General features: G+C 40.8%; 2 protein-coding genes and 1 long non-coding RNA gene across 6 annotated transcripts; all 3 read right to left on the reverse strand.

The window, feature by feature from the left end:
- Positions 1 to 21,656: 21,656 nt before the first annotated feature.
- LOC107805938 (uncharacterized) lies at positions 21,657 to 23,490 on the reverse strand. Its single transcript, XR_012697344.1, has 3 exons — positions 22,654 to 23,490; positions 22,416 to 22,577; positions 21,657 to 22,349 (listed from the first exon to the last, which is right to left on the reverse strand). It is a non-coding gene; the product is annotated as an uncharacterized LOC107805938 (long non-coding RNA).
- Positions 23,491 to 27,190: 3,700 nt separating this feature from the next.
- On the reverse strand, positions 27,191 to 30,543 carry LOC107805935 (G-type lectin S-receptor-like serine/threonine-protein kinase At1g11330). Of its 4 annotated transcripts, none has more exons than XM_075226600.1 (5): positions 30,002 to 30,251; positions 29,246 to 29,404; positions 28,955 to 29,112; positions 28,263 to 28,346; positions 27,191 to 27,501 (listed from the first exon to the last, which is right to left on the reverse strand). In XM_075226600.1, exons 1-4 carry the CDS (start codon positions 30,099 to 30,101, stop codon positions 28,299 to 28,301), a joined length of 465 nt encoding a protein of 154 aa, XP_075082701.1. In that variant the 5' UTR covers positions 30,102 to 30,251; the 3' UTR covers positions 27,191 to 27,501; positions 28,263 to 28,298. The 4 variants fall into 4 exon arrangements, with proteins under 4 accessions (XP_075082701.1, XP_016485528.1, XP_016485530.1 ...); XM_016630042.2 differs by having other exon boundaries at positions 27,355 to 27,501; positions 28,955 to 29,127; positions 30,002 to 30,543; XM_016630044.2 differs by having other exon boundaries at positions 27,364 to 27,501; positions 28,263 to 28,336.
- LOC107805937 (G-type lectin S-receptor-like serine/threonine-protein kinase At4g27290) lies at positions 30,315 to 30,937 on the reverse strand. Its single transcript, XM_016630045.1, has 2 exons — positions 30,933 to 30,937; positions 30,315 to 30,786 (listed from the first exon to the last, which is right to left on the reverse strand). The coding sequence occupies exons 1-2, from the start codon at positions 30,935 to 30,937 to the stop codon at positions 30,315 to 30,317; spliced, it is 477 nt and encodes a 158-aa protein (XP_016485531.1).
- Between the last annotated feature and the right edge of the window lie 41,152 nt (positions 30,938 to 72,089).

Consider the following 72,089-nt stretch of genomic DNA (forward strand, 5'->3'; position numbering starts at 1 on the left):
GGAGGAATATGGAGTGATGTGGCAGTAAGTCAGAATTAAGTGGTTCTAGTAACTATGGAATAGTAAAGGAAGAATGCGATAAAAATGAAAAAGGGATGAGATTTCACTTATTCAAAGCCTACAGATATGCTACGATTCCAGAACATTTTGCAAACACGATGTCAAGGAGAGAAAGTAAGGGTTCCTGCCCGAGATGTTATTGATAGAGAAGGAGCCTGTACGAGACGTAAGTTAAGACAAAGGAAATAACCCAAGAAAGATTAAGCAGAATATTGATATGAGAATGGGCCAACGAATAGTTAGTAGTTGATTCAAGAAGAGCCTAGTTATGGCTAGACAAGAAGATATAGACAAATCAAGAGATCGTGCAAGATAAACATAGTAAACCCCAACATGGAGAATTCAGTCTCGCAGATATGACATCGTGACCCTTAAGAAATATTCAGGTAGGAGTTGGGGTAGTTAAAGGTACCGTATGAATGTTATGGAAATAAAAGAGAGTCCCGCTGGGAAGACAGTCAAAACTTCAGTTCAGAAGCAACCGTACGAGCACATAAGCGTGGAGGTAAGTAACTAAGGATAATTATAGGTGAGTACGACCATCAAAAAGGTCCGTCGAATATACGATGTAATAAGCTCGCGGCTTTACAAGAGTCAGAGGGTCCTCCCTAAGTACTACAATGAAAAGACTAGCTGAGGGAATAAGGAAGAAGGCTTCAACCTAAGTACAGTGACCTAAAGAGGAAATGGTCTTGTAACAACAGTCTCACAACAATATTGTATGCACTCCATAAGAAAATGGAACCTATTGTGGTTAATGAACAGGAAGAAGAAAAAAAATCAAAAGATGATATTCAAGATCATATGGGTTGTATGGAATTCTAATATGTGTGGGCACTAAGATAAGCCAAGTATTCATGCAACAAGTGGCAGAATGACCAGGAAAAGCAATTGCTTGCAATTAAAGAAAGTTGAGAAGGAACAAAAGGAATTATTCGATTAATGATCCAGAGTTAGTTACGTTATGAACGCACTTAAGATTTTGGAGTATTACCCATGCAGCATATATGTTGACAATCATATAGTCGTAGAAGACTCCGGTATAAGTTAAAGGAAAGAATTGAGTCCAGGTCATAGACAAAGGATTGAATTGTTAGAAGATCATATCCTGGATATTCCATAGCATCCATGAAAAGCTAAAGTAATACCATGAGCCGCATATCGGAAGATAGCCTCAACCTATACAAAGGTTGATCAGAAGGAAGAGGAAACTATAGAGTTACATCAACTAAGTAAATCAGGAGTCTGATTATTGGACCTAGAAAATTAGAAATCGTGATTGAGAACATTGCAGAATCACTCTTAATATCAGAGGTACAAGAGAGATAGTACAACAACCATATTCGTTAATGGCTCTACCAGGAAGCAAGTCAGAAGAGTATCAGCCTCATAAGAAGTCAGTATGAAGCTCCCACCGGATCGTGTATGCACCAGAGTTGCAAGTATTATAATAGAGCTTCAAGTTGTGGATGTGAATTATACCTATGTGGAAGAGAGGTCATAAAATAAATAGAAGATGTGATGGGAGATTTTAAGATAAGTAAGGTAAAGGTGATTAACGTACAAGATACTCAACTGCAAAAGGTTGTGAATAGTCCATACTTCGGATAAAAAGATAGAAGCGCGGGGATTCAGTATCCAGGAATGATAGCGGCGGCGTCAGTGGCATATCTTCCAGCCTATGGTTTCTAGGTATCGAGAAGCCTAATTAAGAGGGTAAAGAAGAGTTAGAGACGATGTGATGTCTCACTTGATATTCCAGGATGACATAAGGAAATCTATGATGTAAACAAGTTGAAGGAAGGTTGCGAGTAGTATAAATAGATAGGTGTAGGTCACAAGCTAAAGTATGGTAAAGCGATAAGGTTTTAGGAAGATAGGAGTAAGGATAAGAAAAGGAAAGTGAGAAAGTGACGAGAATGGATAAGTCCTTGGGATTAAGCCCATGAAAACAAGAGAGCTGATGGTTTCTCTAAGTTATAGAAAGTTCAGTATAGCCGGAATGAACTCAAAGGAGTCTAAGACTAATAGCATTTGGAAGAGATAGAATGTTGTCCTGGTAGTAGAATGAAGGTTTAGTTGTGATAGATGAAGGATGACGTTTGGGCCTTCGATTGAGTAATGATTTCATGAATTGTACAGGATTAAAATACCACATAAGGTAAATCACATTGGAATGCTATGAAATACGATTATGGAAGTATAGTATCGTATCGCCCCCAGGTGGATCAGGAAAATCACTTCAAATGTTCCACGATACAACATGAGCCCTAGTGATTATGTAAGAGGTTTCAAGTTATCAATGGTAGATTGTAGATCAATATTGAGGTGAATCAACAATGGATGGACAAAAGTCACAAAGTATGAGATAAGATTAGGTCGTCATTCTTAAGATGAACAGTAATGAAGAAGAATTAAAGGACTTAGATTTATACATATGGGATAAGCAACGAAAGTAACCTGGAGTTGGGTAGCATACCTCAGTAACGATAAATCGAGGTCAGAGTCGTACAGGCTGCATGATAAAAGGAAGCAACAGTTACAAGATTGGAAGGATTCCGACCACAAGTCGTGGTGTGAGAAAGAGGTCTAAAGGGGGGAATGCCCTGGCCTTTGGAATTATTCACAGAACAGTTGCCTAGATGGCAAGGAGAGTACTAAAGTATTCGGAAGACATAAGTAATGAAAATGATAAGTGCATCAGTCAACATTCGAGGACGAATGTTCCAAAGGGGGGAATGATGTTACACCTCATGTTTTCGTACGTGAAAGTACGCCATAAGTAAATTGGTAAAAAGTCGGAAATGAGATGTTACATCCTGCATTTTCGTACGTTAAAGTTTCATCGTAAGTTAATCGACATAAGCTCGGGAATGAGATTATATTAAGGTTATAAGTATTATGTTATTTCAAACAAGTGATAAGTAAATTCGTGAAGGTAAAAGGGTAAGCAAATCAAAGAAAATGAGTTTCGTCGAAGTTTGACATTTTGAGATAAAATACGGTGCATGCTATAATACCCCGTATTTATGTGCTAGTGCCATACAAGGTACCACATGACCATGATAGTGAGGTGTATAAAGTATGTTAAAAGTGAGTAGTATTTTAAGTAGTTTGAGATAATTCTTAATTATGTGAATAATTAGGTAATTATAGATTTTTAGTGAGAGATTAACTAGGTAATTAAGCATGTTTGGGTAAGATTGATGGGCCTCCCACGTGGCAGCAAGGGAATAAGGATTCTAAAGCTAATTGTGACTCTTACTCGTGTAACAAAGGTGGCACATGTAGAGAAAAGTTTGGCTAAGTCATCAAAAGCGTGGGGCCCACACCTAAAGACTTAAAAAACCATTCTAATTCATTTTGTATCTCTACAAAATAATGAAAAGCTTCAGTAAGAAAATTTCATCCAAGATCATACATGATAGTAATGTAAGTTACTTCAATTCATACGAGCCTTCTTAGCATAATATCAACTGGATTTTGCGATTCTAAGGGAGTACGGTGCAATATTTCTCAAAGAATATCATACGGATTTTCCCCTACTTCGATCCACCGTTAGATGTTTTATCGCAATCAATGAGTTTTAGAGGGATTTTCAAGAGAATCGGTTCAGGTATGTGAAAGCTATCCCTTCTTTCTTTTTGGCATGATCCATACGATACAAACGAAACGAGCAAATGCACAACTTCCATAAATGACTCTATTCATAGAAATGCTATAGATGCTTATGTTCTTGATTCCCCAAGTGTCCTATTATTCTATCATCTGTTCATGGGTCTCAAAAAATACATAAGTTGATAAAGTTTATTTCATGATATTAATCAACGGCATAATGGTCTTATGACATTCCGAGAGATTTTATTGACGTACTTCTCATGCATTGCATTCATTTACATTGACACATGACCAGATGGCGTTATATATGCGTATATATGTATATTATATGTATATGGGATATGGGAAAAGGTTATGGCATTATATACGCACCACCACCTGATTAGCTGGTATACGTTGATGATTTGCCCACAGTGGCCGAGATGATATTATGGGATGCCCTCAGAGGCTTGATGATGTTATGAACGTATATACTTATGCATGGTATGACATTTATAAGCATATGCATGATATTTAAATATGAAATGATTCACAAAGCTATTCAGACATATATGTTGAGTCGTTTACTCCATGTTTCTCTCATGTCTATTATTTACTGATTTTCATTCCTAACATACTTGGTACATTATTTGTACTGACGTCCCTTTTGCCTGGGGACACTGCGTTTCATGCCCGCAGGTCCCGATAAACAGGTCGAGAGTCCTCCAAGTAGGCTATCAGCTTAGCGAAAGATGTTGGTGAGCTCCATTTGCTCCGGAGTTCCTTAGTTGGTCAGTATGATTTGGACGTGTATTGATTAGTATGGAGGGGCCATGTCCCGACCTTTATGGTACTTATCTACTCTTAGAGGCTTGTAGACATATGCCATGTACGTAAAAGATGGTATGGCCTTGTCAACCTATGTTCAGTGTACGAATGGTCATTTTGGTCTTATAGGCCCGAATGTCTTATGTATATGTTTTGTATTACATGTTTCATTCTAGTTATTCCACGGAAGCCTTTCCATCTCATTTAAATATGATAGCATGATACGAAAAAATACGTTATGTTGGTACTCGGTTGAGTAACGTACCGGGTGCCCGTTGCGGCCCATCGGTTTGGGTCGTGACAGGGAGGACCACTTTCGTGGTTACTTTATCGGGGTCGAGGATGCTACCGACCTGAAGAAAGCATCGAGTTTCCTAGATGAGGCTCAATAAGCCTTGAATCGGGTGAGTCTCAAGTCCCTTTGTCGATATCATACTTAGTTTATTTCTTATCTTCCTGTCTAATTTCCTTTCTTTTTCCATATAGGCTTTGGCACTCCATCAGGAGGCGTTTTCAAAGTCCCTAGGAGAGCTTAGCTGATGTGAGGCCGGCCTCCGAGGGCTCACGGAGGAGATTTGCCCTTAAACTTCTCAGTGGGCAAAAAGAAAAAGAGATCAAGGACCTCCGAGCCGAGTTGGCCAAGGCTCACCAAGATCCGACCGACCTGATCGAGCAGGTAATGAAAATCTTAAAAGCTCATGGGCTCGATTTGGGAACGGTGGTTAACATTTCAATCTCATAGCTACAGCAGAAACTTGAGAAGATTGAGCAGTTCCGCGAGGAGGTCAACATGATAAAGGCGGAGACCTTGGGGTGGAAAGAAAGTATGGACCGCTTTGCTGCTAAAAAAGAGGATGCTCGAGCTCAATTCTCACCGGTCGAAAGTCAGCTTCGAGGCATGAAGGAGATGAGCTCAGTTTATGCAAAGACAATAGAGGAGCTCGAGGCTCGGTTGGCTTCCGAACTTGAAAAGGCCAAATCTGAAGCCGAAAAGGCAAAGGCCGAGGCAGAGGCGATCGTGGCCATCTACCGGGCCGATGCTGAAGCCGTTCAACTCCAAGCGAGAGAGGCAGCCGAGACTGCTCAAACTCGAGCACATTGGATTGTTGAACTCACCAAATGCCAATCTCGGAGGGAAACCCTCGAGGAGATCCATGCTCGAGGTTTCGATTTTACCGACGAGATAATAAAGGCTAAAGAGCATGAAGCTGATGCTAGAGCGTTGGCCTCTTCCGGTGATGATGATGATAATGGCAGCAAGAGCGGGTTCAAGAATGGGGAGGACCTCGATGGAGAAGAAGCTGCCCCTGAGGAAAATTAGGAATGTTAGGCTTTTTCTAGTCTGATTTTTTGTGCGGGACCTTGATCGGTCCTTGTAAATATTTTCGTATATATAAAAGATCTTTTGTCTCTTTGACTTGTCTTTATTCTATTTACTGCCTTGTGAAAATTCTATTTCATTCATGCCTTCATGCCTTATGGAGATTTTGCTCACAAGTGTGGGACTTTAGGCAACTAGACCGAAGTCGGACCAGTGTAGTCTTTAAAATCAAGTGAGTACTTGATCGAACTCGAAGTAGAGTGACCCTTAGGATTTAGTTGAGTAAGGACGATTTCTCGAACTCAAAAAATAAAATGGCCCTTAGGCTCTTGAATTAGGCCGATATGGCCTCAAAAGAATGGTTTTTCCCCTTTTTCGGTTTGAAAATTTTGATTTTTACTTTACAATTTCATACTTATGATCTATTGTGGAAACTGGCTTAAGGGCCGATCACCACTGAAGTTCAAACAATTTACCCTATACTCGGGGACTGCCGTCCAAACAATCGACACGATCGAATTACTAAACCTCGAAATCGTAAGACCTTAAAAAAGCAATTCTCGATTTTATAGGCCACGGCCATCCTACTCGGGGACTGACACTTCGAACGAGTTCGAAGTATAGTAGGGAAACAAGCCTAAGGGGCAAATCCCAAACTAAAGGCTACGGCCAAATTAACATGGTTCGGAGACGTCCGTATTCCGTTATAAAACAGGCCTTCAAATATTCTCATAAACTGGCTAAGGCATGACAAATTTTTATGATTAATTTTTCAAGCCGAAAAAGGGGAAAAGCCATTCTTTTGAGGCCATATTGGCATAATTCAAGAGCCTAAGGGCCATTTTATTTTTTGAGTTCGAGAAATCATCCTTACTCAACTAAAACCTAAGGGTCACTCTACTTAGAGTTCGAACAAGTACTCGCTCGATTTTAAAGACTACACTGGTCCGACTTTGGTCTAGTTGCCTAAAGTCCGAAACTTGTGAGCAAAATCTCCATAAGGCATGAATGAAATAGAATTTTCACTAGGCAGGAAATAGAATAAAGACAAGTCAAAGAGAAAAAAGATCTTTTACAAGGACCAATCAGGGTCCCGCACAAAAAATCAAAAAAGAAAAAGCCTAAGATTCCTAATTTTCCTCAGGGGCAGCTTCTTCTCCATCGAGGTCCTCCCCATTCTCGGACCCGCTCTTGCTGCCATCATCATCATCATCATCGAAAGAGGCCAGCGCTCTAGCATCAGCTTCATGCTCTTTAGCTTTTATTATCTCGTTGGTAAGATCGAAACCTTGAGCATGGATCTCCTCGAGGGTTTCTCTCCGAGATTGGAATTTGGCGAGTTCAGCAATCCAATGTGCTCGAGTTTGAGCGGTCTCAACTACCTCTCTCGCTTGGACTTGAGCTACTTTAGCATTGTCCCGGTAGACGGCCACGATCGCCTCTACCTCGGCCATTGCCTTTTCGGCTTCAGATTTGGCCTTTGCAAGTTCGGAAGCCAACCGAGCCTCGAGCTCCTCTATTTTCTTTGCCTGAGCTGAGCTCTTCTCCTTCATGCCTGGAAGGTGACTTTCGACTGATGACAATTGGGCTCGAGCAGCCTCTTTTTCAATAGCAAAGCGGTCCATACTTTCTTTCCACCCCAAGTTCTACGCCTTCATCATGTTGACCTCCTCGCGGAACTGCTCGATCCTCTCGACCTTCTACTGTAGCTATGAGATTGAAATGTTAGCCACAATTCCCGAATCGAGCCCATGAGCTTTTAAAATTTTCATTACCTGCTCGATCAGGTCAGTCTGATCTTGGTGAGCCTTGGCCAATTCGGCTCGGAGGTCCTTGATCTCCTCTTCTTTTTGCCCACTAGGAAGTTTAAAGGCATTTCTCTCCTCCATGTGTCACGCCCCACACTCAGGGAGCGTGACCGGCGCTCAACCGAGAGAACCCGGCCGAAAAAGCCTATTAGACTTACTTCTACCCAAACTCATCCATGAATAAAGAGGAGATGTACTCCATTAATCAATCACTGAAAATATTTTATTGACAACTCCCTTTTCATTCCCATTAGTAGCTTCATTCATAATTTCCAAAACATTACGAGTTTATAGAATTAATAAAAAACATAATTTCCAAGTACCAACATTTCTAGTTCAATTCCCAACATCAACCATAACCCACAACCTGTCTACGGAGCCTCTAAATACAATAGAAGAGTAATATGAAAATGCCGGCAACAAGGCCCCGGCTATACCTCAAAACACTGTACATATGAAACAAAAGATACATGACCCCAGAATGAAGTGGGGCTCATGAAATCAACTGAAAAGAGTGTACTGCTATCACTGATCAATGCCGCCTGCTGAAAACCACCTGCATCCATTAAAGATGCAGCGCCCCCGGCAAAAGGGATGCTAGTACTGTCGAATAGCACTAGTATGTATAGCTAAAAATCCTCTTTCAAAATAGAATGCCCATACAAGAAAAGGCAACACATAAAAACAGCAAGTCACAATCAACAATATCCAAACGTCTAGTTAAAACATAATAATTTCCAAAATACGAACTTCATATATAATTTTGGTTGGGAGATCATTAGCACCGATATACCACCGTCTTTGTTAGGACGGAGTCCGATCACGCCCGATCGATTAGGCCATCTCCCCACGAACAATGTGGTTTGACATGTGATACGAAAGAAAGTTGTTACCAAGAGTAGTACCACCATATGCACAATATGGCATCTGATCTCCACCCGATCAGCTAGGCCGCCTTCCCACATATGTCGTGCGGGTTGACTTTTCCAATCCGCAAAGGTTTCAGTTTTATCCCAATTAAGGGGAATAATATCACAATTTCCCAAAGGTTCCAATTTCATCCCAAATAAGGGGAATAATCACAATCTACCCCTACACCGGCACGTGTAGTTTCAGGTGTGGGCCTTATGACCCACCCTTCCTCGGTATTGCTAATGATGCTCCCAAAAATATTTTTTGATTTGATTTGCAAACAGAAATATCATAAATACAATTGTACTCACCTCAACATCATTCACATTGTATAAATTCTCATTAGTATTTCCAATCATTCACAACGACAATATTTCCTTGGCTCATTAGGCCATTCACAAGATTCTTTATTCCTGGCACGATGGCCGTATTTCATATTCCACACTTTCACCTCTTTCAATTTCAAAGATCACCATCAAGTATCAACATATAGGATATTTCAGAAATCATATACTTCAAGTCCATTTGAAATGGAAACTTCAAATACAAATGGTTTCTTCCCAAAGAATGAGGCATACCATCCAACAATAGAAACACACATGAAAATCATAAACAATCAATACACCATTTATTCTTACAATGCTCTTCCCTAGCAATGACAATGTACTAGTTCAACACATGAGTATATAGAACTCGAATCACACTAGATATATTTATAAAGCAAAGCATTAGTTAAAGCAGCCACTAATGGGCATGAATTCAGTACAAAAGCTCTTAGGCAAATTCTATTTTCCAAATCACTTTTAACACAGTTGAGTCGAGGCTCATTTCATATTCTTTATCGCATATTCTCAAATCATTTGCACTACTAGATAGAATCATAACTTAAATTCTTGGCACGTTAGCCACACTGTATATCCCCAATTAACTTATTTCACTTCCAATCATCTTTATAGATTTTCAACAATAAGACATTTCCAAATCAAGACTTTAGGTACACATACGAGCAATTAAAAGTCTTAAGAATATTGAGATTTTCTCACACAATTTGGCATACTATCTTTCATTGAAACACGACTCAAATACATAACCTTTTAATGTGCAACCCATACTTTGAAACTTACGGAAATGTTATGGAATTCAATTCCAAGAGAGAAAGTTTAGCCAACATACCTCAATCGAGCTTCCTTAACTCTAGAATGATCCGGAATTCTTAGCAATCCCGATCTATTTTGAGACATAACAAAATTTAACAACATTAGGAAGATATTCATGGTCTCAGCTCTTTTGAGCATTTTTTCAAACACTAGGTGTGCAAATTTAACTACAAAGTTCTTCTACAAGATTTCCTTCACTCCACAACCCAATCCTTACTTATTTCAGCTCAACAATCTTCCCACAATTCTTATTGGTACATGAATGTATAAATAATAATCTCATACCCATGAATCATACTCCTAATCAACCATCTTCTACCCAAATTTGAAATTGAAAACTAGGGTATGAAACCTTACCTCTTAGATGAAGAACTTGTGGGTTTTCCTTGTTAATCTTCAAAGATTTGAGCAAGACTTGATGAATAATTAGCCTAGAGTTTTCCTCTCTCTCTCTAAAACACTCTCCCTTCTCTCTAAAACATCAGATTTTTGCTCAAAAATGACCCAAAGCGTGTATTTAACGAAGTAGGGTCGGATTTTAAAAACCCAAAAATAGAGCTCCGGAACAGGTTCTGCGGTCGCATATGCGACCGCATAATGGATATGCGGACCGCATATCGGTCGCATAATTACAGACCAAAACGATCAAAAAGTTGTCTGTGTATGTGGTCACTATGCGGTCCGCATAACTGTTATGCGATCGCATAATGCACCGCATAACAGTTATGTTGTCGCATAGTCGACCGCATAATTACCCCCAGAGTGGCTCTTCTCCTGCTGACTTCTGCGGCCATTATGCGGCCCGCAGAGTGATTATGCGGTCGCATAATGGACCGCATAAACGCGCTTTTCTGCCAAAAAATTTTCTATACATTTCGGTGCATTGTTCAACCCAAAAAGTCCGAACCGCGGCGAGCAAGCTTGCCGCGAAGATCTTATACCATCCTCAAACACGTAAGCCTACTCTGGCACTACGAAACCTTGAATTCACTTGCGAAATTTACGGGGCTTTACACTGAAATACTTCAAAATTTTCTGGGGTGTTACACCATTAGCCCTCGGAGGTCGGCCTCACATCGGCTCAACTCTGCTCGGGACTTTGAAAATGCCTCCTCATGGAGTGCCAAAGCCTATACGGAAAAAAGAAAGGAAATTAGACAGGAAGAGAAGAAATAAACTAAGTATGATATCGACAAAGGGAGTTGAGACTCACATGATTCAAGGCTTGTTGAGCCTCATCGAGGAGACTCGATGCTTCACTCAGGTTGGTAGCATCCTCAATCCTGATAAAGTAACCATGGAAGGGGTCCTCCCCTCCATGGGCCCTGTCTACTTCGGGAGTCCTCGTAGCTTGGGCCTCCCGAATTGCTTCCTCGGAAAACGCAGGGAGAATCAGCGAGTCTCCAATATCTATTGCCCCAAGTGAGCCACTTGGGGCGTTCTCCTCGCTACGAAGGGCCTCAGAGCCGGCCCCTTCAGACGTACCCGCCTTTTGCTCATCTCGGTGGGAGGCATGTTTGATCTTTGACGACTCGGGGACTTTGCTCGAGTCCTTTTCCAAGACCCCCTCGGCTCGAGGCGGAATCTCCTCAACCACCACTGACTCGGTGGCCTTTGGGGCCTCGATGGTTTTCTTCACTCGAGCCACCAGTTCCGAACCATCATTTTCATCTTCTTCTTCTTCCTCCCTTAGCCGTTGAATCACATCCGCAGGCAGGGCAACTGTGTCTTTCTTCGACTTACGAGCCGGATTCTTCTCAGGCTTTGGATCCTCGGAGGTTGAGGTCCTTTTCCTCTTCTTATCCTTCGCCGACTTCGGAATCGAGGTCGAAGTCTCCTCCTCACCAGACGGGGGCCTCATGACCGCATCCTTGCCCAGGCCTGTACACGAGAAAATTGAATAACTAGAAGAAGGGCATCTTAATCAAATCATCAAATACACAAAAGGTGGGCTTACCATGATTCTTGGCCTCCCATCGGCCCTTTGCTAAATCGCGCCATGAGCACTCGATGTGTGTAGAGTTCGATGCCAGGTTCTGAACCCAGCTCTCGAGGTCGGGAATCGCACGAGGCATCCAAGACACCGCTATATCATGGAAAAAGACATCAATGAGAAAAGACAAAGTAACAAATAATACATGGAAGCTAACAGTGAGACGGTACTTACGATTCATGTTCCATTTCTCAGGCAATGGCATCTTCTCGGCTGGGATTAGGTCGGAAGTCCTCACTCGAATGAACCGTCCCATCCAACCTCGATCCTTGTCCTCGTCTATACTCGAGAACAGCACTTTGGTAGCCCGACATTGGAGTTTTATTAAACCGCTTCAATAGAGGCGGGGGTTATACAATCTGATAAGGTGATCGAGGGTGAAAGGGAGCCCCTCGACTTTGCTCACGAAGAATCGGAGCAGAATAATAATTCTCCAAAGGGAAGGATTGATTTGGCCTAGGGTTATTTGATATTGATGGCAAAAAGCAACGATGGCGGGATCGAGGGGGCCCAGCATGAAAGGGTAAGTGTAAACACTTAGAAACCCTTCCACATGAGTGGTGATGTCTTCTTCGGGGGTCGGGATCACCACCTCTTTTCCCTCCCAGATGTAGTCTTTCTTTACCTGCTAAAGGTATCCCTCAGTTATCGAGCATATATAACTTGACATTGGCTTGCATCGACCAGGAATCGACAAGGCTTTATCGGTCTTGAAATCGGAGTTTTTGCACGCACCCCCCAGGAATGCATTCCTCAAGACGGGGTTCTACCAGCGTTTTCCCGCTGTCCGGTTGAGAAGATGAAGCAGCTTCTTTTTGTGGAACCGTTTTCGATGTTTTTGCCATTTTTGTGTAAGTTTGAAGAAGAGAAAGATAATAGGACTTGACGTTTGAGAAAGGATTAACAGCAAAACCTGAAGATTTGTAGAAGGGAAGAACTTAAGAGATGTAAAAGCTTTGGAGATTAGAAGGAAGTGAAAGTAAAGTTTGAATCAATGAGAAAGGGGCCTATTTATTGGATTCACAGTGACGGTTCAAAGGCACTAGTGGCCGACCACCAACTGACACTCATTAATGACTTGAGGAACTGTACCGACGGGACATTTCAGTCACTCCCGTTGCTTACGTCACGAGGATGACATCATGATAGGTCGAGGTAGAAAATTGAAGGCTCAATTCGTTTCTTGTCATTTCACTCTGAAAAATGAGGGGGCTATCTGTATACGGTTAAAACCGAGCCCACTCAATTTTACTATTTGACCGAGACCGGGAGGTTGCATCGAAGGACGGCCTTATAACGAAACAGACTAAATTACGAGGATAAGGTACCGAGTTCAGAATCGAGGTACTTGTCGAGATCGAGGCTAGTAGCGATCGAAGCTAAATAAGACAGGCATCGAGCAAGATCGAAGATAGCACAATAACATAAAGGCGAGATATCCGTGACTGGTTGAGGATCATGGCGTAAATCTCGAAACGGATCAAATCAAAAACGGTTAATTAGCTAATCATGGGATTTTCTTCTATAATTAGAACTATATCATAAATGGAATTCCTCTACTATTTAAGGGGGGGTTCTAAGCATTTGTAACACACATTGCTCACAGATATCAAAGCAATATAATTCTCTTTCTCGTTTATACTATTGTTCATCAGCTTACTATATTTTAATTGTTCTTGCATCAACCTGTTTGAGGGTATCCAAACTCGAGGGTTGAGTTCCATTCTAACATTGGTTTGCTTTACTTTATAGTTCATTTCTGTTATTAATCTTCATATTTATCAATTGGTATTAAGTGAAATCATGTGTCCTTAGAACCATATTATAAGTTTAATTGTTATTTAATTTTAAGGGTAAAAATACATCTTTATTTTACCCTTAAACTTCTATAGATCAAACACGTCTTTCTTCTCCAACTCAGATCCTCTATAATTTGTCTCAAACGGTTCAATATTAGCCTCTTTGATCTACAAAAAATATGTAAGGGTTTCTTCAAATTGTCAATGTTAAGCATTGAAGGATTGCATATAGGTGTTCGTAACACGCAGCGGAAGACAATAACAATCCTAGGCAGATCCTTTCATGTTTAAAATTTATTCACATGTCAAAGATCGGATCTAACGTACCTGGTGAAGAGAGTCTCGTTTCAAGAATATCTTTGAGAGTGTGAATATTCTATGCGTATCCACACCGAGACCGATCTTTTCTATCAACTCTTTGATCAATGAAACCCGTGAACAAATTGAATGAAATATTGTGTTTGTATATGGTCAAAACCAAGTTTGCCCTTCATGTGATTAATCGCGATTGGAGCATGATAGACCGAGGTTCATCATTATAATATTGAGCTCGAGACCCAGAGGCCGATCAATATCGAGCTCGAGACCTAGAGACCGATCAATATCGAGCTCGAGTCAATATCGAGCTCGAAACCTAGAGACCGATCAATATCGAGCTCGAGTCAATATCAAGCTCGAGACCTAGAGACGAACCCATACCGAGACCGGCCAAGATCGAGATCGAGCCAAGGGACAAGAGAGCCATTATAGCCGCATTTGGGGAAAGAATTTCGGCGGCAATCAAGAAAAAGTTAATTAATTAGTCTATCATGGGATTCCCACTATGTATTTTTAATTATATCCAAAATGGGATTCCCTCACTATATTAATAGTGGTTATCATTTGTAAGAGGGCATTGATTCATACACACATTCATTCTGATATATACAGAAAACAGAGCCAATACTATTTTTTGGTGGCTTTTGGTATTTTAGTCAAATTGTTTTGTCTATCAATCGTTCTTCACCCGATTTGGAGGTGATTAAACTTGAAGGCTTAGGCTACTTAGTTCATCTGGTTAACATTCATTTCTTTTATAACTAATTTCAACACACATTTATTTATCTTTCCCAATTTGTACCAATTCATACTACGTATCATTAGAACTACGTATAAATTTAACTATATCCGTTTTTTCGGGTAAACAGTTTGGCGCCCACCGTGGGGCTAAGGATAATAGTGGTTATTTGGTACGAATATCTGTGAAACATACTATTTTACACTTGATCTTGGAAGTGTCTTTGATTTTAGGTTAAAAAAGACGAACTCCCAATTAATGGCCCTACCTATCGATAACGAAGCTAGCCTTCAAGATGAGAATAATAACATGAAGCCCGGGGATGAAAGGCCACTCGTCGACCCCGTTGGAACTCGAGTTGTAGATCCAATTGACGTTAATTCAAATGTGTCCATTGAGGCGAACCAACGCTCCGACCCCGAAAACAGCATTCATGGTTGATCTCAATCTGTAGTTCGAAATACCCAAAATGCTGGAGAAGACGGGATCAGCCTGCGTATGATTTTTGAAATGTTGCAAGCTCAACTAGTAGCGATAGCTCAGTTGCAGAGCCAAACCCAGGAACCGAGCAGGCTCGAGCCCGGTCCACCCCAAGAAGTCACCCACAAAACGGGGCCAGCTATAGTAAGGTCAAATGAACAAAAATCAGGGACTTATCCCGAAATTATTAAAATGCTCGAGGAACTGACAAAACGAATAGACTCAGGATAAAGGAGGATTGAAGCAAACGAGAAAAAAGTGAAAACTTATAACTCCAGAGTTGATCAGATCCCGGGGGCACCACCAATATTGAAGGGCTTGGATTCTAGAAAATTCGTACAAAAGCCATTCCCCCCGAGCGCGGCTCCAAAAACGATCCCCAAGAAGTTCCGCATGCCCGAAATTCCTAAATATAATGGAACAACCGACCCCAACGAACATGTCACCTCTTACACATGTTCCATCAAAGGGAACGATCTAGAGATGACGAAATCGAATCTGTATTATTAAAGAAGTTCGGTGAAACCCTGTCAAAGGGAGCGATGATATGGTATCATAATTTACCGCCTAACTCTATCGATTCTTTTGCTATACTTACAGATTCTTTCGTAAAAGCACATGCCGGAGCCATAAAGGTCGAAACCAGGAAGTCGGACCTTTTCAAGGTAAGACAAAAAGATAACGAGAAGCTAAGAGAGTTTGTATCTCGTTTTCAAATGGAATGAATGGATCTACCACCGGTCACAGACGATTGGGTCGTTCAAGCTTTCACCCAAGGACTGAACGAATGAAGCTCGATGGCTTCACGACGGTTAAAGCAAAACTTGATTGAGTACCCGGCTGTTACCTGGGCTGACGTACACAATCGATATCAATCGAAGATCAGATTTGAAGACGACCAGTTAGGTTTTGGGTCCGTTATTAAAAGGGACACCGACCGAGAACCAAGGTCAAACAGAAATCGATACCGGCCGTATAACGAAGATCGTAGGGGTAGCGAACCGGGATGTAAACCCGTATGAGGTGAAAGGAGAAGTGATCGAGGACAAGGGTCTCGAGGTCTGATGAACAAGAGTGGGTTCGACAGGCATACCGGACCTAAGGAAGCACCACGGTTATCAGAATATAACTTCAACATTGATGCATCCACCATCGTATCGGCTATCAGACGCATCAAAGATACTAAATGGCCTCGACCTCTGCAGTCCGACCCAGCCAAGAGAAATCCCAATCAAATATGCAAGTATCGGGGCACCCATGGCCACAGAACAAAAGATTGCAGGCAGTTGAGAGAGGAGGTAGCCCGGTTATTCAATGAAGGGAACCTTCGAGAGTTTTTAAGTGACCGGGCCAAGAACCATTTCAAAAACAAAGAGTTCAATAGACAAAACGAACAAGAAGAGTCACAACACATCACCCACATGATCATCGGAGGGATCGATGTCCCCCAGGGGCCGGTGCTTAAACGCACTAAGATGTCGATTATAAGAGAGAAGCGATCTCGAACTCAGGATTACATACCTAAAGGAACCTTGTCCTTTAGTGACGAAGATACGGAAGGAATCATGCAGCCCCATAACGATACACTAGTAATATCTGTACTTATGAATAAAACTCAAGTTAAACGTGTGTTAATTGATCTAGGTAGTTCGGCCAACATCATTCGATCAAGGGTCATAGAGCAACTCGGTCTACAGGACCAGGTCATCCTCGCAACCCTGGTACTAAACGGATTCAATATGGCGTGTGAAACTACTAAAGGCAAGATAATTTTGCCAGTAAACGCGATCGGGACCATCCGAGAAACAAAGCTCCACGTGATCGAGGGCGACGTGAGATATAACGCACTATTCGGGAGGCCTTGGATCCACAATATGAGAGCAGTACCCTCGACCCTTCATAGGGTTTTAAAATTCCCAACACTAGAGGAAATCAAAATGGTCTACGGGGAGCAACAGGGCTGCAAAGGAAATGTTTGTCGTGGTTGAAGTGATTCCGATATCATCACTATCATCGACAAAGGGATCAGATTCGAAGGAGAAACGGGACACCAAATAGCAAACACAAACGTCAGCCTCGACCCAATTAGAGAATCAAAGGACTGACGAAGATAATGATTATGGGATCCCTCGATCCTTCGTGATCCCCGATGATTCCGACGCTACCAAATCAACGGTCAAAGAACTAGAGCAAATCACACTAATCGAATATCTTCCCAAGCGAAAGCTATACCTGGGCACGAGGTTAAATCCTGAGCTCAGGAAAAAGCTTATTCAATTTTTTATAGCTAACATGAACTGTTTTGCTTGGTCCTATCTTGACATGACAGGGATCCCACTGGAAATAACCACTCATAGACTAAGTTTGGATCCGAAATTCCATCCGGTGAAGCAAAAAAGAAGGCCCCAGTCCGAGGTCAAGCATGCCTTCATCAAGGATGATGTAACCAAACTTCTTAAAATAGGATCCATTCGAGAGGTAAAATACCTCGAATGGCTAGCAAACGTGGTGGTAGTCCCTAAGAAGGGAAACAAACTTAGAATGTGTATAGATTATAAAGACCTGAACAAAGGATGCCCTAAGGATTCTTTCCCTTTACCTAATATCGATTGCATGATCGATGCCACGGCCGGCCACGAGACTCTCAGTTTTCTCGATGCCTACTCCGCGTACAACCAGATACAGATAAACCCGGAGGACTAGGAAAAGACCTCGTTTATCACTAAGTACGGTACCTACTGTTATAACATAATGCCATTCGGACTGAAAAATGCTGGTGCAACTTATCAATGCCTAGTAAATCGAATGTTTGAAAAATAAATAGGGAAATCAATGAAAGTTTATAATAATGATATGTTTAGTTAAGTCCATGCGAGCAGAGGACCATTTAAAGGATTTGCAGGAAACTTTCGACATACTAAGGGAGTACAATATGAAGCTCAACCCCAAAAATGTGCATTCGGGGTTGGCTCGGGCAATTTTCTTGGTTTCATGGTGTCCGATCGGGGAAATGAGATCAACCCCGACAAAATCAAAGCTATCGAGGATATCACGATAGTGGATAATGTAAAGGCCGTACAGAGGCTAACGGGATGGATAGCCACCCTAGGACGATTCATTTCGATATCCTCAGATAGAAGCCACCGATTTTTCTCACTACTTAAGAAGAAGAGCAACTTTGCATGGACTCCGGAATGCCAGCAGGCTTTGGAGGGACTAAAGCAGGTAAAGTGGACGAATAACTTTACCTGTACTTAGTTGTCTCTGAGATAGCGGTAAGTGGAGTCCTGTTTCGAGAAGAACAAGGTAAGAAATTCCCTATTTATTATGTCAGTCGGACCTTAGGCGAGGCCGAAACTAGATATCCACACTTAGAAAAATTAGCTCTTGCTTTAATAAGCGCCTCTAGGAAACTAAAACCATATTCCCAGTGTCATCCAATATGTGTTGTAACAACTTATCCTCTTCAAAATATTTTGCACAAACCCGAGCTTTTGGGTCGATTGGCCAAATGGGCCATAGAAGCAGTGGGTGTGATATTGAGTATCGACCCGAAACCGCCATCAAATCTCAAATCTTGGCGGACTTCGTGGCTGACTTTATGCCGCCCTTCGTACCCGAGATTGAAAAAGAACTACTTATAAAATTGGGTACCTCTTCGGGAGTCTGGACCCTCTTTACGGACGGTGCCTCGAACGCGAAGGGGTCCGGACTAGGCATCGTACTAAAATCAACCACAGGTAATGTAGTTAGACAATCTATCAGAACTGCAAAATTGACTAACAATGAGGCCGAGTACGAGGCCATGATTACAGGTCTCGAACTAGCCAGAAGCTTGGGAGCGAAAGTCGTAGAAGCTTAGTGTGATTTCCTCCTCGTGATAAACCAAGTTAACGGGACTTTTGAAGTCCGAGAAGGTCGAATGCAGAGGTACTTGGATAAACTATAGGTGACTCTACATCAATTTAAGGAATGGACCTTGCAACATGTACCCCGAGAACAAAACAACGAGGCCGACGCCCTTGCAAACTTAGGTTCATCAGTCATAGATGACGAACTCAACTCGAGGACTGTCGTACAACTCATGAGATCGGTAATCGAAGAAGGTCACGCCGAGATAAACTCCACAATTTTAACTTGGGATTGGAGAAACAAATACATAGAGTACTTCAAGAACGGGAAGCTTCCATCAGATCCAAAGGAATCAAGAGCTCTACACACAAAGGCAGCACGGTTCACCTTGTCCTAAGACAGAACGGTATTTAGGAGGACGTTCGATGGACTATTGGCAATATGTTTGGGACCGGGAGATACCGATTACATCCTATGTGAAATTCACGAGGGCACTTGTGGAAATCATTCCGGTGCCGATTCGCTAGTCCATAAAGTAATCAGAGAAGGATATTATTGGATCGATATGGACAAGGATGCAAGGGAGTTCGTTCGAAAATGCGACAAATGCCAAAGGCATGCGCCCATGATTCATCAACCCGGGGAACTACTCCACTCGGTCCTATCTCCATGGCCTTTCATGAAATGGGGAATGGACATTGTTGGCCCCCTCTCATTGGCCCCGGGTAAATCTCAGTTTATTTTGTTTATGACTGATTATTTCTCTAAATGGGTTGAAGCACGGGCTTTCGAGAGAGTCAGGGAAAAGGAAGTGATAGACTTCATTTGGGACCACATCATATGTCAATTCGGGATGCCATCCGAGATTGTATGTGATAATGGAAAATAATTCATCGGCAACAAAGTAACTAAATTTCTCGAGGATCACAAGATCAAAAGGATCCTATCAATACCTTATCATCCCAGCGGGAACAGACAAGCCGAATCAACCAACAAAACCATCATCCAAAATCTTAAGAAGAGATTGACCGACGCCAAAGGAAAATGGAGAGAAATACTACCCGAGGTCCTATGGGTGTACCGCACAACATCGAAATCCAGTACCGGAGCAACACTATTCTCTTTGGTTTATGGCGCAGAAGCTCTTATCCCGGTCGACGTCGGAGAACCTAGCATCAGGTTTTGATATGCAACAGAGGAGTCAAATAACGAGATCATAAATACGAGCCTAGAATTGTTGGACAAAAGACGAGAAGCCGCTCTCGTCCGATTGGCCACCCAAACACAGCGAATCGAAAGGTACTACAATCGAAGAACCAATTTTCGACATTTTAACATCGGGGACTTGGTGCTAAGAAAAGTCACCCTCAATACCCGAAATCCAAATGAAGGGAAACTTGATCCGAATTGGGAAGGACTGTATCAAGTTCTCGAAATCATCGGAAAAGGATCCTACAAGCTTGGTAAAATAAACGGCAAACAACTATCGTGCAATTGGAACGTATCGCACCTAAAACGATACTACTGCTAAGGCACAACCCTCCCATGTTCATTTGTATTTCGAAACTAACCCTTGTAGGTGTTCGAGCAGAAACAGGGATATATTATTCAACATGAAGCCTTTAGGTCTGAAAGCGCGCGTTGCACTCTTTTTCCCTTAAGACCGGTTTTATCCCAAATGGGTTTTTTGGTGAGGTTTTTAATGAGGCAACCATTGATCGTGCTAACTTAGAACAATTCAACAGTATCTGAGGCCTCTTCACAATCAACCTCGAATATTGGAGGGCATTGCCCTCGAATATCAAGTTCGGGCAAGATCGTTACTTCATGGCAACAAGGTCTCGATAGGAAAAATTTGTAAGGGTCAAATGGTCAAACGAACCATGCCCGCATACTTTGCTCGGGCCCTAGCACAAAACATGTACGCATGTATAATGACTTATAAGAGAGAAATTTATTCTTTACCGATATCTCATACCTCAGAAAGGTTCTTCTACTTCATATTCTCGATCTATTATGCAAACATGCTTAAGGGCCGACCATGACCGGAGTTCGAATGATTACCCCATAAATCGGGGACTGTCATCCAAAAAATCAACGAGATCAAATTATACAAAGCCTAAGGGCTACCTTAATTTTAGTTCGAGGAATCATTCTCACTCGACTACAAGGTCTAAGGGCTACCTTAATTCGAGTTCGAGAAATCATTCTCACTTGACTACAAAGTCTAAGGGCTACCTTAATTCGAGTTCGAGAAATCATTCTCACTCGACTACAATGGCCTAAGGGCTACCTTAATTCAAGTTAGAGAAATCATTCTCACTCGACTACAAAGCCTAAGGGCTACCTTAATTCGAGTTCGAGAAATCATTCTCACTCGACTACAAAGCCTAAGGGCTACCTTAATTCGAGTTCGAGAAATCATTCTCACTCGACTACAAGGCCTAAGGGCTACCTTAATTTGAGTTCGAGAAATCATTCTCACTCGACTACAAAGCCTAAGGGCTACCTTAATTTGAGTTCGAGAAATCATTCTCACTCGACTACAAAGCCTAAGGGCTACCTTAATTCGAGTTCGAGTGAATCATTTCACTTGACATCTATTTATCAAGCCTAAGAGCCACCTCAGTTCGAGTTCGAACATTCACTCGGGGACTAGCTATAAGAAAATGTCGAGTGCAGCATCTACTATCGGTCCTTGCTATCTCAATCTTGGAACTTCGCATAATTATTCCATGCTAAGGCACTTTTTGACCTTTGTATAAGTTAACAAAAAGGCAAAAGATTCAGAAGCCATAGAAGGGGAAAGTTTTATATATACATCGAAATCTTTTACAAAGGCAACACGGCCCGAAGGAAGTTCTTTACCAAGGCTGAAGCAGCCTCGATAGAAAAAAAAACTACTTAAGGTCCTAAATGTTTTGGTCTTCATCGGAGGCCACGTCCTCGGGATCTTCCCCACCTTCAGATTCGCTTGAGCTATCGGAGTCTTCCTCAGGAAAGGTCAGCCTTCGAGCCCTGTTTTCCTCCTCCTTGGCATTTTCAATTTCGGCCTCAACATCGAAGCCCTGAGCACTGACTTCCTCGAGAGCTTCTCTCCGAGCCTACCATTTAGCATGTTCGACCATGCTCTTGGCCTTGTCCTGGTTAACCTCAACATCGATCCTGAACTGGGCCACTTTCGCATAAGCTCTTTTATTAGCTTTGGTTATCCCAGATCTAACCACTTTGAGTTCATTAGCCAAGCTTACCTTATCGTAAATGGCCAATTCTAACCGACTCTGAAGCTCTTTAACCTTCTCGATCAGCACCAAGGTGTTTTCTTTTGTAGCCCGAAGCTGGGCCTCAGCCGACTCCAATTGCGATTGAACGACCTCCTTTCTGGAGGCGAGGATATCCATATTTTCTTTGAATTTTTCCCCTTCGGCCATTAGCTCATCTACCTGCGAATTGAGTCGTCCGATCTGTTCAAGCCCCTGCCGAACCTGCAAAATCGGGTTGTTAGTGGTTATCTCCAATTCATCTTCACTGTCGTGAAGAATTCGGAATACCTTCTCGGCCATCTCCTCATGCTCATCCCGAGCCGCGGCCAAATCTGCTCGAAATTTCTCGCTACGAAGTTTATAGGAGTCACTCTTCTCAGTGAGATTCCGAACCTCGGCCTCATGCTCCTCTCGGATTCGGAGGAAAGCCTCGTGATGCAACACCGAAACCTACAAACATGGGAAAACATATTAGAATTATCTACAATAAGTATAAAAGAAACAGCATAGATGCCATCGAAATTACCCGATTCAGAGCATGCTAGGCCTCGTTGAAAAGGCAGGCGGGTCCTACCGCATTCATCACTGCTTGATCTTCTTCGGTCACTAGGGACCGAAGGTAACTAGCAATCCCCACAGGGGGAGAGAAAATTCGGGTATCTTCCGGGATGGAGAGCACCACCTTCCACCTACGATCAGGATCAATACTCGGGGCCGGGAATTGGTCCACTAGTTTTGGAACTAATGAAGACATGGTAGAGCCCGATCATGATGTTTTCTTTGGTATCGGTAATCCACCGAACCCGATAACTTCCTCCGAGGCAGCTGACTCAAGCCCATCCAAAAAACCATGGATATCGGTCGGCTCCTGAATGCCCTCGTTGGATCGACCTTCCATCATGCTGGCCTCACGGATCATAGCATCCAAAATCTGAGGGTACCCGCTAATATTAACTATCCCGAGCTCATCCCTCGAGATATCTTCTGCTGCCAGAGAAGTCCTACCCTCGGTCTCCCCTTCAACCATCTCAGCTCGAGACCGAATAGTCTCGGCTTTTTCTTGTTCCGGGATTATGACCAGGGTTCCCGTATTCACTTCCGCCGATTCGGAAGATTGTTGTATCACAACATTAGCCCGTACACCGACTAATTCATCTTCTCCTTCTTCGGGATCGTCCCTTAATCGGCGGATCGATTCCGAAAGCATAACATCAGGGGGGCCCTTTAGCTTGCGAGATTTCTTCGTCAGTTTTTTCTTTTCCGAGACCAAGGAACTCGGTACATATTTTATATTCTTTTCTTTAAACTGCTTCGGGACAGGAACCTCCTCATCACCAGATGGGGGCAACGTCCTTCCCAAGTCCTACAAAAGGGGAAAAAGGGTTAAGCAAGTAAAGAAGAGCAAATGGCAAACAAATTAAGAGAGAGACTTACCATGACTACGGGCCTCCCATCGACCCTTTGATAATTTCACCCAAGCGCGCTCGGAGTACGGTGTTTGCAGGCCCAAACCTTCAGCCCATTATTTAAGATCCGGAATTGGCTCAGGCATCCGAGCCACAGCTGTGACAAGAAAGAAAAAATGGATCAAGAAAATGAAAGATAGTTACAAAATTAAAACGATCGAAGGGGAATAAGTGCTCACGGTTCATATTCCATTTCTTAGGAAATGGCATGTCATCGGCAGGGATCAGGTCCGAGGTTTTGACTCGAACAAACCTCGATCACGAGTCTCGTCTATACTCGAGAACGACCCTTTGGTGGCTCGGCGAGCAAGTTGATTAACTCTCCTCGATAAAGTCGGGGACTATAAAGGCGCATAAGGTGGTCGGGGGTGAAAAGACACCCCTCGATTTTGCTCGAGAAAAATCGGAGAAGAATTACTATTCTCCAAAACGAAGGATGGATCTGGCGTCGTATCTCTTGCAAAAGGCGACGATGATAGGGTTTAAATGACCCAATGTGAAAGGATAAGTATAACCACTTAGGAACCCTTTCACATGGGTAGTAATTGATTCGTCAGGCGATGGGACTACCACGTGCTTATCGTCCCAGTTGCATTCTTGTTTGACTTACTCGAGAATTATTTCGGTGATTGTACACTGGTACCTCAACATCGGTCACATCGACCCGGTACCGAAGAAGGTTTTTTCAACTTTAAAATCACTGACGGTTGAACACCCTACCGGAACGAATTCCTCAGGGCGAGGCTCCGCCGCATCCTCACCGCCGACGAGTCGTGATGAAGAAGGAGCCTCTTTTTGTGGAACGTTATTAGATGTTTTGGCCATCTAAATTTCTGTGAACAAAGAAGAAGGGAGATTGAAGTATTTGGTGCTTTGAGAAGAACAGGCAAAGAAATTCCAAAACCTAGAAATATGACACTTTGGAGAAGGCGAAGGACTGTGAAGATTGGAAGGAAAATGGTTTAAAGGTAAAAGTTTGAAATAATAAAGAAAGGGGCTATTTATAGATTTTATAGCGACGGTTCAAAAATTGGCATTGGCCGACCATCGACTGACGCGCATTTAATGCCTCGGTAACTGGACCGATGGGACGTTTGTCACATACGTCACAATCGGGCTTGTCGCAGACGTCATCATTCGTCTAGCCCGAGGTTGCAAAATCATATCGTTTCTCGCCACCTTCTTTCCGAGAAATAAGGGGACTATCTGTATACGGTCAAAACCGAGTTTCCCCTTCATGTGATTAATCGAGATTGGAACATGATGGACCGAGGTTCATCATTATAATATCGAGCTCGAGACCCAGAGGCCGATTAATATCGAGCTCGAAACCTAGAGACTGATCAATATCGAGCTCGAAACCCAGAGACCGATCAATATCGAGCTCGAGTCACTATCAAACTCGAGACCCAGAGACCGACCCATACCGAGACCAGCCAAGATAGAGATCGAGTGAAGGGACAAAAGAGCCGTTATAGCCACACTTGGAGAAAGAATCCCGGCAAAAATCAAGAAAAAGTTAATTAATATGTCTATCATGGGATCCCCACTATGTATTTTTAATTATATCCAAAATGGGATTCCCTCACTATATTAAGAGTGGTTATCATTTGTAAGAGGGCATTGATTCATACACACATTCATTCTAATATATATATATAGAAAACAGAGCCAATACTATTTTTTGGTGGCTTTTGGTATTTTAGTCAAATTGTTTCGTCTATCAATCGTTCTTCGCCCGATTTGGAAGTGATTAAACTTGAAGGCTTAGGCTAATTAGTTCATCTAGTTTGCATTCAATTCTTTTATAACTAATTTCAACACACATTTATTTATCTTTCCCGATTTGTACCAATTCATACCACGTATCCTTAGAACTATATATAAATCCAACTCTATCCGTTTTTCGGGTAAACAGTGTTGAGTTTTTCTCAAAAATCTCAACACAAAGATAGAAGAACAAGAAACACTTTTCTTGTAATGGTATTTTATCTCATGGCTTGTGTTGCACTCTTACTTTCACAAAGTGATTTTTCTTCTCAAGAATTAATGCGTCAAATTTCCTCCATCACCCTTTATATAATGTCACTTATAAATCATTTTCCTATTTAGCTGAGGTAATGATTTACTTAGGTAAAAGTTTATTTCAAAAATAAACTTGATGGAATTTTGTACGGAGAATCTGTAATCCCATTCTCAGTGGGTAACGTGGCTGCCGAGTTTCATGGACTTTCCATCAAGTACAATTCCAAGCACTGAAAATTTCTTTGTAAAACAAGAAAAACAAAGTTGGAGTCGTCAAACGTCCTTTTATATGGACTTTCACGTGAAACCAATTTGAAATTAGATTTTAGTCTCATTAAAAAACGTGTAACCCATTTCTTATGGGATTACTAGTGTCGTAGGTAGTTATTTGTGGATTTTGAATTAGTCTTTCTTATTAATATTTAATATATATTCCATATATAAATAAATATTAATTATAAGTACCAAATATATATATATATAATTTAATTCAAGAGATATAATTTAATTTTTTATTTTTCTATTCTAAATAGAAAACTTTAATTTGTTCACAATATTAATTATATTCCCTGTGCTAGCAAAGAATATTATAATATTTTATTTGGACTAATAACTTAATTTATTTGACTAATTAAACTTTATAATTTAATTATCAAATAACAAAATAATTAATCCTTTAGCAAAGATCAGGACACTCGTTAATGTGCGACCACATAGGTTCAATACTAAGCCGGTAGTAAATTAATCATATCAATATACTAATCAAGGGTGTCGTCTAGCAACACTCCTTAACGACCGGGTAGCATGAAGTATACAATTTAGTCTCAAGAACCAGTAGAAGAATAATGTCGTAATTCCTTATGTCCTTATAGCTCTGGATCACCCTAGGATATGGTTCAACTATCAAATCCTAATAGGCGACCAACTATGTGTTCATGTCAAATATAATCGACCATTGAATTACCTAAAAAACTATTTTCTTCTTTCATTCAATTGCCCTGGCCAAGCTCTTAATTTGGTCGTTTATAATTCATGACAACATGGAGCTTAAACTCATTACCAAGAGTTGACAGATTTCATCTTGACCAATAACTAATTCTACAAGTATTTAATCGTACCCAATAACCTTTCAACTATTGCCGAAGAGCCATAGGTGTCTAGTATCAAAGCACAATAAATAGCTTGTCAATTATTATGACGATCTCAGGTTAAAGGATACTCTCACATCACATTCTTCAAGAGAATATCCTATTGACAGTTTATGGTAATTTCAACCATTAGGAATTATCCAATGAGTCGGTTCAATGATCATATCTCTATATGCATCATCTATCTATGTGATTTAGTTAATGAGATCAACTAATCTTTATCCCATAAAGACAAGCACATAAATATTGATCTAACCGGATTACTAATATCCAAATTAATAATTCTACGACCAAGATCAAATTTAGATCAAATTGTAAGAGACTTTACTATCATTATCATGATCTCCATTATGATGATAAGTCTCAAAATTTAATCAAGGATTTTATTAAATTAATCAATCAATTAATAATTCAATAACTATGATAAAAGAATACCAAATGCCATATATTTTTATATCAAATAACGTTCATAAAAAATATGTTCAAATCATCAAACATGAGATTGGATTTAGGACATATCTACTATATCCCTAACAAGCGTGTCTAATACTCAACTAAAATAGATTGGGGTAACCATTTTACTGTTACCTTTAGAGATGATGCATAGCTCGAAAAAATTAAACTCCTTCATGTATCCAACTGCATCTTCTGTTGCATATTTCTTCAACTTGCTAATAGGTATGCATTGGTTTCCTAGCTCTTCTTCGCTTGCCATTGTGATTTATCCTGTAGTAGCTAGGAGGTAGATACAAACACAATATATATGTAGAATCAGTTTTTTCCTATCTAATCTATATCCTTTAGAAGTTGAACCATCAAATACAGTACATAGTTGTAATAAAAGAGTGATGTTCTGAAATCTAATATGGTGAAAACAGATTATTTTTGTGGTTTCGATGGAAAAGCGAGTAACTTCAGCTTTCAGCTGGCAACATATATGAATATGTTAATAATATTTAAAAGTGATTACAATAGTATAAAATTATTAACAATTTTATGATGCAGTAATCGAGAAACCTGTTAAAGAATTATACCACTAAATTAAGCCTTAATAGCAAATGATGAACTTAATACCCACACTTGATAATAAAATGTTGAAATTGCGAAAAAGCAATCACTTGGGAATAGATTGCTAGCTATAAGCCAAAAAGGACAGAGGAGAAGTCAATATTTGCAGCACAAACTAACTAAAACACATATACTTGTTGCAAATATTGCTGAGTGAAAAGAATATTCTGCAAAAAAAGCGAAGAAGGATAATCGACAAAGAGATCTTATTGTGCACTTTTATATAGAGTGCTTTGGCGAATGTGAAAAGGTTGAGCCAAAAACTTATACCGGGGAAGATGAGAGATACAAACAATACCTCTAAGTAATAACTAAGGAAATTTACATTGATATAAGTAAAGAATGTAAAGAAACTGTACAAAGAGATCACTATGGACGATGAAAGAAATAAAATATAAAGAGTAAAATAACTAAAGGTATTTACACACCTGGCCACAAGTAATTACTGAAAATCCAGTATCCATTCATGCATCATCACGAGCAAATTCTCCATATTTGGCTTCTGAGATATCCTATTTATTTAGATCGTTAGCAAGAATCCCAACGATCAACAACTCTATTGTAAAGGTTGTTCAAGAAAAAGGAAAAGGAGGCAGAAACGCTTTCTAAGATAATTATGATGGAGAAAGTTTTTGGGGTAATTGAAGGACAATATGAATGCCCTCAGCCTAATTAGGTTCATTGACTTAGTTGTCTGGAGCATTAAACTGCTACTCCAATTCAGTCGGCTAACTGATAAAGTAATTAAAGAATTAACTAATTGGAGGTTTATTATTTTTCTTTAGAGACAAATTGGTCACTCAGATTTTAAAGGGTATTATTGTAAACTGACTTTGAAAGTATGAGCTTCCTACTTTTAGTATAACTAGTTAGGAGCCTCCTCCAAGCGTGACGTTCTTGTCTTTGGTCGTCAAAACTCCTCTAAAAATGGTGTTTAATGACTATTTATATGTGTAGGGAAAAGATCTAGACGAATGGGAGATAAATTTTCTTATCGGAACTTCTGTATTCCTTTTAGAGGTTCTGAAAGTTAGTCAATGTTCTATCACATGATAATTTCTTGAAGTTGTTAAGCAGTTAGTTTGGAGAAAAAAGAAAGAGCTGCAGCTAACATTCTTACCTTGTAAACTGGTCCAAAACCACCCTCTCCAAGCTTGTTGTTCAGCGAAAAGTTACTGGTAGCTTCCAAGATAGTTGCAAAATCAAACAATGGTAAATCAAGATCGTCATCTTTGCTTTCATTAATTCTGAACATTTCAGAGCTTCTATTTCCTCTTCCTGTCAATTTAAGGACTTAATTTGATACAAAAAGGAAAATTCTGAGATTTACCAACCAGAACTCCAAAAATAAAAGCACTAATAAATCAAGCCACATGTTTCAAATTTCAAATCAGCAAAACATCTGGTTTACCTTCGCTAAAACGTTGCTGATTCCGATCCTCCTCCTCCTCCTCCTCCTTCTTCTTCTTTCGCCTTATGTACAAGATCAAGCATAGCGCTGAGAGGAGACTTAATGCTGCCAACGGCAAGCTGATTCTCAGAATCTTTAATTTCTCTCTACTAGAGTTTCCTGATGATTAATATAAATTCATCCAAGTTTCATAAGTAAGAAACCTTCTTTTTTTCAAATAATGCAGGAAAGCCTCTTTGTTTTACTTTTTTCAATTTGTTAATAAATGAGTCTTGAACCTAACTCAAACCCAAAAGCTAGTCCTGAGGTGATTATTGCCCAATATCATACAAGGAGATAACAATCCATTTTCTCCTCCAATATGGGACACTTACCAGAAATAATGTAGGAAAATCTCAACTTGCTCAAAGGCGAAAAGCTCTAAAAAGCATTTCAGGTGTATTGGGGCTTTAAGCGCAATTGAAGTGTGTGTTTTTGTAATAAAAGGTGCAATGGAGGGAAAAAGTAAAATTATAAATGTAATTCAAGAACAAATTTAAAAACTCATTCATAATGTTATTCTTAAGAATATATTTGTTGTTTAGTAATAATTCAAGAATTTAACTTTCTTTTGGCAATTGAATGGTACGTTTCTAACACAGCCTCCTGATCAATTTCCCCTTGCCCAATCTATTGGATCTTTGGGTTCAAATTTATCCATACATTTGCAGATTGGAGAATTGCCGATGTTGCACAAACCATATGTATGACACTGACCGTAAATGTCACAGTTGTCTGCCGGTGCGCTACCAAAGCCATCCCAATTCTGAGTTTGATTATTCCATATTGAAAACTCTAGAAACCCATTTAGTTCCATCACTACCCTCTCAATGCTAGATCTGTTTGTGAGCTCATACGTGAAGTATACTTTATCAGGATCGGATAGTTATAAGCAGGACTTGGTAGCAGAGATGGTGAATTAGCAAAGCTTTGACCATTCCATGCTCCGCCCCGGAAGCGTTCGATGGTACCGCTCATGAGAAATGGCTGTGGAAATCCTTGAGGATCAAATATGAAATTAAACTCACCCTTAGGGGTCAGTTCTGCTCTTCCATGACCAGAGGGAACGACAAAAACCAGTCTTAAGATCGATCCCTACCTTAACTCCAGGTAAAGCTGTGTCACCGGGATAGTCGAAACTCTGCCACAAGTAATTATCAGTTGCATCCCTAACGACAAGATTGCCTGAATCAAGAAGCTGAGCTATTGGATTTTGCACACTTCTGATGGCACTAGAGGACCAAATGACACGACCAGAACCGTTCAGAAGAGTAAGATTTCCTTGTCTAGTAAAATTTAGCATACCATCTGTATCATTGAATGGATTGTCTCTATTAGCAACCCATACCACTGTCTGTATGTTGTTGAACCGTATTCCAAGGTATCGTTTCCTGGATGTACCAGTACCAGGGGAGAAAAAACCCAACTCAAACTTTCCACCTGATGAAATGATGGTGTTTCCATCTGTTAAAGGTTGATCTGTAGGTATGGTATTTGCAGCACTAGAAAGAATCAAAACAGAATATGGAAGGCAAGAAGAAATGAATATTTATGGCTTCCATTGGTTTCTGTGCTTCTACCTTAGAGCACTCTAACCTTGTCCCCAAAAAATTTCACTCCAACCCTCCCCATTTTTGTACCCAAAAACCCCATTTACTATTCTCCATTAAAATATTATTATTTTTATTATTTAATCTTTTAATTTATCTTTTTATATATACTTAATTATGTTTATATAATATATTTACCTAATTAATTTTTCATCTTAACTTTAACGTATAATTTTAAAAAATTAATTATCGTGCATTTATTTTTTTATGTAAAATTGGTAGTTAATTTTATTATGAGTTATAATTGTATGAAAAAGATATAACCATCACAAAAAATGAAAGGTGCAAATATAAAATATTTGATGTTGCTACATTTTATTTGAATTATTAGTTAATCTATAATAATTGCTGTAAAGATTGGAGATGCCATTAGTACTTTACTAAATGAACTTGCAGAGTTTTCAATTTCTTCTATGGAACATGATAATGATAGAGAACTTAGTTGGTCAACGTGACCGAATGTAATTATTATTTATTTTTTTTGGCTGAGACAAACTTGTAGTCAAAGTGTGTGGATTTGAAAAAATAACAAGACTAGAGGGGATTTATGCATGGAGTAAAACTGATTGATAACAGGTGGTCGAATGGTAAAGTGACACGTGGAACCGAAGATATGCAAAAGATGAGTAGGAAAACAACTAATACTAGATGCAACATATGCGACTGGTACCAGACGGATTCCGAAGGGAACATAGTCGGTGATAGAAGTTCAAAGGTTCGACATCGGATAGCATTCAATGAGTAGCCGTTACGGAAAATATTTGTTAACATTCAATGAGCAACCGTTACAGAGAATATTTGCACTCAAAGCATGTCGTTATATATTCATCAATGAAACTTTTTTCTTATTTAAGAGGAGCTTGATCTTCCGAGGTAGAGCTATAAAGAGTAGGGTTAACAGCTATTGTAGGGACATGAAACATTCTGCACACAAAAGCTATACTTTACTATTTTGCTCTCAATCAAACAGTTTTATCATCGCTTTATCATTACTTTTACTTCTGTTCTCGGAAAGGCTGAGTTCGAAATCAGGATTGCAATCATCTTTATTTTAACTTGTTAATCTTATATTTGCTTTATTCCTTTATTATTTTTGCATCAAAATGATTCGCTTGTCTATAAACCACATTACAAGTTCAATTGTACCATTTTACGGGTAAACAATTTGGCGGCCACCGTGGGGCATAAACAGTTGCGTAATCATTTTGGTCCATTCATTTATTACTAACAAGTTTTGCTTCTTTCCTTAGTAAAAACTGGATATGACAGCCAATGATGTCAACAACACACACAACGTTGAAGTACGCATTGAACGGGAAGAATTCTCCCAGCGTGATGACTCAATCAGTGAGACCCGCAACGAAGGGGACGAGACGACCCCGGTTCATGAAGGTCAGTATCCTCGGCATGTGCGGGACCCAACTCTTGATGATGTGGAGGAGGAACATGTCGTAGAAACGGTCAAACTCCTTAGGGAACAATAGAGAGCAATCATGGACCACCTCTCAAGGTAGGATCAGGTGATGACGGAGTTAAAACAAGCATTGTCAGATGCCTCCAATAACACAAACAGAAGGGGCCTGATTCTTCCTAGTGTTCCCAGAAATAAAATGGCTCAAAGAATCAATAACAACACCCCAATGGGCAAGGTCGATTTCGACGCAACCGGAGGGATCAGTAGCGGATCTGGGAATAACAATAGGAGTGAACCTTTCAAAATCGAGCTCATGAGATTCATGAGAGGAATGAACGAAAGAATGGATCAGAATGCGAAGGAGTTTACGCTCGGATTGGTCAGATTCTGGGCGCGCCACCAGTGTTACAAGGGCCAGATTCGAAAAAGTACATGCAGTTGTCGTTTAAGCCAAGCACATCACCAGAGCTAATTCCAAAGAGATTCAAGATGCCGGACATACCAAAATACGATGGGACTTCAGATTCGCAGGAGCACATCACAACCTACACGATGATAGTGAAAGGAAATACTTTGGCTCAACATGAGATCGAGTCGGTTCTGTTGAATAAGTTTGGTGAAACCCTCATGAAGGGGGCCCTGACATGGTACTCCCTCTTACTTGAGCATTTAGTTGATTCTTTTGAAATGCTTGCAGATTTATTCATTAAGGCCCATGCTGGAGCAAGAAAGGTTCATGCCTTAAAGGCAGACATATTCAGAATTTTGTAGGGTGAATCCGAGCTACTGCTAGAATTTGTGATCCGGTTCCAAAAGGAAAGGATGCTGCTACCGGGGTGTTCCAAATGAGTAGGCAACGGAGGCATTCACAAAGGGTCTAAACCCACTGTGTTTTGATGCCTCCCAAAAACTAAAGGAGAGTTTGCTCGAGTTTCAGGCAACCATATGGGCAGATGTCCATAACCGCTATGAGTAAACAATAACGATAGAAGACGATCATCTTGGATCATCGGTATCGACAAAAAGACGAAGTCGAGACAAAAATCAGGACAGGTTTAAGAATGACTTTGATGCAGATCGGTGGTTATCAGATTTGACTTTGACGCTGCATATCTCAGGTTATCATATTACAACTTTAACATCAGCCTAGTAGAGTTGGTGTCGACAATGTGAAATATCTAAGAAGAACGGTTCCCGGAGCCAATCCGATCAGATTCTAGCCAGAGTGATCCCAGTTTATGGTGTGAATACCCTAGGAATCACGGTCATAGAACTAGGGACTGCCGACATCTTCATGAAGAGGTGGCGACATTGCCAAAGAATGGCCATCTTAGAGAGATTTTTAAGTGACCGAGCCAAAAACAGTTATGGCCAGAGTAGAGACAACACAAAGCCTTCGAAGACAACAGAAGGGCCGCCTCGGATGACCATCAATATGATATTTGGAGGGAACAAAGTCAATGGGGTAACTTTTTCAGCAGCAAAGAAAATGAAGATATTGGTGACTCGCAATAAGAGACTCCAGGAAGTCTCGGAAGATGACATCACCTTCACAGAGGAGGACACTGACAGACTTCTTCTGCCACACAATGATGCTTTGGTAATATCTCTCAATTTTTTAGATTTTAAAATTAAGTGTGTTTTGGTTGATCCAGAAAGTTTAGCCAACATCATCCAATGGAGAGTTCTGGAGCAAGCAAAATTGACCAGGGACATCATTCTAGCGACAAAGCTCCTAGCTGGCTTCAATTTCACAAATGTGACAACCCGATGAGATGCTACCCACTCACGATGAAGGTATAACAAGGGCCACCATGTTCAAAGTGGTAGATGGAGGCATGGGCTATAACATGATCATCGGAAGGCCGTGGATACACGAGATGAAGGTCGTGCACTCGACATATCACCAATTGCTGAAATTTCCAACTCCAGAAGATATTAGGGAAATAAGAGGAGACCAACCGGCAGCAAGGGAGAAGAACACGGTGACCGTGTAAGGCCCCATAAAATTTTGCCAAGGAATTTAAGGTTCCGTGGTGCCGAGGTAGGCTTACGTTGAAGAATGTACTGAGGAGTTGATGGAAATGTTTGGCTGAAGAAGGCGATCCTGCGGTCAGTTTCGCGAACGCAGAACTATTTCGCGGGCCGCATAATCATCGCGGAGTTGAGCAGAGAATTTTTTGAATTTTGAAGGTTGTTCTGCGATCCATTATGCGATCACATAGTTGTTTCGCGATCCGCACATCCGTCGCAGATTTGGCATGAAGAATTTTGGAGAGTGATTTCACGGTCCACTCTATGGCCGCATAAGTGGTTTGTGGACTGCAGATCTGTCGCAGACCGATCCAGACCAGCCTAGTTCTTGGCATCATTTTCAGGGCCCATTTTGCGGGCCGCATATCTGTTATGCGGTCCATTCTGTGACCGCGGACCTGAGTTCGGAGGGTCCGTTTTCCTATTTTTATAACCCGACCCCATTTTGATAAATAGCCTTAGGAGCTCATTTTGAAGTAAATATCTGATGATTTTAGAGAGAGGTAAGAGTATTTTAGAGAGAGAAGGAGGAAACCTAGCATTCTAGTCACCTATTCTTGCACCAATCTTCAATAATGAAGGAAGCCAATCACTAGACCACTATATACCCGGGTAAGGTCATGTCCTATACCACCCATACAAGTTATTTTAGGGTCTAAGTATATTGTGGGACTGGAATTAGACCATGCATGTGTCAATAGCTTGTAGTATGTGGGGTTAATGAACTAGTTTGGGTAGTTTCTTGTTGAAATTGGTTGAGGGAGGAAGGGATTACCAGTGTAGGGCTTCGTAGTCTATCTTGCATGCTAGGTGTTTGACAAAATTTCTATGAGACTTACACTATGGGAATCCTTCTAATTATTAATCAATTTTTGCTATCTTCTTATAGATTGTTATTGCTAGAAATGTGGGGCGTTATAGTAACTTAAGGAAAGCTCAAACAAGGTATGTTGGCTAAACTACTCTCTTAGAATTGAATTCCATGATGTTCCCATAAGTTTCAAGTATGGTTGGCTCAAGTTCCTTATTCCCATGTTCCGAGTTGGTCAGAGCTAGATATTACTGGCTCCGGATGGAACATGACGCAAAGGCACTCGTACAGAGATGCAACAAATGTCAACGTTATGCATAGTTGGTGCACCAATCAGCAGAACTTTCGCATTTGATGGTGTCTCCGTGGCCATTCATGAAATGAGGGATGGACATAGCTGGACCTTTACCACCGGGCCCGGAAAAGGTAAGATTTCTCTTGGTTTTAACTGATTATTTCACTAAATGGGATGAAGCAGGTCCATACCAAAAGATCAAAAACGCCAATTGGTTGACTTCATATGGGACCACATAATCTGCCGATTTGGAGTACCGAAGGAAATCGCATGTGACAACGGGCCATAGTTCATACGTTCAAAAGTCACAAAGTTCTTGGAAGGGTTAAAAATCAAAAGTATCACTTCTTCGATGTACCACCCGAGTACTAACAAACATGCGGAATCAACCAACAAGGTAATTATTCAAAACCTTAAAAAGAAGTTGAAAGATTCTAAGGGCAAGTGGCCCGATGATCTACCGGGGAGCCGACTTTGAAACAAAGAGGCAAACAATGAAGCATTGCTGGTGAAGCTGCACTTGCTTGAAGAACACCAGAAACCTAGAGTATGTGAGTATGGTGGCTAGAAAACAAATAATAGAAAGGTATTTGTAACGACCCGACCGGTCGTTTTGTGTAATTGCGCCTCGGTTCCCCTTTTGATGCTTCACATATGTGTGTTTTTGGTTTTATGACTTACAGGGTTGAATTATTTCGTTCCAGGAAGATTTCGAGTTGATTTGGACCCTTTGATTCTTGGCTTAGAAGCCTAAGTTGTTTATGTTGACCAATGGTTGATTTTTTTGAAAACAATCCCGAAATAGTATTTTGATGGCTCTGATAGCTTCGTATTGTAATTTTGGAGTTGGGCATATGCCCCAAATTGAATTTGGAAGTCCGTAGGTTGATTGGTGTTGTTTTGCCGAAAATTGGCAACTTGAGGTAAAAAAGTTTGACCGTAGGTTGAATTTTGGCTATCGGGGTCGGAATTTGATTTTGGGACTTGGAATAGGTATGTTATTCTATTTAGAAAATTTGGTAAAATTTGGAGTTGAATTGATAGGGATCGGATGCTTAGTTACAATTTTAGAAGTTCTTGAACTTTACTTTGAAATTCATGCGTTTTTGTGTCCGATTTGTGGTTCTAGATGTTATTTTAGTATTTTGATCGTGCGAGTGAGTTAGGGATTTCCACTTAGTTAAGGAATTCAAAAGAAATTTACTCAGTAAGAACCGGGATTTCCACAACTAGCCCGTGTACGCACTCATCACCTCGCGTACATGGCGCTCACATATCACAAATGGTTACAATAGTATCAAATCATAAGGGGATCCCCCCCCCCCCCAAAGTTAGACAAGTCACTTACCTCAAATCTCGCTCAATCAATCGATAAGGATGCCTTTCCCTCGATTTTCCGACTCCGAATGGCCCAAATCTAGTCAAAAGCAATTACATAACATGAATACAACTACAAGAAACTAATTTAAATCATAAATCTACGACTTCAGCAAAGAATCGATTAATCGCCCCAAAATAAGTCGACCCGGTCCCACATATCGGAATAGAGTAAAAGTCACAAAATAAGAACACCCATTCGATATCGAGTTCACCCATACCAAAATTACCAAAATTCGACACCAAGTCAACACTCAAATTCCCAAATTAAACTCTCCAAATCCTTAGCCTCAAACCCCCAAATTCCACCTAAACACACACAATCTAGGTGGGAAAATTAATGGAGAAATATCTCGAAAATGCTCTCAACAATCGCCAAGACCCGAGCTCAAAATGTTTAAAATGAAGCAAAATCACGAACCCTTGTATTTAAGTGTTCTATCCACCACTTTCGCTTCTACGGAAACTTAGCCGCATCTGCAGCGTTGCAGAAGCAACAACATACCCGCTTCTGTGGTTTCTTTCACTCCTACGGTCTCCTCTTCCGCACCTGCAAAATTTCCACTTCTGCGGTCCAAAATCCGCTTTTGCAGTCTCGCTTATGTGAGACGAAGGCCGCTTCTGCGGAGCTCCCATGCCAAGTCCCTTCCGCTTCTGCGCTGCCTCCTTCGCATCTGCGATCTCTGCCCACGCTGCTCCAGCCCGCTTCTGCGATCAACATGCCACTTCTGCGGGCTCGCACCTACGGTCAATCTTGCGCAGGTGCGATTACTCCAGAGCTGGTGCCTTCAGCCATTCTTACCAGTCCAAATTTGATCTGTTAACCATCCGGAATCCACCCAAGGCCCTAGGGACCTCAATCAACTTACCAATAAGTCTTAAAACATCATACAGACTTAGTCGAGCCTTTAGATCACATCAAACAACGCTAAAAATATAAATTGCACATCGATTCAAGCCTAATGAACTTTAAAACTTATATTTCTACATCCGACACCGAAACCTGTCAAATCAAGTCCGATTGACCTCAAATTTTGCACACAGGTTATAATTGACATTACAGACCTATTCCAACTTCCGGAATCGGAATACAACCCCGATATCAAAAAGTCCACTCTCGGTCAAACTTCCCAAAAATCATCCAATTTTTCAACTTTCGCCAATTGATGCTAAAATGACATACGTGCCTCCAATTCAACATCCGAACATGCTCCTAAGACCAAAATCACCCTACGGAGCTATTGGAATGTCGAAACTCCATTCTGGAGTCATCTTCACATAATTCAAATTATGGTCAATTCCTACGACTTTAACTTCCATTTTAGGGACTATGTGTCCCATTTCACTTCGACACCAAAGACAAATCCTCCCGGCATGTCACAAAACCCAAAAATGAAATAGAGGGAGCAATAATTAGGGGTCCGGGCAAATACTCTCAAAACGACCGGCCGGATCATTACATCCTCCCCCTCTTATTACAAACATTCATCCTCGAATGAGTATAGAGACATACCTGGAGTGGTGAAAAGATGAGGATAACGGCTGCGCATATCATGCTCGGTCTCCCAAGTTGCCTCCTCGATCGGATGACCCCTCCACTGAACCTTCACATAAGCGATTTTCTTTGAACTCAACTTTCGAACCTGCCTGTCCAAAATGGCCACTGGCTCCTCAACATAGGATAGATCCTTGTCCAACTGGACTGAGCTGAAGTCTAACATATGAGACGGATCACCGTGATACTTCTGGAGCATGGAAACATGGATTACTAGATGAACTGCAGAGAAAATAGGTAGTGTTGCAAGTCTGTAAGCCACCTCTCCAACCCTCTCAAGAATCTCAAAAGGCCCGATATACCTAGGGCTCAACTTGCCCTTCTTTCCGAACCTCATAACACCCTTCATGGGCGAAACCTGAAGCAAGACTCGCTCCCCAACCATGAATGCAAGGTCGCGAACCTTCCGATCTGTATAACCCTTTTGCCTGGACTAGGCTGTACGAAGTCGATCCTGAATCAATTTAACTTTTTCCAAGGCATCCTGAACCAAGTATCTACCCAATAGCCTAGCCTCACCCGGCTCGAACCAACCCACTATAGACCGGCATCGTCTACCATACAAAGCCTCATACGATGCCATCTGAATGCTCGACTGATAATTGTTGTCGTAGGCAAACTCCGCAAGTGGCAAGAACTGATCCCAAGCACCCCCAAAATTCATCACACACGCACGAAGCATATCCTCCAATATCTGAATAGTGCGCTCGGACTACCCGTTCGTCTGAGGGTGAAATGATGTACTCAACTCCACACGAGTACCCAACTCACGTTGTATGGCTCTCCAGAACCGTGATGTAAACTGAATACCCTTGTCAGAGATGATAGATACCGGTATGCCATGAAGCTTGAATATCTCGCGAATGTAAACCTGAGCCAGCTACTCCGAAGAGTAAGTAGTAACCACAGGAATGAAATGAGCTGACTTGGTCAATCTATCCACAATCACCAAAACTGGATCGAACTTCCTCTAAGTCCGTGGTAACCCAACAATGCAATCCATAGTGATACGCTCCCATTTCCACTTTGGAATCTCTAACTTGTGAAGCAATCCACCCAGTCACTGATGCTCATACTACACCCGTTGATAATTTAGGCAATGAGCTGCATATTCCACTATGTCCTTCTTCATTCGCCTCCAACAATAGTGTTGCCTCAAATCCTGATACATCTTCGCGGCACCAGGATGAATGGAGTACAGCGAGCTATGAGCCTCCTGGAGAATCAACTCATGTAAACCATCTACATTAGGCACACATAGCCTGCCCTGCATCCGTCATACACCGTCATCTCCAATAGTGATGTCACGACCCAAACCGGTGGGCCATGACAAGTGACCGAGTCCTACCTATCAAACACCCATAAGCATGTGTCTAAGATATAAACATAAATTAAGGAAAGGTCATGAATAACATCTGTCAATAAACTGCTAAATTACGTGAATAACATACGTGAGGAAAACATGTCCAAAAGACATATATACATATACATGCGGAATACGGTAGGGCGAGCCGACAAGGCTGCTATAGACAATTATATATCCAAAACTGGAAGCCGGCAAGGCCACATACTATCCAACTATACATGACTGTCTACAGACCTCTAATAGAGTGTACAACTATATAAAGGACGGGACTGGACCCCGTCGTACCCATATCTACATACCATAAATAGCGTACCAAAACTAATAACAGCATCGGATCAAGTGGAGCACACCAATTCTCACTGATCAAAGATCCTAAAAAGGGGGACCGTCAGCCTGTCTACCTGCACCTGCGGGCATGAAACGCAGCATCCCCAGGCAAAAGGGATGTTAGTATGAATAATGTACCGAGTATGTAAGGCATGAAATCAGTACATAAAAGACACAAAAGAAACATGGAGTAAAGGAATCCACATGTAAGTCTAAATAACTTTGTGAATCCTAAAATATTTATAAGTTCATGCATGTGCGTATAAATATCCTATCATGCATAGGTATATGTGTACATAACATCATCAAGCCTTTGAGGGCATCCCGTCATATCATCTAGGCCTATGTGGGCAAAATCATCAACATATACCAACTGATCAGGTGGTGGTGCGTATATAACGCCGTAACCTTTGCCCATATCCTATATATATATATATATATATATATATATATATATATATATATATATATATATATATATATATATATATAACATACGTGTATATAACGCCATCTAGTCACGGGTCAATGTACATGTATAAATGAATGAAATGCATAAGAAATGAGTTAATAAGATTTCTCGGAATGTCATAAGATCAATATGTCTTCGGATAAACTTTATCAACTGCGTATTTTTCTGAGACCCATGAACAAAAGATATAATAAGACACATGGGAAATCAAGAACATAGGCACCCCTAGTGCTTCTACGAATAGAAACATTTATGAAAATTAGGCGTTTGATCGTTTCGTTTGTATTATATGGATCATGCCAAAAGGAAAGAAGGGATAGCTTTAACATATCTAAACCGATTCTCTTGACAATCCCTCTAACACACGTCAATCGCGACGAAACACGTAACGGCAAGATCGAAGTAGAGAGAAATCTGTATGATATTCTTGAGAAAGGTTATACCGGGCGCCCTTATAATTGCAAATCCCGCTGCTATTATGTAATATAATCTCGTATGAATTTTGTTGTGGAAGATCCGTTACTATGTAGATTGGATATAAGCATCTCTCTTTGTGAATTTGAGAGGTCTTTTACCTTAGTGGGTGTGGGCCCCACTTAGGTGATGACTTAGCCAAAATTTTCTCTAAATGTGCCACCTTGTTATGTGAGTAAAGAGTCACTAATTGGGCTTTGATCCATATGTAGCTTGCTGCCACGTTGGGGGGTGTGATATCCCCATTAAGCTTATCCAAGATTCTAATTAATTAGTTAATCTCCCACTAAAAAATAATAATTACCCAATTATCCACATAATTAAGAATTATCTCAAATTATTTAAAATACTATTCACTTTTAACATACTTTATACACCTTACTATCATGGTCATGTAGTACCTTGTATGGCACAAGTTCATAAATACCGGGTATTATAGCTCTGACCGTATTTTATCTCAAATTGACAACCTTCAACGAAACTCATTTTCTTTGATTCGTTTACCATCTAACCTTCACAGCACTTACTTATCGCCTGTTATAAATAGCATAAATGCTTATAAACTCAAAAATAATCTCATTCCCGAGTCTACGTCGATTAACTTACGACGAAACTTTAACGTACGAAAATGGGATATGTAACATCCTTCCTCCCTTAAAAACATTCATCCTCGAATGTTTAACTCCCCGGGATCTATATATATTTTGGCAGAGTCGCCTTTGTAACAGTACTACTATCAACCCTTCTTGTAGAAAACTCAATAATTCAATGCCACATATTGCCACAATTATCAATCACGATAATGGCCTCACACGACCAATGAAAATAATTAACACAAGAATCCATACTCGTACCTTAAGGCTGTGATGTCTCAGTCGGATCCTCCTCTGGAAGAGGAAACAAGTGGGGATACCTAGACTTCATGTCTTCTTCGGCTTCCCAAGTCATTTCTTCCACATTATTGTTTCTTCAAAGTACTTTCACCGAAGGTACGTCTTTAGTCCTCAATCTCTGAACCTGTCTATCTAGTATAGCAATGGGAGTTTCCTCATATGATAGTTGCTCTGTGACCTGAACATCGTCAACTGACACGACTCTGGAAGGATCTCCGATACATTTACGAAGCATAGACACATGAAAGACTGGATGTACAGACTCCAAGTCAGAAGGCAAGTCTAACTCATATGCTACCTGACCTACCTTGCGTTTGATCTTATATGGTCCAATGTACAGAGGGCTAAGTTTTCCTTTTTTACTGAACCTCATAACGCCTTTCATTAGTGATACCTTTAGGAATACCTAATCGTCAACCTGAAACTCCATGTCTCGTCGTCGATTATCCGTATAAGACTTCTGATGGCTTTGAGATGCTAATAGCCTTTCCTGTATAAGCTTAATCTTCTTGATTGCCTGTTGTGCCAACTCTGGTCCTACTAACTTAGTTTCCCCAACATCGAACCATCCTATAGGTGACCTACACTTTTGCCCGTAAAGAGCTTCGTATGGAGCCATCTGAATACTGGAATGATAGCTATTACTATACGCGAACTCAATAAGCGGTAGATAATCATCCCAGCTACCCTTGAAGTCTATCACAGAAGCCTGTAACATATCCTTCAGTGTCTGAATAGTATGCCCAGCCTGTCCGTCTGTATGAGGATGAAATGTTGTACTAAGACTTACCCGAGTCCCCAATCCTTTTTGAAAGGACCTACAGAAATTAGCTGCAAATCAAGCACCTTTATCCGAGATAATAGATATAGGGACACCATGAAGTCGTACTATCTCCTTAATTAAAGCCCTGCATAATCCTATGCGGAATATGTAGTCCTAACGGGCAAAAAATGGGTTTATTTTGTAAGTCTATCAACAATCACCCATATAGAATCGAACTTACGCTAGGTACGAGGTAAGCCTATGATGAAATCCATATTGATTACTTCCCACTTCCAAGTCGGAATCTCTATAGCCTGCAATAATCCACCGGGTTTTTGATGCTCAATCTTAACCTGCTGAGAGTTAGGGCACTGAGAAACAAACTACGATGTATCCTTTTTCATTCCGTCCCACCAATATATTTTCTTGATACTATGATACCTTTTTGTTGCTCCTGGATGGATAGAATAACGAGAATAGTGAGTTTCTCCCATAAATGCCGACGCAGCCCCGCAATATTAGGGGCACATAACCGTCCTCGATATCTGAGGACCCCATCTTCTATAATCTCAAATGGTGTCTTATCCTTCTAAGGGGTTGTATCCCTATAATGAGCTAACACAAGATCCTCGTACTAGTGTTCCTTCACTTCAGTTACTAAAGAGGATGTTGCCGTGTCATGAATAGTAATTCCAGTATCACCTGAGTCCAGTAATCGAACTCCAAGATTAGCTAGCTGATGAATGTCATGGTCTATCCCACTCTTCTCTGGTTGTAAATATAACATGCTACCCATAGACCTACGGTTAAGGGCATCAGCTACTACATTCGCCTTCCCTGGATGGTATAAAATATCAATGTCATAGTCTTTCAGTATCTCCAACCATCTCCTTTGGCATAAATTCAATTCCTTTTGCTTGAAGATATACTGAAGGCTCTTATGATCCATATAGATATTAACATGAACTCCATACAAGTAGTGCCTCCACATCTTTAGTGCATGAATCACCGCGGCTAATTCTAATTTGTGGGTCGGGTAATTCTTCTCGTGCTTTCTTAGTTGTATAGAAGCATAGGCTACAACCTTACCATGCTGCATCAGTACACAACCCAATTCAATGCCCGAAGTTTCATAATAGATAACATAACCATTGGTCCCATCTGGGAGCATTATAACCGATGTTGAAGTTAATCTGTCCGTCAATGCCTGGAAACTCCATTCGCAAGAATCAGTCCATTGAAACTTAGCTCCCTTCTGAGTCAACTTTGTCAATGGTGCTGAAAGGGAAGAAAATCCCTCTACGAATCTCCTATAATAACCTGCCAAGCCGAGGAAGCTACGAACCTCCGTCGGTGTCGTAGGTCTAGGCCATGTCTTTACTGCCTCAATCTTTTGTGTATCAACCCGGATACCTTCACCTGAAATAATATGCCCAAGGAAAGCTACAAAATTCAACCAGAATTCACATTTAGAGAATTTTGCATACAACTTCCCTTTTTGTAGAACTTTGAGCATAGTACGCACATGATCTGCATGCTCAGACTCTGAACGAGAATACACCAATATATCATCAATAAATACAATCACGAATAGATCTAGAAAGGGTCTGAACACTCGGTTCATCAAGTCTATGAATACTGTTGGGGCATTAGTCAAACCGAATGACATAACACGAAACTCAAAGTGTCCGTATCTGCTCCTGAATGTTGTCTTCGAAATATCCTTCTCCTTAACCCTTACCTGATGGTACCCGAACCTCAAGTCTATCTTTGAGAAACACTTGGCACCTTGCAACTGATAAAAGAAATCATCAATCCTCGAGAGTGGGTACTTATTCTTGATCGTCACCTTATTCAATTGTCTATAATAAATACACATCTGCAAGGAACCATCTTTCTTCTTCACAAATAACACAAGTGCTCCCCACGGTGATGTACTAGGTTTGATAAAGCCTTTTTCAAGTAAGTCCCTTAGTTGTTCCTTCAACTCTCTCAGCTCTGCTGGTTCCATTATATAGGGAGAGATAGATATTGGCTGAGTATCTGATAATAGGTCAATAGCAAGCTCAATTTCTTGCTCTGGTGGAAGACCCAGAAGCTCATCGGGAAAAACATCGGGAAACTCATTAACCACAGGAATAGATTGAATGGTTGGTGACTCTACTTTCACATCCTGTACCCGAACTAAGTGATAAATATAGCCCTTTATGATCATCTTCCTTGCCTTGAGATAGGAAATAAATCTACCTCTCGGTGATGCCGTATTACCTTTCCATTCCAAAACAGGCTCCCCAGAAAACTGGAATTGAACCATCTTTGATCTACAATCAACGTTGGCTTAACAAGAAGCCAACTAATCCATACCCATTATAACATCAAATTCTACCATATCTAAGTCAATTAGGTCTGCTACTGTAGATCGACTATGAACTACTACTATACAATCTTTATATACCCGCCTAGCTATTACTAGATCCCTAACAGGTGTGGACACCTCAAAAGGTTTAACCAACTCAGGTTTTATTCCAAACTTACTAGCAACCAACATAGTAATATATGATAAGGTGGAACCAGGATCAATCAATTCATATATATCATACGAGGAGACTGATAATATACCTGTAACAACATCAGATGATGACTCCTAATCATGTTGTCCTGCTAATGCATAAATGCAGTTTTGAGGACCGCTCGAGCTAGTTGCTCCACCTCTGCCTCTGCCACGACCAATTGGTGCTTGTGAACTTTGCCTAGGGGAGCGTACTGATGATGACAAACCAACTACAGATCTCGCCGGCTGAACTATGCTTGTACCACCTCTCATCGGACAATCTCTCATAACGTGGCTTGGATAACCACAAGTATAACAAACACCCAACCCCATACGGCACTGCCCGACATGCTGCTTACCACACCGAGCACATCGTGGCAAGGGCAGCCTCATCTGATTTGACTCACCCCTATACTGAGAACTTGAGGCCCTGGAATTCTAACTAGGCCCTGAATTTGTGGAACGATCAAATCTCCTGTCGGGAAACTAAGGGGGTGCGCTAGCCGATGTCTAGACTGGATACCTCGGGTATTATTGTCTCTGACCACCTCAAAACTCACCAGAAGGACCCGAAGATCTCGCTCTCTTACTCTGGCCCCTATCGTGCTCATGATCAGCCCTCTGCTTCTGTTTACGCTCCTCTACACCCTGAGCGTATGCCTGAATACGAGAAATATCCATGCCTGGCTGAAGTGAGACCGACATACAGTTGTTAAGCAGGTGCGACTCCAACCCCATCACGAACTGGTGAACCCGATCCTCCATCTTAGCTACAATAATGGGAGCATACCTAGCCAAACAATCAAACTGAAGGTTGTACTCTCGAACACTCATATTACCCTGCCGAAGGGTCAAGAACCTATCAACTCTAGCCCGTTTAAGCTCTGGTAGCAGATAATGATGAAGAAAAGCCTCTGTAAACTCATGCCATACCGCTAGAGGGGCATCCTCACCTCTAGACAGCTCCTAAGACTCGTACCAATTAACTGCAACATCCTGAAGTCTATAGGAAGCTAGCTCAACTGACTCAATCGCAGTGGCCTTCATTACCCTCAAAGTCCTCTGCATCCTATCGATAAATACCTGAGGGTCCTCGTTTGGATCTGCTCCAGTGAATACCAGAGGGTCCAAATTAATGAAATCTCGAACCCTCGCATTGATGGCCCTATCTGCATGACCAATACCTACATCCTGACACCGAGATTGTGCCACTACTAATCGAGTCAATAGCTGAATAGCATCTCTCATCTCTTGACCTGGTGCATCTGGCTGAGGAGCTGGTTGTACAGGGGCAGGCGCTGGAGCTGGTACCCCTCGGAGCTTCTCTGTAGAGAGTGCGGTATGTGAAGTCTGAGATGAAATCTCGATATGAGACTCTCCCCGAGCCCTAGTAACTCGTGGCGCTCGACTAGTAGTCTCATCAGCCACAGATTTTCCCTTCTGGGCGGTTGCAGCCTTCTTAGGCATCGCTAAAAACATAATATATCGTTAGGGAAATGATTCCTTATATCGCGCGATCTAAGATAAGAAAGAAGCATAACATCTTATATGTCTTGTAGCCTCCTATTTATAAATGTGGTGCACAACACACTCATAAATAAGACTCTACTAGACACGGCTTGTAGACAACACTAGGACAGAACTGCTCTGATACCACTTTTGTCACGACCCAAACCGGTGGGCCATGACGAGTGCCCGAGTCCTACCTGTCGAACACCCCTAAGCATGCGTCTAAGATATAAACATAAATTAAGGGTAGGTCATGAATAATATATGTTAATAAACTGTTGAATTACATGAATAACATACGTGAGGAAAACATGTCCAAAAGACACATATACATATACATGCAAAATACGGTAGGGCGAGCCGACAAGGCTGCTATAGACAACTATATATCCAAAACTAGAAGCCGACAAGGCCACATACTATCCAACTATACATGACTGTCTACAGACCTCTAATAGAGTGTACAACTGTATAAAAGACGGGACTGGACCCCGTCGTACCCATATCTACATACCATAAATAGCGTACCAAAACTAATAACAGCATCGGATCAAGTGGAGCACACCAATTCTCACTGATCAAAGATCCTAAAAAGGGGGACCGTCAGCCTGTCTACCTGCACCTGCGGGCATGAAACGCAGCATCCCCAGGCAAAAGGGATGTTAGTATGAATAATGTACCGAGTATGTAAGGCATGAAATCAGTACATAAAAGACACAAAAGAAACATGGAGTAAAGGAATCCACATGTAAGTCTAAATAACTTTGTGAATCCTAAAATATTTATAAGTTCATGCATGTGCGTATAAATATCCTATCATGCATAGGTATATGTGTACATAACATCATCAAGCCTTTGAGGGCATCCCGTCATATCATCTAGGCCTATGTGGGCAAAATCATCAACATATACCAACTGATCAGGTGGTGGTGCGTATATAACGCCGTAACCTTTGCCCATATCCCATATATATATAATATACGCGTATATAACATCATTTTATCATGGATCAATGTACATGTATAAATGAATGAAATGCATAAGAAGTGAGTTAATAAGATTTCTCGGAATGTCATAAGATCAATATGTCTTCGGATAAACTTTATCAACTACGTATTATTTTGAGACCCATGAACAAAAGATATATTACGACACATGGGAAATCAAGAACATAGGCACCCCTAGTGCTTCTACGAATAGAGACATTTATGAAAATTGCGCATTTGCTCATTTCGTTTGTATCATATGGATCATGACAAAAGGAAAGAAGTGATAGCCTTAACATACCTGAACCGATTCTCTTAACAATCCCTCTAACACACGTAAATCGCGACAAAACACGTAACGGCGAGATCGAAGTAGGGAAAACTCCGTATGATATTCTTGAGAAAGGTTATACGAGGCTCCCTTAGAATTGCAAATCCCGTTGCTATTATGTAATATAATCTCGCATGAATTTTGTTGTGGAAGATTCGTTACTTTGTAGATTGGATATAAAAATCTCTCTTTGTGAATTTGAGAGGTCGTTTTAGTGGGTGTGGTCCCCTCTTAGGTGATGACTTAGCCGAAAATGTCTCTAAATATGCCACCTTGTTATGTGAGTAACGAGTCACTAATTGGGCTTTGATCGGGGTGTGATATCTCCATTAATCTTATCCAAGATTCTAATTAATTAGTTAATCTCCCACTAAAAATCAACAGTTACCTAATTATTCACATAATTAAGAATTATCTCACTTTTAACATACTTTATACACCTTATTATCATGGTCATGTAGTACCTTGTATGGCACTAGTCCATAAATACCAGGTTATAGCTCGGACCGTATTTTATCCCAAATTGACAACCTTCAACGAACCTCACTTTCTTTGATTCATTTACCCTCTTACCTTCACGGCACTTACTTATCGCTTATTATAAATAGCATAAATACTTATAACCTCAAAAATAATCTCATTCCCGAGTCTACGTCGATTAACTTATGATGAAACTTTAATGTACGAAAACACAAAATGTTACAAGTGACTTCCTTGGCATCGTCGTGCTGAACCGTGTCCTTAAGGACAAGCATATGGGGGTCATCATACTGACTCTCTCCTATACGATCATAAAGAAAAGATTGAGAAACCACACAAGACAAAACTCAGCTCGGCTCGGAAATATCCAATCTAACAAATTGGTTGGCCATGGACTAAACATCCAAGGCTAAAGGCCTCTCTGCTACTGGTAGATATGCTAAACTGCCCAAACTCTTCGCCTTGCGACTCAAGGCATTGACCACCACATTGGCCTTCTCGGGATGATAGAGAATGGTGATGTCATAATCCTTAAGCAACTCCAACCATCTCCGCTGCCGCAAGTTAAGATCTTTCTGTTTAAACAGATGTTGTAGACTCTAGTGGTCGGTGAAAACCTCACAAGGAACACCATACAAATAGTGCCGCCAAATCTTCAAGGCATGAACAATAGTTGCTAACTCAAGGTCGTGGACATGATAGTTCTTCTCATGCACCTTTAGCTATCTAGACGCGTAGGAAATCACCATACCGTCCTGCATCAACATCATGCCGAGACCAATACGCGACGCATCACAATACACCGTATAGGACCCCGAACCGGTAGGCAACACTAACACTAGGGCTGTAGTCAAATCAGTCTTGAGCTTTTGAAAGCTCTCCTCACAATCCTCGGTCCACCTGAACGGAGCACCCTTCTGGGTCAATCTGGTCATAGGTGCTGCAATAGACGAGAAACCCTCTACAAATCGACGGTAATACCCCGCCAAACCAAGAAAACTCTGGATCTCCGTAGCTGAGGATGGTGTGGGCCAACTCTGCACCGCTTCAATCTTCTTCGAGTCTACCTTGAACCCCTCACTCAATAGTACATGACCCAAAAATGCCACTGAATCTAGCCAGAACTCACACTTTGAAAATTTTGCATATAACTTCTTCTCCCTCAAGGTCTGAAGCACAGTCCTCAGGTTCTGCTCATGATCCTCCCGACTCTGGGAGTACACCAGAATATCGTCAATAAACACAATGACGAAAGAGTCAAGATAGGGCTGAAATACATTGTTCATAAAGTGCATGAATGCTGATGGGGCGTTGGTCAGCCCAAAAGACATCACGAGGAACTCTAATGATCATACCAAGTCTTGAAACCAGTATTCGGGATATCTGGCTCCCGAATCTTCAACTGATGATAGCCTAAACACAAGTCGATCTTAGAGAACACTCTGGCACCCTGAAGCTAATCAAATAGGTTATCAATACGTGGCAATGGATACCTGTTCTTCACTGTAACCTTGTTCAACTGGCGATAATCAATACACATTTGCATAGAACCATCCTTCTTCTTCACAAATAAGACAGGAGCACCCCAAGGCGACACACTGGGCCGAATGAAGCCCTTATCGAGAAATGCTTGCAATTGTTTCTTTAATTATTTCAACTTTGCTGGGGCCATACGATAAGGTGGAATAGAAATGGGCTGAGTGCCCGGTAACAAATCAATGCCAAAGTCAATATCCCTGTCGGGCGGCATGCCCGGAAGATCTACCGAGAATACATCTGAATAGTCCCTCACTACCGGAACAGACTCAACGGTAGGAGTATCAACACTAACATCCCTCACATAGGCCAGATACGCATCACACCCCTTCTCAAACATTCGCTGAGCTTTAAGAAATGAGACAACCCTGCTAGGAACATGATCTAAGGTACCTCTCCACTCAAGCCGCGGTAGACCTGGCATAGCCAACGTCACCATCTTGGAATAACAATCAAGGATGGTGTCATAGGGCAACAACCAGTCCATGCCCAAAATGACATTGAAATCCACCATACTGAGCAATAATAAATCGGCTATGGTCTCAAAACCACTAAGAACAATCAAACACGACCGATACATACAGTCAACAATAATAGAATCACCCACGGGTGTAGATACATAAACAAGTGAACTCAGAGAATCACGGGATACACCCAAATACGGGGCAAAATTAGATGACATATAGGAATAAGTGGAGCCCGAATCAAATAAGACTGATGCATCTCTATGACAGACCGGAAACATACCTGTGATAACAGAATCTGATGCAACTGCCTCTGTCCTAGCAGGAAGGGCATACTATCTGGCCTGGACTCCCTCGCTAGGGCGACCTCTACCTGTCCGACCTCCACCTCTAGCTGGTTGTGCAGGTGGGGTGGTAGTTGGTGTTATAACCATAGCCTGAGGACCTAGTAGAGTACGTGGTGCCTGAAAAATCTGTGGAGGTGCACCCCTCCTAAATCTAGGGCAATCCCTCACCACATGGCGAGTGTCACCACACTCTAAACAAGCTCTCGGAGGACGTGGCTATTGCGACTGGCTTGGGCCTGATCGACTGGACTGACCACTGAAAGCACCCGGTACAAGAGGCACACTAGACACTTGCAGTGCATAATAATGATCCTGGGGCCTAGTAGTGGTCGGAGCACCGCTGGCGGCTGGAAGTGCTGAATAAATAGGGCGACCCATATAACCCCTACCCTAATGAGCTATCGTTGGGTCACGAGCACCACTGTAAGTGCTAGACTCTCGAGACCTCTTGGCCTCTCTCTCCTTTTTATCCCAAGTCAGCATACCCTCTAACCTCCTAGCAATCCCAACCACCTGCTGGTACGCAATATCCATCTCAAACTCTCAGGACATGCTCAATATGATACTCGGTTAAGCCCCTCAATAAATCAACGAACCCGTTCTCAAACAGTAGCAACCAAGGTTGGTGCATGCCTAGCCAAATCACTGAATCGGACCGCATACTCTGACACGATCATTGTACCCTTGAGCAACTGCTTAAACGTTGTGCGCCAAGCATCTTTGAGACTCTATGGAACATACTCCCTCAAGAACATATCTGAGAACTGAGTCCAAGTGAGTGAAGTTGCCTCAGCCGGACTATCCAACTCGTATGCGCACCACCACTGATAAGCCGCTCCTCTAAGTTGGAACGTAGTGAAAGAAACCCCACTAGTTTCCGCAATACGGTGGAACTCCTCAAGAAAACCCTGGGCATCCTCTGACGCCAAGCCACTGAAAGTAGGAGGGTGGTACTTCTTGTACCTCTCGAGCCTGAGTTGCTCTGCCTCAAAAGTTGTTGCCCTAACCTCGGGCTGAACTGAGCCTACCAGCTGTATCGGTATGATCTCTGGAATCTGGTCGACCTGAACTCGCTGCTCTGGGGTATCGGCGACAGGAGTCTTTGCTCCTCCCCTGGCTTGAGATGTGGCAGGAGCAAGTGGTATCAATCCTGCCTGAGCCAAGGTGCTGAACATGCTCGGAAACTGGGCTAGAGTCTCCTGGAGGGCTGGTGCAGTAGCAGGCATCCCAGGTGCATGCCCTCCAACTGGAGCTACTGGTGTCTCCTATATAGCAGCTCATGCGGGTGCTCTAGCTGCACCATGTAGACGTCCTCGGCCTCTACCCCGGCCCCAGCCTCTCGCGGCTCTTGCAGGGGGCATGGGTGTCTGGTCATTCGATTCAGTTATACGCGTCCTCACCATCTGTGACAGAATAGAAAGACAGAAATTTAGAATCCGAAGTCAAAATCTCGCACGATAAGGAATCAAGGAAGTGAAGTTTTTCCTAACAGTTCCATAGCCTCCTGAAGATAAGTACATACGTCTCCGTACTGATCCGCGAGACTCTACTAAACTTGCTTGTGACTCATAATGTTACACCCCATATTTTTGTATGTAAGAGTACGTTGTAAGCCAATTGATGTAAGCTCAGAAATGAAATCATCTTTGAAAAGTCTATAAAGTAAGTTAATAATGTTACCGTGGAGGTTACAAATCTTTAAGATCATGGATAACAAGTACCAAGAGGGTTAGAAAGCTTAGAAGCTAAACGAAAAATAAGTTTCGTCGAAAGTCGATAAGTTTGGAATGTTATAACATGCACTTTGGGGTGAGACTAGAGTTCTTAACATGATAAGGAGGTTATTGTTGATACCCAATTTTTCCCTCATATTTATATATATATATATATATATATATATATATATATATATATATATATATATATATATATATATATATATATATATATATATATATATATATATATATATATATATATATATATATATATATATATATATATATATATATATAAAATAGCGCATATGCATCATCATTTGATTTACAAGCATACACAAGTATTTTTCATAATTTTTCATAATTTTTAAAGACTTTAAATCAATTTATTTCTGCATTTTTATTATATAAATATCCAATAATTATCCTACAAATTATTTTTATGATAATTTAATCATCTAAACTTATCATTTATACCAATATGAGGTTTTAAATATTTTCAGTGCATTTATCATAATTACATTTGCATTTTTAGGGCCAAATTGCATATTTTGCAATAATAGCCCATATGCATATATAATTACATTATTCATATAGAAAATGACTTTTTATATTTTTATAATGTTAAGTAATTATTTTTAATCATTTTCATGCATAAATAATATTTTTGTTATTTATTAATTATTCTATAAATTATTTATTTGTTAAATAGTGGGTATTTAAAATCTAGCCCTAAAATCCCCTATTTTCGGATTTAACCCAACACCCTTACACCAGCCCAATACCCTTGGCCCAAGACCCATTATCCCAATCCCCATACCTATTTAAACACCTGACTCAGGACCCATTTAAATCGTGACCGTTGATCTCTAAGATCAACGGTCCACGTTACACCCTCCCATTTAACCCAACCTAAACCTCTAACCCTAATCATTATATACCACCTCGCCGCCCTGGAATTCCCTCGTCTCTCATCTCTCATGAACCCTAACTGGCGTTCCTATCAACCACCCTCCCAAATCCGGCCCCAAAACGGAATCCACCATGGATTCCCTTACCTTATTTACCTCTCCTCACCACTGGCCACTCGTCTATGATCTTACTTAGTTGCTTGCCTAACATGAAAAGCAAATCTTGCCAAAATCGAACCAAATCAGTTCACACCTCTAATTTCTGTGGCTATTCCGTTTATGTTCATCATTGATTCTTTGTGAGTAACGAATATTCTTCATATATGTTGATGATTCTTACCTACCCCAAATTAGGGTTTTCAAACCCTTTCAATCGTACCAAAATAGGTCCGATTTTCTGATTTTTAATGTTATTCCGCTTCTATTCATCTTATTTTGTGTGATTTTTACTTTATTTTTCACTGATTTCACACTTTTCCTAAAACCAGGGTTTGAAACTTTCTCCTTTTCTTACCGATTCTGGTGAATCTTTCCTTTTTTGTGTTCGATTACTTTCTTTCCTTATGTTTTCCCTGATTTTTACTTTAATATTTATTTAAATATTCTGAATAATTTTTGTTTTGGTATTATTTGTGTTTCCTTTAATATTTGTTTAAATATTCTGAATAATTTTTGTTTCGATATTATTTGTGTATCCTTTAAAATCTGCCTTAATAAGTCTGAACGATTTATGTTTTGGTATGTCCGTGTATTTACCTTAAATATTCTAAATAATCTCGTGTGTTTCCCTGATTTGCTGAATCCCTTGATTTGTGCCCTAAATTACCTATAACTGATTCCATGTTTATGTGCTGATTTCTATCACTATATACACTCTTCCCTCATTCCCTTTTAAAAGGACCTTCGACTACTTTTTGAACTCATTATAGACTTACTAGACCTAAGGTTATTCTGATTTTGCATTCTATACTCTAACTTTGGCCGGCTAGAAGCCAAGGCCAGTCAGCTCTGAAATCTTGCTATATATTGTGGACTTCCATACTTTGTGTATTTTTCTCGCTTAACTGGTGAGTCACTAACTTCTGCACTTTCATTCTTACATGTCCCTGATTTGTATATGTGATTACTACTAAATTTGTTATTCAATATGCTTTGGAAGGGTGTTTAAGTATAGCTCTATCAAATCTGTATGTCTTAGTCCCTTTAACACTTAATTTCTCCTAATGTTACCTGTGCTGAAGTTATTAGGTCTATCCAGTTAGTGTATCAATCCTTGAATGCCTATGAACATGTTTATCCCCTTACCCTGAATCCCTGCAGTGAATGCCTCACATCTGTGACTCTTATTACTAGTTATAATCTGCCTCTTTGCTATTGTGTTAACATGATCACTCGATCCCACACCCCCTCTAGTGTTTATTTGTAATTTGGAATAGCTGTCTTATCATGTTCGAATTGCTGCTTTATCCTTTGATACAAACTGGATCATCTTTGGTTAGATCATTATAACAAAGTTACCTGCTACTTAACACGATTTTACTGAGTGTGTGTGTCTTGACTTATGACTGTAAGCATGATGCCCTCCCCCTTTCTATGATGTTGTTCTGGTTTTCTTGATAATAACACTAATTTATGTATTTAACATGATTCAACATGCTTTAACTCATTCTACACCTATGACTTTGCCAAACTTGAAAACATGTTCTTTGCCAACTTTTAGCATGTGACCGCTACTGTGCTGAGTTTGAAACCTGTTTATCAGTTTCATTAAACCAGTTTTTTTTAAGTTCTATTTAAGTGTCTGCTTGTTGACTCAATTTGGTCATGTCTGTTTAAATCCTCAATTCCTGCCTTCTCAATTTTGGTCTTTCTTTCTCTGTCACCTAAACTCTTTTAAATCCTATTCTTAGCCAATGCTGCCCAAGTTTTGTCCTTTGGCCTCCCTAGTGGGAGCACTGCTCAGGGTTCATTAGAGACCCTTGTGAACTCTGACACACTAAGATTTGGTCCCTAATACCTCCTCTTAACTATTCTTGTTAACCACCCTAGTGTGAGCACTGCCCTGGGTTCTTGAAGCCCTTGGGAACTCTAACACACTAGGGCCTTAGTTCTATATGCTCAACTCTATCTTGTGCTCACTGGGTGAATCATTCAATTCCTGGCTGCTGTATGTCTATGAGTATGTAACTTGGAGACTGTTGTGATTTGTGAGAATAAAGACCAGGCCTGTCCAGGTGTATTTTGGGCCTGCTATAGGCTCCCTATAGTTATTCTCCTATGTAATTTATGCTATTCATTCTGGGTCTGTAATAATTATCGTAATAACATTTGAGGTATTAGTAAAATTGGGAAAGGAATTTTTATCTTATATTTGCAATAAATAGGGTAGAAATCCTGCCTATAGGTTCAATAATGTGTGTTTAGTTATCGTGTGTTAGAAATCATGCCTATAGGTATCCTATTATGTTCAGTCATTATATGTTAGCAATCCTGCCTATGGTTTCAATACTTGGTTCAATTGTGTTCTATTTCTGCTTATTAGAAACCATGCCTATAGGAAATCACATACTTCACTTAACCTGCCTAATACCTACACATTATTCAAAAGCATGATAATCATGTCTACAGGATCTAAAATCGGATTAAATTGTAGAAAGCATGCCTATAGGTCTAAATCAGTTTAATTATCATCTTGCTCGTTTATTCAGGAGTTCTCTACATTGTGTCATTATTATCACTAGAAAATATGACTATAGGACTAAATAAGTAATTCTAAATATCCTTACGTGATTACCATTATTTATTATTGAGTAGAACACCTAGACATCATGCCTATAGGTTTAATCCCCTTATGCTTAAAATTAGTAGGCAAATTATGTAGGTTTCTGGAAATCGTATTTAGGAAATAGCTTTTGCGTGTAGTTGTCTGCTCATTAATTTGGTATCACATAGAGATCCTGCCTATAGGATTCTGCAAACTTAACTCATTAAAATCTGTCAATGTTAATCAGTTTGGCGTGCATTTGTTGTCTAAATGCGAAGGCTAACTTGAGCCCTTATTTGCTTATATGTGAAAGACCTAAATGTTTTGCTTGTCGCCTAGTATTTTCCCTTTTGAGCAACCTAAGTCAAAGTCTAGAACCACCCTGAAATAGAGGTCCAAATGCCTCCTGGACTATAGGCATGGGACGGGTAGTGCACGCATAGAGTACGACTTAGAATTGACTAGTGCGCTTTAGGTAAACAACTTAAAGATAGTAATCGGGTAGCAGGAGATGATAGTCTGTGCTCGCTGAATAATATGAGTAACACCCCATCTTGAGGGAGTTATGAAATATTATTTATGTTGTACGGGGTGATCCTTTAGGCTAAAAAACTTAGGACCCCCCCCCCCCACCTTTGTTTAAAGTCAATCATTTTATTTGCCCAAATTGCTTCCCTTCTCTTAGACTAAATCATATAATTCGAGTTCGGTCGGGACCCACCGTTGTGGACTTCGAGGAGTGCCTAACACCTTCTCCTCAAAGTAATTTGAGCCCTTACCCAATCTTTGGTGACGCGAACTGGTTGTTATTTGCAAAATAGGTGCCCTAACGCACCTTAATCCGTTAGGTGGCGACTCTCTCTTTTAGTACCCTTCCTTTAAAAGAGTTGTCATGACGTTGAAGCCCGATTTTGTGAGAAAAAGGGGCGCGACAGTTATGTTATGAGTTGTTTTAGGCTTATGATAGTCGTTTGTTACGTTTTGAAGTCAAGTGAGTTGTGGAACAAAAGTTGGCAAAGGTCATCACAAGTTACATTCATAAATGTGCTGAAAATTAGGTCAAATATAGCGGAGCTTTTCTCCCAATATACTTGGAATTACGGGATTATTCACATATAAAATTGAATATCTATGAGTCTAGTTTCTAACTCATTAAACCGTTTGTCGATCCGACATCGGGGTAGAGAGATATTTGTAGTTTTGTGAGAGAGCGCAGACTGCATAAGTGACAAGTAGGTGTGTCACTGAAGCGTTTTGAGCAATACATTTCGTGTGTTATATGAGGTCTTTTTGGGAAATATTATATATCAAATTGAAGTTATTGGAATTTAGTTTCCAACTCTCTTAACCGTTCATTTATTCGACATCCAGATAAAAAGATATATGTGTCGAAAGAAGGGCCATTGATAGAGTGCCAAGCTAGCACCCCTTTGACTTTTCAAAAGTTGATATATTAAGGTCTTAGGTCGTCTTTATCTTCATTTTTCCATAGCACACGACCATAGAACACCCATAATCATATCCTTAATCTCTCTTCTAGGGTTTCAAAGAAGATTAACATCCTGGGTATGAAATCAAGAAGCATTAACATTAGAACGATCCCTACGACGTAAGTATCGCTATATCGCCTCTCTTTTTCTTTGTAGTTTGAGTTTTGGAAGGTACTTCATAGTTATGAAAACTTCTACTTTCTGTATTTAAGCTTTTATATATCAAGGAAGGTTGATAAATTCATTTCCTAATAGTTTGAACTCAAGGGACGGTGATCGGAAGCCGTGAGTTCGATTTATTTCACTTTCAGTGGACTATTTTGTACTCCACTCGTGTTGGCCTATTGTGCTGCTGATTTATGGAGTTTGGAAGGATGAAGGGCATGGAGAAATGCCATATGTTGTAGGGTAGTGGTCACTCGTCGTTGCAATTTCAGGCTAATTGATAACTTGTTGATTGGGTGTGTTATGGTATATTTGTGGTTTTTGTTGTATTGAAGGTCCCGAATTGTAGTTGGGTTATTTTTGAGTTTCTGATTGTATTGTGTTTGTATCTTGCCTATAGTAGGATTTAGGGAGCAGTAAAATCAGGGGAAATGTTGCCCGTTTTATTTTAGAATCGAGTTATCGTTTGAGATATGTGATATACTAGCGCCATCAAAGTTATACATGTATTTCTTTGTTATAGGGTTGGCGCGCTAGTTGTCGTAAGCTTGTTGTTGAGTTGCATTGACGACTTGAGGTATGTTAAGGCTATCCCTTCTTTCCTTTTGGCATGATCCATATGATACAAACCAAACGAGCAAATGCGAAACTTTCAATAATGACTCTATTCTTAGAATTACTAGGGTTGCCTATGTTCTTGATTCCCCATATGTCCTACTATTATATCTTCTGTTCATAGGTCTCAAAAAAAAATACATAAGTTGATAAAGTTTATCTGAGAGATCTTATTAACTTACTTCATTATGCATTGCATCCATTTATACATGTATATTGACCCATGACCAGATGGCGTTATATACGCGTATAGTATATGTATATGGGGTATGGGGAAAGGTTGTGGCATTATATACGCACCACCGCCTGATCAGTTGGTATACGTTGATGATTTTGCCCACAGAGGCCGAGATGATATGATGGGATGCCCTCAGAGGCTTGATAATGTTATGTACGCATATATCTATGCATGATATGACATTTATACGTATATGCATGACATTATAAATGTTTCATGATTCACAGAGCTATTCAGACTTACAGGTTGAGTCCTTTACTCCATGTTTCTTTCATGTCTTTTATATACTTCTTTCATGCCTTACATACTCGGTACTTTATTTGTACTGACGTCCCTTTTGCCTTGGGATGCTGCGTTTCATGCCCGCAGGTCCCGATAGATAGGTTGACAGTCCTCCTAGTAGGCTATCAGCTCAACGGAAGGTGTTGGTGCACTCCACTTGCTTCGGAGTTGCCTATTTGGTCAGTATGATTTGGACATGTATTGATTGGTATGGTGGGGCCCTGTCCCGACCTTTATGACATTTATGTACTCTTAGAGGCTTGTAGACAGATGTTATGTATATGGATACTTGTATGGCCTTGTCGGCCTATGTTTTGAGTGTACAAATGATCATGTCGGCCTTGTAGGCCCGTATGTCACATGTATAAGTTTTTATATCATGTTGGGTCATCCTACGTCTAGTATTCCCTTATGTTTTATTCCAGTTATATTATGACGGCCTTTCTGGCCCACTTACCCATGACGGTATGATATGTTACGTTGGTACTCGGTTGTGTAAGGCACCGGGTGCTCGTCGCGGCCCTGCGGTTTGGGTCGTGACAAAAGTGGTATCAGAGCAGTTCTGTCCTAGGGAGTCTACAAGTCGTGTCTAGTAGAGTCTTGTATATGGGTGTATTGTGCACTACTCTTATAAGCAGGAGGATACATGGCATTTAGGATTGTCACTCTTTCTTATTACTCTAGATTGTGTGGTAGAGCTCAGTTGTAAGAATTCAAACTCCTAAATTCTATTTTATTCGTTATACAAGGATACCTACATCCAGAAAGATAGTTGGTAAGAGATTGAATATAGTTGTGGAATAGTTGAGTAAGAGGAACTCGATTTTGCATCATGCTTGATGAGTAAATGTAAGGTCTTCAGCAGATCATGTATGTACTAAGACGTGTAAGCTTCTTGATAAGGAGTCCTAAGGCATGAATATCTATCCACCCCTATGGTATAAAGAAACGAGAGAATCAGAAGGTATATAAAAGTTTCAACAAGTAAAAGAAGCAAGGTGAATAAGGGTACGAGGTACCCAGTTAGTGAAGATTAACAGTTTTACAATTCAGGCAGAGAAATATAAGCATTTTGAGTTACTTTCAACAGTAACAGAGATATATACAATTGACCACACCCATCTCACTTATGCCATATGGGAGCTAACAAATATAGTTTAAGATAAGGATGGGATATCAGGATCCAACTGGGGTTAGAGTAACCCAAAATTGTGGATGGATTGTTATAATTAACTCACATTTCCGAAGGATATTGCAAACATGGTAATAGTTCTCCTTGTGAGACACCCAGATGGTGCACTCTAGAATAGTACAGTCAGATATGAATACTAGAATGTTCAGAAATTTCAGAAGATAGGTAGTGAAATCCTAGAAGGGATAAATATTTACCTTAGTATGACTCCCTTCCCTAGAAAAAATAAGGGAGAGAGAATGTTAGGCGACCCGAAGAGCTAGTGGATAGAGCAAGGCGAGCTAAAAGAGAAAGAATATTTTGTTGAAGTTTTCAGAATAAAGTGATAGACAGAAATATTAGCCGAAAAATAAGAAGAGAGTAAATGAAGCATTATGAGTAAAACGTGATAAATGGGTGATAACGGTAAATCAAACTATGACACGATTACAAAGTCTATAGTCAAGTGAAGGAAAATATAAAAGGTTACATGCCTTGAGAAAATAAAAAAGTATAAGCCATAAAGTCATATCCCCATTTCGAGAAATGAGTTGGTGACTCCAACGTGATTAGCAGAAGGAAAAGTTAGACCCCTAGAGTAATAGAAAACAGTATGGGCTAGTGAACAAGATAAACTGAACATGAATTCAGGACCGAAGGATTTGATAATAGTCGACATCGTGAGAATTTCAGAGATCGCGTTCCGACGATAATAGAATGAACAACAGAATAATAACCTTTAAAGGTCATTTAGAAAGATGCTTCCCTAAAGCAAGCACTGTGAGCAGAGTTAAGATTAAGGGACTAAGTGTGCCAGTTACACTAGGTGTCACCTTCGTGCGTAAGAAATTCAGTTATCCTTGGTACAGAAGGGTTACCGCAAGATGAGTAAGATGTCAGTGAAGATGTGAAAAGACACCAAAGATGATGAGGCGAAAGGAATGAGATTGCATTTATTCAGATCCCACTGATATGTTACGACTCTAGGACATTATGCAAGAATGACACTGGGGAGAGAAAGTAAGGGTTCCTGTCCGAGATGTTATTGATAAATAAGTGCGAATAAACACTTGATACATAAGGAGCCAATGCGAGAGGTAAGTTCAAACAAAGGACATATCCCAAAGGAGATTACGCGGAATATAGATATGAGAATAGACCAACGAGTAGTTAGTAGTTGATTCACGAAGAGTCTAGTTATGGCTAGACAAGAGGATAACAAGAGGATACAGACAAATCAGCAGATTGTGCAACATAAACATAGTGAAACCCAACATAGGGAATTTAATCTCACAAATATGATGGCATCGTGATCCTTGAGAAATATTCAGATAGTAGTTGGGGTTGTTAAAGGTACTGTATAAGTGTTACAAAAATAAAAGACGGTGCCACTGAGAAAACAGTCAAAAATTTCAGTTCAGAAGCAACCCTACAAGCACAAGGGCGCAGAGGTAAGTAACTAAGGATAATTATAGGCGAGTAAGAACATCAAAAATATCTTCGGGTATACGGTGTAATAAGCTTGCAGCTTTACAGGAGTCAGAATATCACCCCTAAGTACTACCATGAAAGACTAGCTGAGGAAATAAGGAAGAAAGCTTCAACCTAAGCATAGTAACTGGAAGAAGAAATGGTCTTGTAACAACAGTTTCACTACAATATTGTATGCACTCCATAAGAAAGTGGCACCTATCGTGGCTAATGAATGGGAAGAAGAAGAAAAAAAAATCAAAAGCTGATATTTGAGATCATATGAGTTATAGGAAATTCCAGTATTTGTGGGCAATGAGATAAGCCATGTATTCATGCAACAAGTGGCAGAACGACCATGAAAAGTAATTGCTTATGTTTAAAGACAACTGAGAAGGAACGAAAGGAAATCTATGGTGCTAGCAATTTAAAGGAAGATCGTGAGTAGTATGAATAGATATGTGTAGGTCACAAGCTAAAGTATGGTAGAGTGACAAGGGTTTAGGTAGATAGGAGTGCAGATAAGAAAAGGTGAGTGAGAAGGTGACGAGAATAGGTAAGGCCTCGGGATTAAGCCCAACAAGATATTTGATAGTTTTCGTAAGTTATAGAAAGCTTAGTATAGCATGAATGAACTCAGATGAATCTAATACTATGAGCATTTAGAAGAGATGAAATGCTTCCCTGGTAGTAGAATAAGGGTGTAATTGTGATTGATAAGAGGATGACGTTTAGGCCTTTGATTGAGTAATGATTTAAAGAAAAGGAATTTCATAAATTGCATGGGATTAGAATATCTCTATAAGATGAATCACGTTGTGATGCCATGAAATACGGTTATTGAAGTATAGTATTTTCCCTAGGTGGATCAGGTAAATCACTTTAGATGTTCCCCGATGAGACGTGAGCCCTAGTAACAATGTATTACGTAAGAGGTTTCAAGTTATCAGTAGTAGATTATGGATCAACATTAAGGTAAATCAACAATGGATGGATAAAAGTTACAAAGTATCAGATGAGATTAGGCCGTCATTCTTAAGATGAACAGTAATGAAGAAGAACTAAAGGACTTAGATTTATACATATAGGATAAGCAGTGAGAGAGTAACTTGGAGTTGGGTAGCAGACCCCAGTAATAATAAATCGAAGTAAGAGTTATGGTATAGTATGACCTACCTAGTTGTAGTAAAGCCATAACCATAGATAACCGAGGCTATGAAACAAGATATAGCAATAGTCATAAGTTCGACAAAGTACAGAGCGAAGAACTTCAGTACACCTATAGATGCCCAGAGGGACAGCTTGTCAAGTTCTGTATATGTTCCCAAAGTGAGGCCTAGATATTAGCTAAAAGCTAGAGGAGAGAAGAGTCGCATAGGCGCACATACAAGGACAAAGTCGTACAGGCTGCATGACAGGAGGTAGCAACAGTTACGAGATAGGAAGAATTCCGACAACAAGTCGTGGTGTGAGAAAGAGGCCTGAAGGGGGAATGCTCTGGCCTTTGGATTTATTCATAGAGTAGTTGCCTACATGGCAAGGATAGTATTAAGGTATTCATAAGATCTATGGGTTATGAGACTGATAAGCGCATCAGTCAACATTCGAGGAAGAGTGTTCCAAAGGGGGGAATGATGTTACACCCCATATTTTCGTACGTAATAGTACGTCGTAAGTCAATTGATGTAAGCTCAGAAACGAAATCATCTTTGAAAAGTCTATAAAGTAAGGTAATAATGTTACCATGGAGGTTACAGATCTTTAAGATCATGGATAACAAGTACCAAGAGGGTTGGAAAGCTTAGAAGCTAAACAAAAAATAAGTTTCGTCGAAAGTCGATAAGTTTGGAATGTTATAACATGCACTTTGGGATGAGACTAGGGTTCTTAACGTGATAAGGATGTTATGTTATGATTTGTTTTAGGCTTATGATAGTCGTTTGTTACGTTTTGAAGTCAAGCAAGTTGTGGAACAAAAGTTGGCAAAGGTCATCACAAGTTACATTCATAAATGTGCTGAAAATTAGGGAACGCGCTTGCTTGAATACATGAACTAACTGCTTTGTATGCCTATATTTGTGTAAACACTGAAACTGACTTCTGTTCTGTTCTTTTTCTTTTTTTTTGTATTACTTTATTATTATTCCCTAAAACAAAGAAGTTGGTTTGTGTTGACCCAAAACTGGCGAAACCACTATACAACTTGAGATCAAAAGGGAAGATGTCTGCGACAAATAAACCCAACCAAACATGCTCTGCTAATAGTGGATAGCTAGGGGCGATGGGGAGAGAAGGATGATACACAAAATGACAAAATATGTGGCTAGGATGGACCAGGAGATGGAATCATTGAGGTAGGAAGTACAACACATTCGGGAATTGGCACATCTAGTCGCGATGACGGTCCCACAACCACCTCGTTTTCATTCCCTAGATTCAATCCTCAATCACTTTCCTTCAACTACTTGCCAAGCAAACACTACCCCGACTTCAGTCCTTACCACCCAAATTATACCCCCAGTTACCCCAGCAAACCCACCGAACCCTCATGTACATACCCCTTATGTACCAAATTATGTTCAGATACCTCAAAAACCACCAGCTACCACTAACACAGTTCATACCCCTCCTCGTGATGCGCCACCTTCACCACTAACCAAAACCAGCACATATCGCTACACATGAGCGATATGTTCCTCCCGTATATATCGTTTCAGAACCTACTATCACAACACCCATCATGGTCAGGCTGCCTTATGAAGTTGATCAATGTGCTGAAATGGAAAGGGAAGCTAAGTAAGGAGGAAGAGTCAGTGTCCGAACAATTGAGGGCATTGAGGAAACAAATGAAGAACCTTTAAGTCACTCGAGGAAGCGAAAGTCTAGATTATGAGGATATGTGTATACACCCTGATGGGGACATGCCGATAGAGTACAAGCCTCCGAAGTTTGATATCTTTGATGGGACGGGTGATCCTCATGTACACTTGAGAGCCTATTGCAATGAGCTAGTTGGAGCAGGAAGAAATGAGAAGTTGAGGATGAAGTTGTTCATAAGGAGTTTGACAGGGGAGGCACTTACTTGGTACACTCGCTAAGATACCAGAAACTGGAGGGAGTGGCAGGATATGGCAGAAGATTTCATGAACCTTTTTCGATTCAACACAGAAATTACTCCGGATAGGTTCGCTCTGGTAAACTTGCAGAAGAAGCCGTCAGAATCGTTCCAAGAGTATGCACGTCGATGGAGGTCGGAGGCCACCAGAGCACAATCCCTGTTAGATGACAGTGCTTTTACCAAGTACTTCATCAAGGCTCAGGAAGGGATCTATGTTGAGAAAATGATGGGCATGATGGAGAAGAATTTCCATGAACTTATTATAATGGGAGACTTTTTAGAGGAAGGCATAAAGTCTGGCAAGGTACAATATATTGCCGCATTGCAAGCAGCCAGCAAAGTAATCCAATCCGGTTTAATAAGTAGTGGAAAGAAGATAAAGGAAGAGGAATCATTAATCATTCCCTATTACCAGTCCAATCCACACCATGGAAACAACTCTTACTCTCCAAACACTCATTCCCCACAGCCGCCAACTTATGCTCTAGTATACAACACACAATCATACTATAATCCCCAATCTCAATATAACCCACCTCGCACCCATACAAATCCAAATCCACCACAACCATATGCTCCAGTTCAAACTACCACTCATCAAAATTGACCCACCTATGCAACCCGGCCACGCCCAAATTTTGAAGAAAAAGGTCCTAGAAACTACACCCCGATTGATGAACCTTTGGCTCAACTATTTGAAAGACTGAGGAGAGCAGGTTTGATACACCCGATAGAAGGAAGGATTCCTGAGTATCCTTTAAAATACTATGATGCAACCAAATGGTGCGTCTACCACTCAAATATATTGGGGTATGATACCAAGGATTGCTTCAAACTGAAAAATAAAATGGAGTCACTAATCAAAAGTGGATCCATTCAGTGTACCCAAGCTGCGCGCAATGTGAACAGTAACCCGCTACCGAACCATCGGAATCAAGGAGCTAACATGATCACCTTGGATAAAGAATATGACTTGAAAGGGACCATCGTCACAATAGGAAACACTAAGGATGCGAGGGTCCCACCTCAAAGGACTCCAATGATCATTGTACAGTTAAAACCTAGAGTGATGGTCCAGACTTACTTGCAATAGTCCACTGCTGTTATCAGGGATGAAGAGGATCGAGAATACAAGACAGTCCCGTGGACATACCAGTAAAAAGGGAAAGCCCTGATGACAGATTTCGTAGTGGCTCATAGAATGACCAGGTCAAGGAGGTGTTACGCTCCTAAGGAAGTAAATCGAGGGAATCTAGGATGGGAATAGATTCAAAGAAGGGATATAATAGATCTGGAGGCTGCAGAATTCTGGAAGAAGATGTCAACCAAAGAATACTCTATGGAGGAACAATTAAAGAAAACCCCGGCGCAAATATCGATCATGGATCTACTGATGAGTTCTGACATTCACAAAAATGCCCTGATGAAAGTGTTAAGTGGAGTGAGCATGACAAGTAACACTACCAGTGAGGCACTCAGCAACCATCGGGAAGATGGTCGAAGAAAATATGATCACCTTCCGAAGAGATGAACTTCCCATAGAGGGCGTGGGTCACAACAAAGCTTTACACATCACCATCAAATGTGGAGATAAGGTGGTGTCCTGAGTACTTGTTGATGGAGGATTAGGGGTCAATATTTGTCCTCTCTCTACCCTACAAGAGTTGGGTATTCATCTAAGAGAAGTAAAAGAAAGTCATGTGAGGGTAAGAGCTTTCAACGGGTCACAGAAGGACGTCATTGGGAAAATCTATTTGGATCTGCAGATTGGACCAGTTGAGTTTTCCATACTGTTCCAAATGATGGACATTTCATCTTCATACAACTTGTTGCTAGGAAAACCCTGGATATATATGGCAGGGGCAATCCTGTCTACCCTATACCAGTGCATGAAGTTCGAGTAGGGTTGTCAAGAGATTGTAGTCCACGACGAATGGAGCCAGTCAGCTTATCTGGAATATGCAGTTCCGTTCATGGAAGGATTAGACGGGGTCTCTTTTCATGCGATTGAGATCATGCAGACCATGAGGATAGAAGAGACCAAGAAAAATTTGGGTATGCATTTACCATACAGATCAAAGATGGCTATGAGAGAAATGATGAAGTACGGATATATACCGGGATCTAGGCTGGGAGCCCTATCAGATGGGATAATAGAGCCGATTGAGCCAAGGTAGTAGAAAGGTAGAACCGGCATAGGGTATCAGCCTCCAACTAGAATGACTTGTATCAGTAGCTTCGGGAAGAAATCTTTTATGCCGGAGCGTGTTTCAGGTCCAGGTCAGAGCTCAACACCAGAAGACGACATTGTCGATGGAATAGGTAGGCTATTCGTGACCATAATCGAAGAATGATGTGACAAAGTTGATATAAAGGCATTCACCATTAAGAATGTCAAACCAGGAGAGGACTTGCAAAATTAGACCGCCAGCCCATCTTTGGTTCGCCAGGAATCTTGGTAGTGTGGAATTGTAAAACTTTTTGGAAAAATGCACGGTCAATTGAGGCTTGAACCATGCATGTACATTTTTATCATTTGCCTCCTTGAACGCTTTGATGTTCCTCTTTTGATGAAATAAAAAGATGCTTTCTTATGGCATGTAATGAAACCCTGGAGCAAAGTGATCTAGATTACGAGGAATACGATGAAAGCATTATGCCAGATAATCTCCCACAAGAGATCGAACAACTGGAAAGCTAGAAAAAGCCTAACCTTGAGGAAACAGAAGTAGTCAACCTAGGAAGCAAAGAAGATGTGAAAGAGAATTGAATCAGCATCCATCTGGAAGCAGAGCAGAAAGAAGAATTGGTCGAGCTCCTCTGAAAGTACATCAACATATTTGCATGGTCATATGACAACATGCCTGGATTGAGCACCGACATCATTTTGCATCGATTGCCTACCGATCCTGCCAGACCGCCAGTCAAACAAAAATCTAGCAAGTTCAAACCAGATTTGAGTTTGAGGATAAAAGAAGAAGTAACCAAGCAGATAGAGGCAAATGTGGTGAGAGTCACCAATTACCCCACATGGTTGGCAAATATCGTACCAGTACCAAAGAAGGATGGGAATATCAGGATATGTGTAGATTATTGAGATCTTAACAAGGCTAGTCCAAATGACGATTTCCCTTTACCAAATATTCATATCCTCATTGACAACTGCACGAAGCATGAGCTGCAGTCATTTGTGGATTGTTTCGCCGGGTGCCACCAGATCCTGATGCATGAGGAAGATGCAGAAAAGACAGTGTTCACTACGCCTTGGGGATTTTACTACAACAGAGCCATGTCGTTCAGCCTCAAGAATGCTGGTGCTATTTACATGAAGGCCATGACAACCCTCTTTCATGACATGATTCACAAAGAAATTGAGGTATATGTGGATGACATCATCATCAAGTCTCGAAAGAGTTCAGAGAATTTGGATGACCTGAACAAGTTTTTTGAACGCTTACAGTGGTATAGTTTAAAGTTAAACCCTTTAAAATGTGCATTCGGAGTCCCTGCTGGAAAATTGCTAGGTTTCGTCATAAGCATTAAAGGGATAGAGTTGGATCCTTCAAAGAACAAAGCCATTCAAGAGTTTCCACCGCCTAAAAATAAGAAGGATGTGAGCAGTTTCCTTGGTAGGCTAAATTACATTAGCAGATTCATAGCCCAGTCCACAGTAATTTGTGAGCCTATCTTCAAGCTGTTGAAAAAGGATGCTGCTACAAAGTGGACAAAAGAGTGTAAGAAAGCCTTCGACAAGATCAAGGAATACTTGTCAAATCCGCCAGTGTTGGTTCCTCCTGAATCCGAGAAGCCATTATTGTTATATATGTCACTTTTGGACAACGCATTTGGATGCGAGTTGGGATAACACGATGAGACTGGGAGAAAGGAGCAAGCTATACACTACTTAAGCAAGAAGTTCACACCATGTGAAGCCAAATACACTCTGATAGGTGCACACCTGTTGTGCTTTAACTTGGATCGCCCAAAAGTTGAGGCATTACATGTCAGCATACACCACGCACCACGAATCGTACCCCGGCTGGAGAATATTCTTCAACGGAGCAGCAAATTTCAAAGGAGTAGGAATTGAGGCAGTCCTAATTTCAGATTCAGGACAGTGGTATTATCAGCCATTCTGGAGGAGTAGTTGATTTAGCAATTTCTAGTCTTCATCTATCTGGTGTTTCATCCATTTTAGGTTCTATTAATTTTATAACAACTATCTTCAACATGCGTGGACCTACAATGACTATGCATATATCACCTCTATTTGTTTAGTCCGTTCTAGTGACAGCATTCCCACTTTTATTATCACTTCTGGTACTGGCAGGGCCAATTACCATATTATTAACTCCATTGCCCATGGTCTTTGGTAAGTAGTCTATAGTTCACTTTTGTCTATGGCCTGCCCCGCTCTCTTTTCAACTTAGTTATTAGTACTTCGGAGTTGTGCATACTCTCCTGCTTGACTATTGAATGAATCCTATGCTTTCCAGGTCCACTCATCTATCTTCTCTTACCTATCGTCCACTTCGGTGACTCCAACCCCGGAAAGATGATCTCTTCCACTAACCTCTTCCCATGAACTTCCGGAGTCCCTATCTTATAGTCACCCCTTCCCTTACTGACTAAGGCTAAGGCTTTTTTGGGTGCATTGGCCATCATCTCGATTTAGAATTTTATTTAAGTAGGCAGCAGCGCTAATACGTAATCTCCCATCACCCCACCCCATATCACATGATACTCTGCCATATCATAAACATATCTTTAGTGGAATTTTCAGTTCTTAGTGGTTAGTATCACCCTAGGAAGCATCTTAGGTTGTGTGTTTTTGAAAGGCTCGGCATACCATGAGAAGCCTACCCTCCATTACCCGGCATCACCAAAGATAAGGTTCCCTTGTACTAATAATATGGCCGAGTACGAAGCATGCATCCTCGAGATTATGATGGCAGTCGACATGAACATCAAAGAGCTCCTAGTCATAGGAGATTCTGATTTGTTGATACATCAAGTTCAAGGAGAAAAGACTACCAAAAACGTCAAGATCCTTCTGTACCTGCACTGTGTAAAGGATATATGCAGGAAGTTCACAAAGATCGAGTTCAAGCACATTCCCAGTATTCAGAACAAGTTTGATGATGCTCTCGCAACCTTGTCATCCATGATCCAGCATCCAGATAAGAATTACATCGACCCTATCGAGATAGAGATCAGGGATCAGCATTCGTACTATTTCATGTAGATGAAGAGCCAGACGGTAAGCCGTGGTACCACGACATCAAAAGGTTCCTTGAAACAAGAGAGTATCTAGAGAATGCTACCAAGGTTCATAGGCGAGCACTCAGAAGGCTAGCAAATCACTTTTTCCTCAACAGGGAAGTCTTGTATAGGAGGACCTCACACTTAGGTCTGTTAAGATGTGTAGATGCTGCTGAAGCAACCAGACTGCTAGAAGAAATACATGCAGGGACATGCAAACCCCACATGAACGGTTTCACCTCAGCCAAGAAGATTTTAAGAGTCGGATACTTTTGGATAACGATGGAAAGAGATAGTATCTGCTATGTGCAGAAGTGTCAGCAGTGCCAGATCCACGAGGATTTCATCTCGGTTCCACCTAATGAGTTGAATGTAATGGGTTTGCCTTGGCCATTTGCCGCTTGGGGCATGGATGTAATCAGACCTATAGAGCCCGCTACATCAAATGGGAACCGTCTTATCTTGGTAGCAATTGATTACTTCAACAAATGGGTCGAATCTTCTACATTCAAGGCCTTCATGAAGAAAGTAGTGGCAGATTTGTCCGTAACAACATAGTTTGTCAATTTGGGATACCCAAGTCAATCATCATTGACAATGCAGCCAATCTCAACAGTGATATCATGAGGGAAATTTACAATAAGTTAAAAATTGTCCACCGTAACTTTATAGCCCACAGACCGCAAATGAATGGATCAGTTGAAGCAACCAACAAAAACATCAAGAGGATTCTATGGAAAATAGAGTATAATCATAGGCAATGGCACAAGAAACTATCCTTTGCCTTAATAGGCTATCGGACCACCATGAGGACATCCACTGGGGAAACGCCATACATGTTGGTATATGGTACTGAATCTATGATACCCGCAGAAGTCGAGATCCCATATTTAAGGGTCATTCAAGAATCCAAGTTAGACGATGTAGAATGGATACGGGTTAGGCAGGAGAAACTCATGCTCATTGACAAGAAGCGAATGGACGCAGTATGCATGGTCAGTTGTACCAAAATAGGATGGCCAGTGCATTCAACAAAAGGGTGAAACCTCGCCAATTTATACCGGGCAATTGGTTTCGAAGAAAACATTCCCTCGTCAAGAAGAAGCCAAAGGAAAGTTTGCGCCAAATTGGTAAGGTCCTTACGTGATCCCCCGAGTGTTGTCGGGAGGTGTTCTGATCTTGGCATATATGGACAGAATATTCGGCACGAATCCTATCAACTTAGATGCAATCAAGAGATACTACATTTGAAGACAGTAAAGTTAGGTTTTGGTTGTAACAGAACTACGCCCGACCTGACTTCCCACGGAGAGATACGTAGGCAACCCACGTAGGGTCCGGTCTCTCACTCTCCCCCTTTTCTTTTGTAATAGGAAATCCAAATACCATTTTGTATGTACTCGGAACTACGTCATGACTTGATTTCCTTTGGAAGGAATACGTAGGCAATCCTCATCGGATTTAGTCATCTTTTGTAATTGAACTACATTCTGGCCTGATTCTATTTGGATACGTAGGCACTCTGAGTCAGACTCAGCCACTTCACTTCATTTCATTTTTCAAATCTTATCATTTGCATTTGTTGTAACCGAACTACGTTTTGACCCGATTCCATTTGGATACCTAGGCTTCCTGAGTCAGGCTCGATCATCATCATAGTTTCTTCATCATTACCGACGAACTACGTTCAAACCTGATTCTGTTTTGGATACATAGGCAACCTGAAAGGGTTCGGTCATAACCCTAGGAAAACTTTGTAACGCATTAGTTTAGATTAGGGCGCAATCATCGCGGCAAAAAACCATGTCATCAGAAGCATCTAGGAGGATCGACATCAATGGGAAGAGTCTTCCAGAAACAACGTTTGCATTTGAAGAACTTCCTAAATATGTCATAATCCGGAACGACGGCATTTGCCATAAAACAAAAAGATTTCAAAAAACAAAATTCTAAAACTATCATAATCCGTCCCACCTACCGAACTTCACGGCGTAACCTCATCAAGA

The sequence above is a fragment of the Nicotiana tabacum genome, chromosome 12 (assembly GCF_000715075.1).
Source record: "Nicotiana tabacum cultivar K326 chromosome 12, ASM71507v2, whole genome shotgun sequence".
In the NCBI taxonomy this organism is placed as follows: domain Eukaryota; kingdom Viridiplantae; phylum Streptophyta; class Magnoliopsida; order Solanales; family Solanaceae; genus Nicotiana; species Nicotiana tabacum.

Excerpts from the sequence above, each read along its gene's own strand:
- LOC107805935 (XM_016630040.2), bottom strand. The coding sequence starts at position 30,101 with ATGGAACTAAATGGGTTTCTAGAGTTTTCAATATGGAATAATCAAACT. Across the intron at positions 29,405-30,001 it reads AGACAACTGTGACATTTACG|GAAACTCTAGTAGAGAGAAA; the intron begins GTCAGTGTCATA and ends ATTAATCATCAG. Across the intron at positions 28,337-28,954 it reads GTTTTGGACCAGTTTACAAG|AAGCCAAATATGGAGAATTT; the intron begins GTAAGAATGTTA and ends AGGATATCTCAG.